Raw genomic sequence first — 67,050 nt, 5'->3', positions numbered from 1 at the left:
CGAGTCACGTGACCAAAGAAATTCTGGCTGACCTGAGACGGAGTAAAAACCAAAACTATGCAGTTCTTAGAAATGACTCGCTGTTCCAGTAAAAACTCCTGAGCTGAGGAACGGGTAAGAAGGTCAGCATTTATCGTGTGGAGCACAAACACATTAGTACAGCAAACAATGTGTGAGTCTGAGGAGTGTTAGAACTATTTCATGTGTGTGTGTGTGTGTGTGTGTGTGTGTGTGTGTGTGTGTGTGTGTGTGTGTGTTGATATCCAGCATTCCAAAGCAATATTTCATCCTATTTTGGTATACACACATGTTCATGCACATTCAGTATATTAACCACTGTTGTGCTTTATTGCTATATAAGGACCTCCTCTGGTGTTCCTAACACGTCATGAGAGTTTTGAGTTTTTCCTGTTCTCAGGTGCTGATTAACTTCAATATTATTAAAAAAGCCCAACATATAGTAGTTTGTGTAGAAATGATTTACTCAGGACTCAGCACACAGACTCACCTCCTTCATTTAACAGACAGATCTTTGGCCACACCTCCTAAAGTGGACAAATTCTGTGGCCACACCTCTTTCTGGGTTTCTGATTGGAAGGTCAGGTGTTCAAACCCAGATATCACCAAGCTGACACTCTTGGGCCCTTGAGCAAGGCCCTTAACCCTCTATGCTCCAGGGGGTGCTGTATCATTGCTGATTCTGCACTCTGACCCCAGTTTCCTAGCAACGCTGGGAAATGTGATGAAAGAATTTTACTGTGTTGTAATGTACACGGGACAAATAAATAGATTTTTTTATTCTTTCTTTCTTTCTTTCTTTCTTTCTTTCTTTCTTTCTTTCTTTCTTTCTTTCTTTTTTTCGACAGAGTAAGTAACCACCCCTTTTAATGGACAGACAGATGTTGTGGTCACACCTCCTTCAGAGACCCAGTCACAGTATAAATTCTTACTCGTAGGACCACAAGTTACTGATCCATCCCAGGTTATCATTAACCTTCTCTATAAACCATCTCAGGTGTGTGAACTCACCTAAGCATCACAGCAAGCAGGATTTCCTGGAAAGTGGAACAGTAACCTCAGGTTCCTTGTGGTTCACAAACCTGATATAGCGTATGTACACTGCAGCTCATCTCCCGCAGGATAATTGATGAGGCGATGAGACGTTTCGGCCCTCGAGCAAGTGCATCCTCGTGTTACTTCGCTCCGCGGTGTTTGTTCCTTGTCAGTGTCGCGTTACAAGTATGCAATGATCAGCGTTGTGGCGCGGTGCCTTCGGCTGTAAATAAATCAGCAGTCGCAAAAACACGTTTCCCAGAACTCACTAGGTGTCATCAGGTGTCCTGTAAGGATCCGCCACAGCTAATCTGAAGGGCTGTAGCTACTTTCATGGACTGAACAGTTGGGACAGTGTCTCTATTGCAGAAGATACATCAGTAAAGACTTTCTCCTCGTTGAATTATCGAGGAGGAACAAAACAACATGAGTCAAGCGAATTTAAAATAAATCAACAATCAGATGGTGTAAAGCAGCAATGGAAATTTACTTTTTAACTAATTCAAATGTCAGAGAATGTAAAAAAAACATCCATACACAGGGGTTCCCTCACCGGCCTCATTCATCCCAAAGGTGTTTAATAGGTTTGGAGCACTACAGCAGGAGATCTTCCACACACTTCTATCCCATGTAAAGCATGGGTCTCCAAGTTCAAGTGAAGGGTAAATTCCATGCCTTCTACTTTGTAGTAACAGTTTGTGGAAGAATCAAACATGGCTGAAAAAGTCTGGTGTCACAATACTTTTTCCCAGAAGACAGAACAGATGCTACAAAGCGCTGACACTGAAGACTCCATCTACGATATCAAATAGAAAAAAAAACTTCACCATATCAGGTGTCCATGTTCACTCTCTATCTGTTTACTACAACCCCCTTTATGGTACGTTGTGTTGATGTAATGAAATGTTAAAGCTTCCAAGTTTGATTGATGACCCGTATGAAGCAGCGTCCAGCTGAGATTCCAGAAGGATACGAGAAGACTGAACCCCAGGTTACCAGCCAGCGTGATTTACAACTGAGCTGTTGAGGGTTAAGAGCCTTGCTTAAGGGCCCAGCAGTGGCAGCTTGGTGGTGCTGGTATTTGAATTTGTGACCTTCTGATCCAGGGTCCAATGCAGCCTGATCTGTTCTTGCCCTACAATGAAACATGGTGGTGGGAGCATCGTGCTGCAGGGGTGGTTTTTTTACACTCCAATAGAAAAGCTCTTTGAGTTAAACATCAACCTGTACGTTTATGAGATGTTTGATATGTTTAATGTTTTTTTTCTACTCATGCCTGTAATGGTGTAGAGATAAAGAGCTCCACTGGGTATGTGGGTGTGTTCCTGAGTATGACACTCCCAGATAGGTGAGGTGAGCTGAATAACAGGCAGGAGAAAAAGGGAAGTTCTTGGGAAATATATCACACACACTCCCTGTATACACAGTAACCCACACTGACTAACACAACCGCACCTGCCGCTTCTCAGGAACTGCGAGTTCAGGAGTCCGGTCCGATCTGATAGCAACGGAAAAATAGTGAATAGGCGTAATTATATTCACACTGAACAATAACGCTGTGATTTATGTTTATTTACACTGAATCCATACACATTTCATTCAAATATTAAAAAGGTTCTATTAATAGATCCTCAATCAGGAAATCAAATCAAGAAAATGGATAGTACTGATTCATTTTGAGTTCGTTTGAGTTAATATTTGAAAATTCAGCGCATCGGAGCATCGGCATAAACGTTAACGTTGTGATGCATCGATTTCAAAAGTGTGTATCGGATCCAAGTTGGAATTTGTATCGTTTTAACATGTTTGTGTCTGTAAAAATGTATTTATATATAATTTATAGTAGATGTTCTATACTTTTAGAGCGCGTTCTCTTAGCACCGCTGCTGCTACTTAAATGTGACGCATCGCACCACTACGGAGAGGAGGCGTGTCCTGAGAGTCACATAGAATACAGATTTACATGGCAGAGGTAGAGCTGCAACTTCCTGCAGACACAACAGGAAAAGAACGTCTGAATTTAAATTTTAAAAATGTGCGATGTCTGATTGAGAGACAGTGTCAGTCTCAACTCTATGCCCATGTCCTCCTCCAGTCAACAAACAGTCTCCGTGAGGGTGAATCACCTCCAACAAACGTTAGACGTCTGATTCACTTGTAAACGTGCTGTGTCTCGTGACGGCGGCTAACAGACGCGCCGTAAATCCGAAGGGCCGGCTGCTGGGATTATATTTATCAGGGTAAATTTACATGACGAGCAGCCTGTGGAATACGCTGTGAGGGAATCCGGAGTAACAGCCAACCACATAAACCCCTCAACAGGTGTCAGGGTGGCATTAGTTTTTTTTTTAGGGGTGGGATTATATCATTTTTGGCCAAAAGTATTGGGACACATGATTTTTTTTTTTTTTTTAAAAAGCCATATGTGGTTCTTACTCAAACTTGTTGGTGTTTATTTTTTATGTTTTTGGATGTGCTAGCATGGAATTTTCCCTTCACTTGATCTACAATGATGGAACTGTAATTAATGGATGGGTTTGCTTTTGAGTCCGGTTTCTCTTGAGGTTTCTCATGCCTTCTCAGGAAGTTTTTCCTCACCACATTCGCCACTGGATCACTCATCAGGGATAATAATCCAGGAGACCCAAAAGCCCATGCTATTTATCACAAAGCCAGCACAATGAAGATCTGCTTTACATGAGTTGGAGTGAAAGATCTCCTGCTATAGAGCTCTGACCTTATTGAGCACCTTTTGGAATAAATGTGAACACTGGCTGCACCCCAGACCTCCTCAACTTACCTCCAGCAGTAAACCTTTTTGGCTGAGTTTCACACAAAATCTCCACAATATCTATTGAAACATTTTCCCAGAAGAAGTTATTGTAGCAGCAAGAAATCTTACACTGAACATGAAGCTGATGTTCAGGAAATAAATCTTGGTCCGGGTGCAGACCTGCAATAGCTAATGGGTAAACATGTAGCCATTGTAGTTAAAATATACACAGACACACGTGTCAAATCACGTTTCGGTGTCAAGCACAGCGTCAGCGGCACGTCTGGACAGGATTTGAAGACGCTCGATACTCGATGCCTCACGCTTGTACGGAAAACGAAAGTTCACGCAGGGATTTTCTCTGACAAGGCCACGGCATGAGAGAGGCACAAACATCCCAGGAACAGCTGCAGGTTTCATCAGTACTGCACAATAACAAAGAGAGAAGAGAAAAAAAACAACAAAAGACCGTGAGCATGTGTTCATGGAGAAACCACGAAATATAAAAAAAAACCACTTTTTTAAAAGACCATGACCGATGCTTGACCAAATAAAATGAAACACAGAATCCTGGGAACAGCGTGTGAGATAAGGCCGATTCTAAACGCCTCAAGGCGCAGATTAAATCCCACACAGTCGCTCGGATTCACGTTTCTGAGGACTTTATTTACTGAGGTAAGCATCCAGCAGATGTGGGAGTGGTGGCGATATCTGTAGCCTGAAGCTGCAAAATATGCAAGTCGACAAAGCTGACGTCAGATATTTAGCGCCTGCTGGGGCTTGTCTCATCACGACTTCAAAACTGATTCGAGCAGGCAGGATGGGGTTAGTTGTGTGGACGTCACAATGTGGGGTTTAAAAACCTGCCACGTGTGTATTTATATTTAGTGGTGAACCATCAGGGCCATCAAGATCTTCTCTGTTGACCTAAACTCTATCAGAACCACTTAGCTTTTAATATATTTTTGTCCATGAATATGTATTAAATTTTCCCCATAGTCTTTTATCTCATAGTGTTTCTCTCTGGTGCGCTGCTACATGGAGTGTCTGTTTATGTTGGACCAGATTTCAGCATATTGCTTAGAGATGCGCTTTAACCAATCAGATTTTGAGTTGATAGCACTGGGGCCCTCTAGCAGGCATCCAATAACCTCGGCATTAAGTATGAAAAATAAAAGTAATGATGTGTAATAACCACCTGGTGCGGCCAAACGTATTGGGACACCCACCATTTTCCAGCCAAACCTTCTTCTACTCCACTAGGTCAGAGGCACACCGTCGTACAGGATGAGTATTGGATGCTTTAGATGATGTAAATAAGTAAATAGGTCAAATCTCCTACATATACCGTCAACTGGTCTGGTGTTGACCTTTAACCCCCACTGCGGAGGCTTTCTATGAAGAGTTTCTGTGTTTATGACGGGTCAGAGGTCAGTGACTGGTGGACATGACTCTGAGTCTTTGTGCTTTAAATACTCCAGATGCAGTTTCCGTCAAATCACTCGGACATACACACGCGCACACACACACACACACACACACACACACACACACACACACACACACACACACTCACACAGGACTTTGTGAGGGTTAATTACACAGAATTACATTATACATGATCTGTCATACATCCATCCATCCATCCAGATAGAGAAAGAGAGAGAGAGAGAGAGAGAGAGAGAGAGAGAGAGAGAGAGAGAGAGAGAGAGAAAGAAAGAGAGATGGATATATATATTATTATCAGTCATCCTACACAGGGTCATGTGGAGTTTGGAACACAGGGAACTCTCTCTTTCTGTCTTTCTTTCTCTCTCTCTCTCTCTCTCTCTCTCTCTCTCTCTCTCTCTCTCTCTCCTCTCAAATTATCTCTTTGTATCTCTCTATTATTCTCTCTTGGTCATACTCTCTCTCAGTCTCTTTCTCACTTTCTTTCTTTCTTTTTATCTTCCTGTCTCTTTTTTTTCTCTTTCTCCTACTCTCTCTTTTTTATACACTTTCTCTCTCTCTCTCTCTATCACATGCTGATACGTGAATCACAATGGTTTTTTATTTCATTCTCTGCCGTTAAAGTGGTAAAGTTTGCCGTGATCATGTGACCCGGTCACGTGACGGTGTACAGTGAACAGTAGCTGCAGGATCTCACGTCTCAGCATTCTTTATGAATCCTGGATAAACACCAGTGCAGCTGGTCAATGATTGAGCACTGGCGACATCCACTCGCTTTTCACACGTTTACTTCAGAACAAAGCATCTGCATGATTTTCTGAGAGAAATCTGAGGTAAAAACGTACAAATGGATGTTTTTCTGTTTTTTTTACTTCATTTTTCTTTCATTTCTCAAAAGGCGAAATGTGAAAGTGTGAGATAAACTTCGCCGGCCTTATCTCCGGTCATGCTCCTGCAGAAAAGCACGTATACACACACACACACACACACACACACACACACACACACACACACACACACACACACACACATTTACATGAGTTAAATGCACATGGAGGCCCCAAGACTGGGCCTTTCTGATGTTTCCACACACACACAGTGACCATGTTCATCTCAGTCTTTCTGTACTTATTGCCTCTGTGTGTGTGTGTGTGTGTGTGTGTGTGTGTGTGTGTGTGTGTGTGTGTGTGTGTTTCAGGTACAGAACTTAATCAGGTCCTCTTTTTTTACGTAATAGAATAAATAATGCATCTCATTATAAAACAATGGAGGCTGAAACAGAGGAACGCTGATCCTTCACTCGTCATATCCAGCTCAGGTGAACACCTGAAGGTTCTCCAAACCCAGAACTGTAGTGTTCAGAGCAGCCATGACCTTCACACTGTATATAATATCATTACATGGAATTTCAGATGTTCCACCTATGAGATGGGAAGGAGTGCCAGGAATTTTCTGATATCTTCTTCAGCAAGACTGGGATGCTCTCTTTTCTCTCTCTCTCTCTCACACACACACACACACACACACACACACACACACACACCAATCAGAGATTTGAAGAAAAACCAAATTGAAGCTTCCCTCTAAAATCCTTCACTACTGAACCCGAGACAGTTTACACTATACACCCAAAAGTATTGGGACGCCCAACTGTTCCAGCCATATATGGTTCCTCTCCAAACTGTTCCCACAAAGCTGGAGGCACACAATTGTAACAGACGTCTTTGAGTGCAGTCGAATGAGATTTTTCCTTCACTTCAACCAGGAGACCCAAAACTGTTCCAGCATGACAATACCCCTGTGCACAAAGCCAGTTCCATGAAGATCTGCTTTGCATGGGTTGGAGTGGAAGATCTCCTGCTATAGAGCTCCAACCTATTAAAAACCTTTTGAATAAATGTGAACAATGACTGCATCCAAGACCTCCTCACCTTCTCACCTACATCACTACCTGACTTTACTATCAATCTTGTGGCTGAATGAGTTGCACACAATATCTAGTGGAACATCTCAGAAGAGTGGAGCTCATTAAAACAGCAAATAAGGACTCAATGTGGAATGGGATGTTCAAATAGAATCACAATCATATGCTCAGAGGATGTGCAGACCAGCAGGCATCTTCAACATCTGAGCAGTGCTGTTGTTCCACCACTAGGTTCTCCAGGAGGAGGACAACTTCACCTGGTCCCTCAAAACCAGCTCTATAACAATTAAAACCCACCAGCATTTCTATTTACTAAGAAAGTTAAGGAAAACCCAGGTCTCACCGCACATCCTCACAACGTTCTACAGAGGAACTGTCAAGAGCATGCTGAGCAGCTGCATCACCGTTGCAGTGTTACTGTGTCTCGTTATTCTTTTTGCTCTAAATGTTGCACACGTGCACCATGTACAGGATAATTTGTGTAGTTGTGTTGTTAATTTTTGTGATTTTATGTGGTCTTGTGTAACATCTTGGTCCTGTGGGAACGTTGTTTTGTTTCACCATGTGCTCTACTGTCTACAGTTCCAATCACAATAAAAGTAGACTTGAGTTGACTTTTTTTTTGAGTAAAATATCTATTTTTTCTTCTCTCTGTATCTGTTCAACTTGTGTGTCGTAGAATTTCTCTTTTTTCAATGTCAACAACAACAAAAACAATTGAGAAAAAGGTGTATAATTTTTAATCTTTTATTGAAAACTAACCCACAGGGTTTGAATACAAAACACAATTTATAATACAATTTTTTGTACAAAAAACAAAAACGTGCTCCACGTACAAATACAATCTGGTCACATTCTTTCTGAAAAGCGATCGCTGGGAATATAAAAGCGATTATGGATAGAAAGTTGGAGGATGCAGTCTTTTCCTGATCTGGCTAAAATCACAGAGAAGATCAGCACCCTGAAGTGTTTGGCGTGGTGTGGAGATGTCGCTAAGGAAAAGTCCAGGTCGGAGCGACGGGAAAGTGGAAGACGATCGTGACTGGATAGAGAAAAGTCTCTTCAGGCAGTCAGGAAGCACAACTGCATCCAAACCAAAGTGCATTATAACAAGAGAAACCGCTTCATCAGAACAAACTGATCAAATCGGTTCCTCGGATAAAGTCTCCTACACAGGGGATTTCTACACAAACCGCTCTGATTAGGCGAAGAACGAGAAGCTGGAAGTTTTGCGGCGTGCGTTTGTTTTTATTGCGTCTGAAAGGGAATGTCTCAGTAACTACACGCTGCAGTTCAGCAGGACACTCATCGAGCGAAAGACTTGTAACAGTGAAAACGACGCATGCCGTGTTCAGTCCCTGAACGTTCACAGAGAAAAAGGCATCGCTCAGGCGGTGTGACGCCCCGGACACGGGGGAAAACCCTGTTTGTCCGTCTCTGGTGTCCCTGAGAGGAAGCTTCACCGGTTCCCTGATGTTGTGACGGAAGACTGGATGGCTTTGGAAGTCGCTCAGCACACTGGAAGCATGCGGGCGTTGCCGTTGTACTCTTCCTCCACCTGGAAACGTGTGAAACACCAGTTAGAACCTACTTTGTTCACAGAAACCACATCAGCATCGTGAGCTAAAGTGAAACCTGCGGTTTGATATCGAGACCCACCTCGGAGTAGGGAGGAAGTGGAGGGAAGCTGAAGTGTGGGCTGTTCATGAAGATGGGACTGTCCCCACCGTCGTAGTCGTCCAGCAGGGGTGTGAGCGGCTGGTCCAGGCGGACGTCACGGGTCACGTCGCAGTAGCTGGGCGGACCTGTGGACGGTAGGCGCAGGGACACCCAGCTGGTCGAGGTTGTGCTTTCCTGACTGCTCATGCTGTTGGTGCGGCTGTTGAGGCCACTGTAGGGCACTGTTCCGATGACCAGGGGCAGCTCCAGGATCAGCTTCTCGCTGCCTGGGATGTGCATGTAGATCTGGAATCAAAACGATTCATTAGCATGCTTATAACTTTTGAAGGCCGAATTCTCACATTATTTGAAAGGCTATTAACACTCACCATGAGGGCGTACTCCACTCGGATGATCCCACAACCCAGGATGGATGGTTTGATCTTGGGAACGCGGATGGACTTCCCAAGCCAGGCGTCGCACATCCCCGAGATGATGTGATTCCCACGGACAGATGAAAGCTTCTGCCTGACCACTTTGGTGTGCCCGTTAACCTGGTACGTCTGCTTGGCCACAATGGCGGCTTTGGGAACCACGATGCGAGAGCAGGTGTTCTCGAACTTGGCGTCGATTAAGATTTCTTCACCTTCGCAGAAACCGCGTCTGTCGATCTTGGCGTTCAGGCACACTTGGCCGTCCGGAATGAACATACAGGTGACCTTTTTCTCCTTCATGCCGGCTGCTGGAGACTGAAAAACATCCATAAACGAGAGTTAGTTTACGAGATGTTCAAGTGTGTGAACTTAAAATATGATAAAGAAACAAGTTCACTCAAATTCACCCTCACCATTAAGTCCGGCGTGTTCACGTCCAGTGGCTCTTCCACCTCAAAGTTCTTCTTGCACTCGAGTGCGGGCTGAGACGCTCTCTCCATCAACGCCTTCACATAGTACTGCACGCTCCCGAACTTCCCATCGTATGAAGACACCAGCTGCCTGCAGACAGGAAAAACAGGATGTGAGCACATCGTGCTCTCCAAAGACCTCAGAACACACTTTCCAAACAACGTGCAAATGATGACGCTCACCCTTGCTGTGGAAGCTCGAAGCCAAACATGTATTCGTACTTGTTTCCAGGTCTGAGGATGACCGAGCCGTCAGTATCTGTAGGAAGATACACAAATCTTTCAATACACAAGACTTCTTTCTTTCTATATATATATATATATATATATATATATATATCACCCTGAATCAAATAATTACACCATTTTATGGAAACTGTCCTGTTTATCAACAATAATCACTTAAAGAGTGCTTTTGGAACTTTGAATACTAATTTTTGAGTACTAATTGAGCCTAAATTAGCGTATTAGTATGTATTATGTACATGGTATTGGTCTAATAGGTAAAATACGCTCTAATTAAGCATACTGTTTAGTGCGCTAGTACGCAAAACAATGTGACGCATGCGTACTACTTAGTACCCTCAGTGCGCGTTCTGGTATTAGTAGTCATGACGACATGCTGATGGACCGTACTATGTTGTAGTAGTATAAAAAAAAGCGCCGATGTCGTGTTTGGAGTAGAGATGCGATGTTGCTGATGATGTCAATCATCTTACCTGCAGGCTGGTCGTCCAGCAGAACCACTTCTTCATACTTCAGGTAGTCAATCTCCTGTCGACATCTCTGCTTCCCCTTGGAGTAATCCACTTTGGCGCAACCCACGCCGAGGACGCGCATCGCGGAGACGCGCGTAGCTTCATTCACCTCGACTACGATCTTCCCAGCGACTTTATCCCCACTGCAGTAGAAAGTCTTAGTCGGGTCGTTGAAGACGATCTGAAAGATCTTGACCCGTTTGGTCATGGCCACCATGTTGAAGTGATCTTTGTAAATGTGCAAAATCTAAAAACAAAACAAATCTCGCAAATGCACTATAATGTCAAGCAGTGACGAGCCAAACACTGTTCTGTCCTTATCTCGGGTCCTGAGCTACCTCGAGTACATGCTAAGTTCACCAGAGATTTGTGGAAAGCTATGCTGTACTCCCTTTTATATGGCTACAGCAGCTACTGGTGCACTCACACGCTCAGCTTGTTTACCACCGAGGCTTCCCACTTGTTCATGAACGAGCGCTGTGCTCCGCGTGTGCCGAGCACGTGCACACCTCTCTGATTGGTCGAGACGAGTTGTTTGCGTCGGCTCCAGCCAATCGGCGTGCAGCGGCGGCGCGTGAACACCTCGTGGACCAGGGCAGAGAAGCGAGTGTGCAGCAGCTGCCGGAAAGAAATAAGAAAGAGGAGGAGGAAGAAGAGGAAGAGGAGGAGGAGGAGACTAAGACAGAAAATATGTTCTGGACAAAAGGTGCTTTCCTGAAATGAGTCAAAACTTTATATATATATAGATGCACTAAAGAGAAAGAGAAAGCCCATTGTATGTGATTATGATTAAGATGGGGAAGCAAAAGTTTGTGCACCCCATAGACAGCCTATGTATAGACTTTAAATTGTTTTCATGTCCATGCTTCATCCAATCATTCCCCAATCATTCCCACTGTCATGTCCAATCAAGACTTAAATAAGTATATGATGACGTGTCCGATATTCAGACACATCAGACCCTTCGTTATGATAAAACGTGTGTTTGGGATTCAATTATTCACAACAGTCGCAATTTGGGATCAGGGTCCTTTTTTTATATTTATGCACCATTAAAGGGTTTAAAACGCTTTATTTTTCTCCCCGTCTATACCCAACAAATCCCAATCAGACTCTTTATACCTTCTACATGAACTAAAGCGCGAACACAACAATAATAACCAACGTGAGGACGTCTGTATCGCACGTCATTTCGCCAGTATTTCATTGCGATTTTTATCCAACGCAATTTTCCTGTTGAGCAGAAGATCAAGTAGATTCGACTGGACAACAGTTTAAAATCGTGTAGTATTTAAAGATTGGACTGTGCATTATAATATTTTTATACGAGTCAAATCTTATCCACTTTTGTGCGACCGGTGCTGTGGATTTGTTCGTATTGTCCTGTAGGACTGTAAAATAGGACTGATTAGGATCGATGTTTGGTATTATTGGGGTTATTGAAAGGAAAAAAGAGACTTTTATATTGAGTAACTCAGAGCCTTAATCATCGAGCTACCACGTCTACACATTATACCCCTTTATATGCCTCTAAAGGAGAAGTAGAGTCGACACACACACAACATGTTTACACCAGTAGACTCCTCTCGGCTCGGCGGTTATGACACATAGCTCAGGGTTATTGTTGAGAAATAAGTGGAGCTAGGCCTGTAAGGTATGTGGGCGAAGATTATTGTTAGGCTCAAAATTTGTCAACAAGTCCAGAATGAAGAAACCAGTCCAATCGTAACATCGTCACCTCTCAGGGTTCTGAGTGCACGGTTGATCCAGCTACTTTATCTCAGCTGAGATCATCTGCTTCATCAGGAGTCAAGAGTCACCGCTATAGATTTCTGAAACTCTCCAACCAGCCGTTCTGATATCACCAAACGTCCACGCCATGGCCACAGTCATGGAGATCTTCCCCTTTTGCTCATTCTGATGTTTGATGTGAAAATGATCTGAAGCTTTTTGATACCTGCATGAGTGTACAGGTGAACACCACAGTGTTCAGACACACTGCACAGGGGAAGTTCGCCCTCTGGTGGCTGAACAGATCAACACACATTATTAAGGGACAAGGAACATGGGAGAGAAATGAAAGAAAGAAGAGAAATGCCACCTGAAAGTAAATAAAATCAACAATTCCAACACGTGTATCTTACACAATGTTACATTTCGCGTTTTTAATTTGTTTACACGAAAATATTGAAGCCATTATTCATTTTTAGTGCACATGATAAACCAAATCATTAGGAACCTGACCTTATTCTTAAATAAACATAATTAACTAATTTTTTTAATCTGTAAATGGGTTCGGGCGATACACAAACAAATAATTAAAACAAGTATTTAAAATATAAAGAAAAATGCAAGGCGTAAAAAAAAGAAATCCAATGAGCCGTTAAAGCACTTCCGGGTGAAAGTTCACGAGTCATTCCAAAATGGCGGCTCCCATGGAGTTATACTGTTGGAAAGGCGATTATGGTTTACCATCGGTCGATGTGGATTGTTTAACAGTTCTGGTGAGATTCATGTGCACATTAAAACACACCATTTCCCCCGGATTGAGTGGCATTTCCGGTGTTTATAATAAATCATTTAAGGTGTGTTTCGGTTGTGAGCAAAAAGTGAGCTGAGAAAATGAGCAGAAAACCACTTATAATTATTATAATGTTAAAATCATTGCATAATTATTCATTACACAGATTAACTCAGATACAGCATACACGTGTCCTGTGTCTTTATACATTATTCTAATTCTTGATGAGGTTGGAGAAAATATGTGTAAAAAAAAATAATTCCTTCTAATTACTGCTGATTTGCTGACTTCATCAGAAATTATATTAATTTTATTTTATTTTATGTCTTTTACGTTTTATCTGAAACTTTTCATTTTTGTTTCATGTTGTCTTTGTTTTTTTCTTTATTACGTCTAAAGTATTTTTATTCCTTTATTGTTTTAAACACTGCTATTTTATCTTTATTTTTTCCTTCTGCGTTTTAAACACTGTTGTATTCCCTGTTTTCTCTTCATCTCCAGGCCTACGCCAAGTTTGCAGGTGCACCTCTCAAAGTTCACAAGATTTCTAACCCGTGGAGAAGCCCAACAGGTGCGTTACAGAGTTCCTGTTCAGATCCCTTTTCCCCAAGAACAGATTTCAAGTGACTTAAAAAAAATATTTTATTCACTTCCTCTATTAAGATTTCACTGTACACAACACCACTACACCATGACTACAGCATAACTACACCACGACTACAGCATAACTACACCACGACTGCACCGTAATCACACCACGACTACATCCATAATCACACCACGACTACAGCATAACTTCACCACGACTACACCGTAATCACACCACGACTACAGCATAATCACACCACGACTACACCGTAATTACATCACGACTACAGCATAACTTCACCACGACTACACCGTAATCACACCACAACTACAGCATAACTTCACCACGACTACAGCATAATCACACCACGACTGCACCATAATCACACCACGACTACAGCGTAACTTCACCTTGACTCCACCGTAATCACTCCACGACTACACCGTAATCACACCACGACTACAGCGTAATCACACCACGACTACAGCGTAACTTCACCTTGACTCCACCATAATCACTCCACGACTACACCATAATCACTCCACGACTGCACCGTAATCACAGCACCACTACACCGTAATCACAGCGACTACACCGTAATCACAGCACGACTACACCGTAATCACACCGACTACATCCATAATCACACCACGACTACACCGTAATCACACCATGACTACACCGTAATCACACCACGGCTGCACCGCACCTTCACCACGACTACACCGTAATCACACCACAACCACACCGTAACTTCACCATGACTACACCGTAATCGCACCACGACTGCACCGCAATCACACCACGACTACAGCATAACTTCACCACGACTACAGCGTAATCACACTACGACTACACCGTAATCACACCACGACTACAGCGTAATCACACCACGACTACAGCGTAACTTCACCTTGACTCCACCATAATCACTCCACGACTACACCATAATCACTCCACGACTGCACCGTAATCACAGCACGACTACACCGTAATCACAGCACGACTACACCGTAATCACAGCACGACTACACCGTAATCACACCATGACTACACCGTAATCACACCACGGCTGCACCGTACCTTCACCACGACTACACCGTAATCACACCACAACTACACCGTAACTTCACCATGACTACACCGTAATCGCACCACGACTGCACCGCAATCACACCACGACTACAGCATAACTTCACCACGACTACACCGTAATTTCACCACAACTACAGCATAACTTCACCATGACTACACCGTAATCACACCACGACTACAGCATAACTTCACTATGACTACACCATAATCACACCACGACTACAGCATAACTTTACCACGACTACACCGTAACACACCACGACTACAGCATTACTACACCACACCACGACTACACCGTAATCACGCGATAATTATAATACAATGACACCACCGCAATTTCACTATAACTACACTGTAACCACACCAGTGACTTCACCACGTCTACAGTATTTTACATATCAGCAATCATTCAGCCTCCTCATAGCATGCTAGTGTGTCTTCTTGCTAATAACCTGTAAGCTTAGCACCTCCTTTGCTAATTAACTAACAGGATAAACATATGAAGCTAATCTGCTCCTGTGTACAGTAACATCAAAGAAATCTAATGTTTTATAGTTTTTAGAGATTTGTAAGTATTTTTACAATTATTTTATATGAAGTTTGGATAAATAAAGAGAGAAAATTACTTCTTGAGGTAAATTGAGGGTTTTTTTTGACTTTGGGAGAAAAATCTGAGGTAAAAAGTTACCAAAAAGTCATTTCTTGAAGTAAAAATATATTTAATGATTAAAGTGCAGATTGTGTATGTGAATATATAAACATATATTATATTTATTACCATTTTCTACTCTCACTTTAAACACTATATGAGGTGTTTTTTTCTGTATTTTTATTCCCACCATGCTGATTGTTTTTGTTGCCTCCCCTCCCACCATTAATCCATCATCATTCACATAATGGAAGGGTCAGCGTGTCGGAGGTCAGGGGTCAGCTGACGGTATTTACTTGTTCACGTGTGAAGAATGCGGTAACGTCAGTGTAATATACGAGCCGTCCTGCATGCTCAATCGCTTGAGGGTCAGAGGTGAAAAGGTCAAGTGATTCCTGTTGCCGTGAACTCCTTCTCTTTTAGGCCGTGTATTTATCGGGTTAGAACATGCTCACGCTCAGCAGGATGTCTTCTTCCAAATCATCTCGAGGTGTGAAGCTTTAAAGCACTTCGAGATGTTTCTTGGTTTTTTTGCCAAGTGTGGATTTTTATCCGATGGTTAACGTCCAGCTAATATTATACACAAGGTTTATTCCATCCTGTTCCTACAGTACTTTAATTTATTCACATATTTATATGTTCAGGTATAAATACTAGATTCTGATTGGCTGGAAGCTCAGGTATAAATACTAGATTGTGATTGGCTGGAGGTTCAGGTATAAATACTAGATTCTGATTGGCTGGAGGTTCAGGTATAAATACTAGATTGTGATTGGCTGGAGGTTCAGGTATAAATACTAGATTGTGATTGGCTGAAGGTTCAGGTATAAATACTAGATTGTGATTGGCTGAAGGTTCAGGTATAAATACTAGATTGTGATTGGCTGAAGGTTCAGGTATAAATACTAGATTCTGATTGGCTGGAGGTTCAGGTATTAATACTAGATTGTGATTGGCTGGAGGTTCAGGTATAAATACTAGATTGTGATTGGCTGGAGGTTCAGGTCTGAATACTAGAATGTGATTGGCTGGAAGTTCAGGTCTGGATACTAGAATGTGATTGGCTGGAAGTTCAGGTCTGGATACTAGAATGTGATTGGCTGGAAGTTCAGGTATGAATACTAGAATGTGATTGGCTGGAGGTTCAGGTCTGAATACTAGAATGTGATTGGCTGGAAGTTCAGGTATGAATACTAGAATGTGATTGGCTGGAGGTTCAGGGATGAAAACTAATAAAGCATTATTTTGATCCATACAGACATTTTTGCAAACATCAATGACAGTTTGAACTCATTTGTCTGTAATATCTGTCTGTCTGTCTGTCTGTCTGTCTGTCTGTCTGTCTGTCTGTCTGTCCATCTTTCTATCAGGTTCATTACCTGCATTAAAGACCAGAGATGAAGGAAGTTTGTCACAGCCAAGTAAAATCATCATTCAGCTCAGGAAGCAGGTGAGTGACCTTTTACTGACCCCTGACCCCTGTCTCTGAATGGTTTAACAGCTTACACACACACACACACACACACACACACACACACACACACACAGTAGACCCTTCATAGCATGGGTCCAGGGTGGTAATAGGAAAGCGATGTGAGGAGGTTTTATGGGTTATCAGTGTTAACACTGTCGTCAGCTGCTCTGCTCTGATTACGTGTGATTTTCATGCTGTTAATCCGAGTTGTGGTTTGTGTTTCAGAAATATAACGCAGATTACGATCTTTCAGCCAAAGAGGGAGCAGATACACTCGCCTTCGTCTCCTTACTGGAGGAAAAACTGCTGCCTGCTCTGGTGAGGCCCAAGTATTATTATTATTATTATTATTATTAATAACGTTATTATTATTATTATTGTTGTTGTTGTTATTGTTGTTATCATTCACATTATTATTATTATTATTAATGTTATTATTAACATTAACATTTAAGCATGTTAATTGTTTAGAATTCTTTCTCTCTAACTTTTTCTCTCTCTCTCTCTCTCTCTCTCTCTCTCTCTCTCTCTCTCTCTCTCTCCTGTAGATTTACACTCAGTGGGTGGACAGTAAGAACTATGTGGAAGTGACCCGGCGCTGGTACGCTGAACACATGCCGTTTCCTCTGAACTTCCTGCTGCCCAACCGCATCCACTCCAGGCAGATGGAGAGACTAAGGCTGATCCGAGGAGACGCCGTGCTGGAGCTCGAGGAGCAGCTGGAGAAAGAGGTGAGAGGAGGAAGAAGATAATGATGATGAACCAAGCCACATTACTACACACTAAGTTTGCTCTGTGAGAATATATTTAGGATCTCGAATTTGACTGGTTTTGTGTGGAAAATGTTCTGAAAGCGAAATGTTTTTGTTCTGTTCACAAAAATATGGTCACAGCATCATCTCTTTTCTGCGGATTTGTTACCTGATCATTGCATGTTTTAGCTGATTGGTCGATTTCAGTACCATTCAGACGTTGTCCTCTGAAAGTAGGCGGGGCTTGTGTATTTATTAATTACAAAACGGTATGCCTTCACCACCATAACTTTATAACGTTCTAAAAGGTTTGAAATAGATTTGTTTTGGTCCTCAGCTTTACCAGGATGCGCTGGAGTGCATGACTCTCCTCCCAGAGACTCGGCTCTCACAAGTTCTTCTTCGGAGATTCGTGAGTGTGGCGTTGTTTGAAGCTGAAGTGTGTGTGATGTGTGTGTAATGTGTGATGATGAGTGAGCTGTTAATCTCCCTGCAGTCCCTCCTCACTAGATGCGTACGTGTTCGCTCACCTCGCTCCGCTGCTGAAGATTAAACTTCCCAACAGCAAACTGCAGCAGCACCTCAACTCTCTGGAGAACCTGCAGCTGTTCTGCACCAACATCCTGCTGCTGTACTTTCCCTCAGAAAACCCAGGTTCCTCCTCTTCTTCTTCTTCTTCTCCTTCTTCTTCTTATACACTGTGTTCCACAACACAACACACACCACATACCACACCACACAGCACCACACCACACACCACCACACACCACACCAAACAACACAACACCACACAAACCACACCACACCCGTTGATTTGATTCTGATGAACTTTTTGATGAACTTTTGGTCTTATACATGAAGCGTAGGTAAAGGAAATGCTGTGCTGAATAATCTATAAATCCCTCCTGGACATGTTGTTTTCTCCATCCAGAAGCTCAGAGCAGGAAAGCTCCGGTTCGCACCGACGGTGGCGGAGACTTCGATAACGAGCCTCACAAACGCCGTAACCAGATCCTGTCCGTTCTGTTCGCCGTGGCAGCCATGTTGGGTTACGCCGTCTTCAGCGGCATCGTCACCATCCAGAGCTCAGGAGGACAGCTGGAGCCTCTCCATGGCAACGAGGACGATGATGAAGAAGAAGAAGAAGAAGAGGAGTGATTATGGAGAGAATTAATGGAAATAAAAACTGTAGATCTGGAACACACATAAACACAGTACACACACACACACACACACACAATACACACCCACACACACACACCTTTGAGAATCATTATTAAAGTATTTATGGGTGGGTTTATGACAAAGAAATCCACTGTCCTGGGGCTCATATCACTTCTTTTTTTTTTTTTTTTTTTTTTTAAACCTTTATTCAGAATAATAAATATGAACATGAATATTTAATCATTATTTAAATTTTTGGGGGGTGGGGGGTATTTATTATTATTAATTATATATATATATATAATATTTTTAATAATTTAAAAAAATATCTCTATAGATAAATATAAAAAATATATATATTCTAACCATTTAAAAAAATACAACACTTTACAGCAAACACATGAGCAGCAAACCAACTCTGTGATTTCTTTATGAATTAATTTATTGTCTACCCAATTAGAAAATCATTGTACATTAATATTTATGCCATTTGGCAGATCTTTATCCAGTGTGTCTTACAAAGCGAACTGAAGTCTTCAAAACTTTCTAATTCTGTTTCACCAGGACACAGAGTAAGAAGAACATCTAACACTCAGCTAGCTAGCGTATTAACTAGCCTCCTGCATGCGATCTGGTTTCAACCCTTAGAAGGTAATAAAATGACGAGATGTCTGATGTCTGCTCGCTCTGTGCTGATTTTAAAACCTTGAGCTTCTGAGAAGGATTTACCGACTTCTGTAAAAGATTTTTATTATTTTTAGATACACTTTATGGACAGAAGGAAGCATCAGATTGTGTGGTTTTCAAAAATCCCATTCCCTATTTGCTGTTATAATAACCTCCACACTTCTGGGAAGATGTTCCACTAGATTTTGTGGAGATTCATTCAGCCATGATGGTGTTAGTAAAGTCAGGTACTGATGTAGGTGAGAAGGTGAGGTGGTCTGGGGTGCAGTGAGTGTTCACATTCATCCTAAGGGTGTTCAATAGGGTCAGAGCTCTATAGCAGGAGATCTTCATTAAGCTGGATTTGTGCACAGGATCAATGCCTGCTGGGTAAGTGATGTGGACTGCTCTTACTCCACTGACTCCCATTCATATTCATCATAGACGCTGGAGATCGGTGCTTTGGTGACCTGTGAGTTTGTATAATGACCAGTAGAAGAACGTCATAGCAGGGTTTGAGCTCCTCAAAAAAAATCTAAGATGGAAGAATCAGCGATTATAAGTTATGTATCTCAATGTCCTGTTTTACAAATGACATGTAATTGAGCTGCAATTAGGAACAGGTCGTACATTTTATCGGGTTGCCGCTGTATTCCGTATTCACATCTCCAAATAAACTCTCGTGTTAGTGGAATGTAGCAGCAGTTAAAACAGAACTGCGGATTCGTCTGGGTGAATGTGTCGGAGGGAAGAGGAAGTTACGGAGTCCGAAATGTTTTCTCACGCTTCCCACACACATTACCTCACCCACGAGATGAGAGTGGTCCATCTTGCGAGTGAGGTAGTGGTCCATGTTCAGAAAACTGTAGGTCTTGTTCCAAAACCCATCAAGTTGTCATGATACATCTGCTGAATACACGAGTAAATATTTAGTGCAAGTGAGAATGATGAAGACAATTTTGTGTAAAAACACAGATGTTCTTTTATAGATGAGCCAAACTCATCATACAGGCGTTTATACAATACAGGACTTATGCTACTGACAACAGCCCTGTGCACAAAACCAACCCCATGAAGATCTGCTTCTCTTTCTCTACTCATCCTGAGGCTGCACCAGCTCCAGTCACGTCCCACCTCATGAAGATTGTGGACCTTCAAAGAAGTAGATGCTGACCCTGCATACATCCCGAACCATCTAGAGACGTACCAGCACCATTTGGATCCCAGTTTTGACATCTTTGGGTATGGGTGTATTATCAGGGATAAATACACATCGCTCACCTTCACTCTTAAATTCTGTAAAGCTGCTTTAAGACAATGTCCATTGTGAAAAGCGCTATAGAAATTAACCTGGCTTGACTTTACATGGGTTGGAAGTGTGTGGAAGATCATCAAACCCCAATGAACACCTCTGGGATGAATGTTTCAAGCTAACTGCACCCCTGAATGAAATCTCACACAAAATCTAGTGGAGCATCTTCCCAGAGGAGTGGAGCTCATTATAACAGCAAATGAGGTGTGAATGTGGAATGGGATGTTCAGCCCATCCACAAAGTTTTTGGCAATACAAAAAAATGGTCCTCTCAAGGTTTTGACCTCATCATCTCTGGGAAGCTTGTCCTCACCACCGTCACCACTGGCTCACATTTTGAGGATAAACTTGCATGATGTTAATGTTTATATGAGCAACCTCTTTATTTCTGTGAAGCTGTCTTTTGTTAGAAGTGCTGAATTCAATAAAATTTCAACACTACACATCCACATCCCATCTTCAGGTCTTCTCCTGAGTGCTATAAAATCGTAACGTTAGCATTACCAATTTATTCAAGAAGTGGTGAACATAAATATTTATCCAATCCTAACAGTCTTACTGTACAGCGTTTATTCTCCAGTTCTTCCCATGACCTCATTCCAGGTTAACAGGTGGGAAACAGCTTAAAAAACCCCTCTGCTGTGCTTGACACGATGATGCACAGACTAAACATGTCACCACACACACAAATCGTATGAACTCATGATCTCAACAGAACATTCTACAAATCTTTTAGTCCAATTACGAATACAGCAAACAGCGTCCCAAACTATTATCTTTATAGTGGTCATGGTATAAAGCGAACAGTAGATGATATAAATAAGGAATAAGTCTCAGTGGGGCGTTATATAGGGAATGAATTTATGACTGGTTAGCGTGCTAACACTTGAAGCGATCGTACTACTCAGGGCATCATAACACACTCGGAGCAAAGCGGTATCTACCCTCTTCTGCATACATGAGCTCATAGATGCTGGTGATTGGCTGGTGATGTTCTAGCTGATTTGACTATTTTCCAATATACAAACATAAGCACATGCAATTTAATCAGTTCCTCATCAGACTCTCACTCTCTTTCTCCTCTCTAAAGACAAGAACGAAGCTCACGGTTTTACTGAGAAACCAGAAAGTTCAGGAGTTTCATCTCTGACTATTACAAAAGCGCTGACAATGGAAACTCCTTCCATTTTAAAACATTATTTCTCCCTGCTTGCTGAATATCCCTGGGATTGAAGCTCACAGATTCCTTGCAAGAGCATCAGGCCAAAGTTTTCTCACGTAAGTGGACCGTTGATGGAAATTAAATCGATTATATTAACAAAATAAGTGAGATAAGAAGTGTCAGTGAGTTTCTTAGTGATATATCTTTATTTTTTCAGATAATATATTGTTTATGTGGGTCAAACAGCCTGAAGGACTTCCACATCTTTCTCTTCAGTATGAAGGCCAATTATCATTCCATCTGGTCTAGACATTCCCGGTGTGTGTGAGATTTACAGGATGGTATCTCACACGTGGAGGCACAGCGGGTAGCGTGGTTTGATCCTGAGCTCGGGATATTATCTGCACAGCGTTTGTATCTATGCAGGTTTTTGTCCCTCTGTCCAACAGCCTGCTGGGAGGTGGAATTTGCTCCAGGTGTAAAAGTGTACATGTTGGTGTCCTGCACTGGACTGGATTCTCATGCAGTGTTGCTGGGATAAATTCCAGATCCACCACGACCCTGACAGGGATAAAATGCTTACTGAGAAAGCATGAATGTCTGGCATGCTCTGTTGGAGATCTTTATTAGCTGCTGCTCTGAATTAGTTTGCATGGCTTACTCTTGTACAATGTCCTCTAACCAGTGAAACATGTCTGGTCTGAGCAACACTTTCAAATTTACTCTATTAAACTACAGTCAAATATAAAACACAATCAAAATTTTAACAAAATCTGAATAATTATGGATTTTGTCACAGAAGAAAAACTGAATGCCCAAGTCTTCTTTCACTTCTACTAATAATAATCAAAGCCACAAGCAGTGATTTCGGGGGCCAAGCACCCAGACTCGGTGAGCGTCACAACAACCATTAGCTAATCAATCAGAGGAAAGCAGAGCCATAATTTTAGACTGGAATTCTGAAATTCTCTGACTAAAGGAGGTTTAGATGAATAAATGGGCATTAGGATGAATCTGGTGAAAATTGTAAAATGTAGCATTGGCATTTAAACACAGCATGTTATTGTAACCTTTGACCTGTAGATGGTGCTGTCACAGAATTTGTATCATACTGATCCAGAATATACCTACGAACGGCAAACGCCAAACTTGGTTTCGACTGGAAAAAATGCGTAGAAAAAATCCAATATTTGACTAAATCCAAGAGTGCGGGAAATCAAATTTGTTTTAATAAGTCCTGGTGTTGAATTAGACTTGACCTTGAAAGAATCCATTGCTGCTGCCTTTGAGATTTTTGTTCAAAAGTTATGGTCATAAATGTACTTCTAAATTAGGCCCATATTTGACATTAGCATTGGCATTGGAGCGTTGGCTGCACTTGACTTATATTTGGTCAGGATGTTGCCCAATCAGTGTCCCAAATTTTTATCAGGTGGTTCTATAGGCTGGCATAGAAACATGAAGACAAAGAAGAAGAAGAAGAAGAAGAAAAGGTAAAATAACGATGAGAAACACCATTGGTGCTTGGCCCCCTAACAATAATAATAATGCCTGATTTAAAAAATAAGATATTGTCACTTTCAACTGTTTTCCCATAAACTCCCATGAACTCATGCTATATGTCATGCAGGAAGTGTGTGTGTGTGTGTGTGTGTGTATGTGTTTGTGTTTGTGTGTGTGTCTACATCACTCAAGAGATTAGCCAAGAGGCCTGGCTTACAGAAAGATAAACAGTGTTTTAGTATCTTCCCCCATGTTTATTTATTGGAGACATTTTTCTTTCTTCTACTGAAACTTCAAACTATTAGCTAGTAGTTTTAGGGTTCGGTAAGAATTGGCTGAGAAGCAATTCGTTTGATTATATTTCAGCTTGTGATTATGATGATTTCCTGTCCAGTCTGATTATTACGCATAGAAATGAATCCATACGAAAAATAGGAAAAAAATGGTGTCTGCTTATGTATCTTTTTTCCAGACACTGATTCATGAAGCAAATAAAGATTAAATTATTAAATAATTTTTTGTATAACAGCATTAATGTGTTTTATTCCATTTACCCCACTGCAATTTGCTCTTTATATTACATTAGAGTTATTAAATACTTTCTTTTTCTCTCTTAAAATGAATTTCACCCGATCTGAAGTTACAGTTTCAGCTCTGTTTATGACCCAGCACAAACAATGAAGACTCACAGATTAAACACATTTAAGTCATACGTGCATCCACCTTACAAGTCCTGGTGGCTGAGCTGCTATAGGAATTAACGTATTACAGAAATTACACCAGACCTTCTGACCAATCAGAATTTAGAGCTGCTCTTTTATTAACGATTAATGTATTCATTTCATTTATATTCTGTCTGTGTATTTCTTTAAAATGTCTTCAGGACTATGCCCATTGTTAAAGTGCAGTACAGATCAAATCAAATTGAATTGTTTAAAATTGAGTTTTTATCAGATATTGACCACTAGAGTATTAGTAGTCGTCGTTTTTTTTTTTTTTGACCCAAATCTTAAAAACTCAGTTGAGAGCACACTGAGAGTAAAACCAGCGGTATCTGCTTAGACTTTGATTGACAGCATTTCTCAGTCGTCTCACCGTCTGGACACCATTAAACATCGCCTCAGGCTGCACTTCTGTTTTTCATTTAAAGGAGCAAAATGACCAGTTAAACCCAGAACAGCAAACACTGTCTTAATAGAGCCAATCTGCACATGTAGAGTCACTGACTTATACCATGTAGCAAACATTAGCTAATTTATCCGAAATATTTTGGGATAACATGTTAAATATTTACTGTAATATTTAGTCAATTTTGCACAAAACGTGTCATTTGCTGAAATAATAATGTTTTCTGTGAGAAATTGTTTATTTACTGTTTTTTTGTAAGGAGTCTCCAGTGTCAAAGTGTGCCATGTATATATATTTATATGCATTAATCTTGAAATGCATGCAATTTACATGCAACTAAGCATCAGTTATGTCATGAAAGTATTCGCAATCCAGACCTAAGGAATCATTAAGATGTTGATTCGTACAACAATGACTCTTAACCTAGTGACTCCTTCCCCTCCTTCATGTAACACAGGGTGTGATTGAGAGAGAGAGAGAGAGAGAGAGAGAGAGAGAGAGAGAGAGAGAGAGAGAGAGATCTCTCCCTCCCTCCCTCACCAGTGCATTTCTTCATTTCCCTGAAAAAGACTCGGAAATAAGCAGGCAGCCTGGATGTGGATGTGTGGGTTTTTGTGGCCCTGATGGCCTTCCACATTCCTTGCAGCTTCACAAAGCCCTGAAGTACTTCTACATTGATGCAACTCATTCTTTGGGTGGTTGTTCTGCAGGATGGAGGGAACACTTTTGCTTTCCAAAGTGCTGCTTTTTCTGCTCGTGGCTTTGTTTTTTTCTCAAACTAACTCATCCGAAATGAAAGGTAGGATCCTTTCCACTCTTCTGCATCTCCTGTTACAACATCTTCCACTTTCATACTCAGGCTTGCAGTCCCAGCTGGTACATGCAGTGATGAAGCAGTGATGAAGCATGTGGGGGCACAGGGTTCATAGCACTCAATTAACAGTGTGTAGAATATTGCATCTAATGAGCTTGTGCTTAATGAATGAAATGAATTTAATTCAGGATTATAATATATTAATCAGATTATAATACAATTTCAATGGTGTTTCAGTGATGCTTAAGCATTTCATACTGCTTTATTTTAGTGCATCATTTATTCGTTTTCACTCATTTCATTTCATTCATTTTTAATATTTGTACAAAAAGTACAAAAAGTGTGGGGGTTTCTTCTTCTTCTTCTTCTTCTTCTTCTTCTATTGTGGTGCTGGTGTGTTGATGGTGATTGTGTGTTGATGATGATGATGATTGTGTGTTAGATGGTGATGGTGATTGTGGTGTTGGTGTGTTGGTGTGTTGGATGATGATAGTGATTGTGGTGCTGGTGTGTTGGATGGTGATGGTGATTGTGGTGCTGGTGTATTGGATGGTGATGCTGGGGTGTTGGTTAGTGTTGGATGATGATGGTGATTGTGTGTTGGATGTGATGGTGATTGTGGTGCTGGTGTGTTGGATGGTGATTGTGTGTTGGATGATGATGATGATTGTGTGTTAGATGGTGATGGTGATTGTGGTGCTGGTGCTGGTGTGTTGGATGGTGATGGCGATGCTGGGGTGTTGGTTAGTGTTGGATGGTGATGGTGATTGTGGTGCTGGTGCTGGTTTGTTGGATGGTGATGGCGATGCTGGGGTGTTGGTTAGTGTTGGATGATGATGGTGATTGTGGTGCTGGTGCTGGTGTTGGATGGTGATAGCGATGCTGGGGTGTTGGTTAGTGTTGGATGATGATGGTGATTGTGTGTTGGGTGGTGATGGTAATTGTGGTGCTGGTGTGTTGGATGGTGATGGTGATGATGGGGTGTTAGTTAGTGTTGGATGGTGATGGTGATTGTGGTGCTGGTGTGTTGGATGGTGATGGTGATTGTGGTGCTGGTGCTGGTGTGTTGGATGGTGATGGCGATGCTTGGGTGTTGGATAGTGTTGTATATTTGGAGAGTTACAGTATAACTGCGACATGCACGGGTGTGTTACTGTATTGCTGTTGTTCAGTGATGGATGCCTTGGCGCTGAGTGGTGCTGCTCGGATGGAAATGGCGGTGAAGGATTTGGTGGGAGGTTTGGAGAAAATGCAGGACGTGTACGTGACCTCGACATTCCGTCTCCCTCCTAAACTGGGCGGAGTTCTGTTTGGGATCTACAGCAAAGATGACGGAAAAAAATACCTGGAGATCACCGTCATCGGCAAGATCACTAAAGGTACTGAGAGTCTCACTGAGAGTCTCTTTTCTTTATCCCTCTGCATGTCCCTCTGCCTGCATGTGTCTCTGTGTCCTTCTGTCTGTCTGTTTGTAATATCTGTCTGTCCCGCTCTGTCCCCCTGCAGTATTAGTAAGATATTTGCGCGCCGATGGGAAGCTCAACTCTGTGAATCTGCACAACCCCGCCCTCTCTGATGGGCGGAGCCAGTCACTTATCCTCAGAGTGGGCGGACTCAGACAGCGCCACATCAACTTTGAGCTCTACATTAACTGCCGCCTGATTGACTCCGCCCATGGGCTGCCCCCATTAGCCAAGCTGCCTTCGAGGGCGGAGTCTGTGGAGCTCCGTAATGGGGAAAGGAATTTCGCCAGGATGCAGGTGCGAGCATGAAAGCAGAAGCTGTTCTAATTGGTCATGTGACCTTTTGATCATGTGACATAGATCACATTGCTCGTCATAATGGTCCACATAAACCACTTTTAAACAGGTTGATATGGTGAAGTTTATTTTCTTAGTGATTATAGAAGGAGTCTCCAGTCTCCAGTTGTTTTTTTCCATATTTATTAAAAAAACAAAACAAAATAAAAAGCAGCTGGTGAATGGAAGAACATTTATAGCTGCTATAATGTTTGTGAGATCATGAAATTCAGGGAATAGTCTGTTTTTGTATGTTCCTCTAGATGAATGTAACTAAAATGGATAAAATATACCACGTCTTTGTTTAATAACTAATTATACTAATCATTTTAATGGGTGTGGAATATTAGGAATAAAGCAAATTCCAGTCCAACACACACACACACAGTTCATGAATCTTGAGGCAGATGTTTCGGAGAGTTCCTGAGAGCACCAAGAGCCATCAGTGCCGTGGAGACTGTGGGAATGTCCTTCTGGAGAAACAGACCACCGAGATAAGAAGTGAATGGACACAGTGTGAGCTTTGTTCTCTTATCTCATGTCGTTGTGTTTATCTTCCTCTCTGCTTTATATCCAGATCAGATCAGATAGCACTGACACACAACATCCTCATAACCTGTTTAGAGCATGTGAGAATCAGCTCAAGCACCACTGTGCTACTAAACCCGCCTTCCTGAATGTTAAATAAGGTGAAGACATCAGCAAATATGGAGGATGAGATGTTGGAGGAGAATTGGGTGATATCTGATCCTGTGATAGACCTGGATTTGAGAAAGAAACTTCCTGGGAAATGATTACAGATAAATACAATTCTTGACTGTTATGTCTTTTGGTAATTTTTTTAATATTCATAATTTCCCATTTTATATATATATATAAACCAGCTCAGTGACCATTTCTGGAACTGCTGCTCATCTATTCTGTTTGTTTGACCAATCCATTTTCCCTAAGCATTTTATATACAAATCATTAGAGCTGGAATTCTGCTGCTCTGAATCACACCCATAGATAAAGTAGTGCAGTATTGAAATCCCCGTATTGACCATAGAAGTTCCACCACATACTATAATCATAGGAAATGTCCACAATCGCTGTCTCACTCTGGACTGGAACTGGATGTTACTATGGATACAGGTGTTTACCAGCAGTCTGTGTGTTCAACACTTTGAAAAACACACCCCTGAAGATCCAGCCAATCACAATCCAGTATCGGCACAGGGTATGATATACTGTAACCTTGTGCAGTATCTGACACTGGAGACTCCTTCCATAATTCAGTATGAACTTCTCCTTACGGAAAACCTTTACACACTGTTTTTCTTTGTTGAATGACGATACATTTTTGTCCATTTTGTTCTGTTCATCCAATTTTGTCCATTTTTGTGCATGTTCTTGGAAATCCAGATTATTTATAGAAGGTTCATATCCACAAATCTAATTCATAATTGATTGTGTGAGAATGTGTTCTACTTTATTCAAGCTCTTTCACAATCACAATTCTGACCAATGCTTACTGTGTGTGTGTGTGTGTGTGTGTGTGTGTGTGTGTGTGTGTGTGTGTATGTGTGTAGGGTTCTATAGAGTCTCTAAAGCTGGCTCTTGGTGGTTCTCTTCCTAAAGCTGGGCTTCTCACTGACTGCTCACTGCAGGGAGACTCAACACTACACAATACAGGTAAACACACAAACAACACTGCACACACATATAACAAGATGTGTGTGTGTGTGTGTGTGTGTGTGTGTGTGTGTGTGTGTGTGTGTTTTGCACTGTGATTAAATTGCTAACATACATACAGTATATGATTGTACTTGGGTTCACAAAGTGTACTGGTTTGTTGAAGTGCTGCCCTCTTCTGGTCACTGCAGCAGCCGTGGATGTTTTTATCCACCCCGTGGATGTTTTATTACGACTGAGAGACGGAGACACTGAAATACTGCGACACTAAAAGACTGAAACACAGAGACTCTAAGAAACAGGGACATTGAGACAGTGTTAAAGTTGGGTGTGGTGTGTTATAACTGTGCAGTACAGTGATGTAGTGATGGTTGTGTGTTGCAGTGGGTGGTGATGTCAACGCTGTGCTAGGTGAGTGACAGCTTTATTACACATTATTACACAAGTATTAAACATTATTACACTGTTAATACACTTGTTCTAACACAATCACCACCCACACTGATTATTACACCTGTTATTTTTACACTTTATTACACCTGTTATTAATTCTCTCATTAACCTGTTATTACTTCTCTTATTACATATTTATTACACCTGTTAGTACATGTTTATTACACCTGTTATTGCATGTGAATTACACCTGTTATTACATATTTATTACACCTGTTATTATATATTAATATACCTATTATTACATGTTTATTACACCTGTTATTACATGTTTATTACACCTGTTATTACATGTTTATTACACCTGTTATTACATGTTTATTACACCTGTTATTACATGTTTATTACACCTGTTATTACATATTTATTACACCTGTTATTACATGTTTATTACACCTATTATTACATGTGTATTACACCTGTTATTATATATTAATTATACCTGATGTACACAGATCCTTCTGTTATTAATTGCTGGTTTCTTGGTGATTGGGATCCTGTCAGATATGAAAAGAGTTTCATCACTTGTATTTATTTCTTCATATTTCATCTTTTCTATTTTTTTTCCTATTTTTATATCTTCTTCCTTCACTTTCTCTTTTCAATCAGTTTTTTCTTCTTGTTTATTTTTATTTATGTATTAATTCCTTTTTCTCATCTTTTCTTTTCTTTTACTATTTTCCTCTCTTATTTTTTATTTTTCTTCTTTAATGTTCTTACTCATTTGTTTTCACATCTTCCTCAGTGTCATTCACTTTCACTATCTCATCTCGTCTCACCTCGTCTCACCTCGTCTCATCTGGTCTCATCTCTGTTGTTCCTCAGGTGATCACACTAAGGCTCTGATTGGTCAGCTGATCATCTTTAATCAGATCATGGGCAATGTGAGAGAGGACATCAGAGAGATGGTGAACTCAGAACACATAAACACACACACACACACACACACACACACACACACACACACACACACACACACACACACACACACATGCTGCATTGAAACAGTGAAATATTTGGATTTTATTTTTGTTTTAGACAAAGGAGATGTCTTTAATCAGGAACACCATCCTGGAGTGCCAAGTGTGTGGTGAGTGATGGAGAGTGTGTAGTGAGTGTGTGATGAGTAATAGAGTGTGTGATTGAGTCTCTCTCTCTCTCTCTCTCTCTCTCTCTCTCTCTCTCTCTCTCTCTCTTCTCTCTCTCTCTCTCTATCTTTCTCTCTCTCTCTCTCTCTCTCTCTCTCTCTCTCTCTCTCTCTCTCTCTCTCTCTCTCTCTCTCTCTCTCTCTCTTTTCTCAGGTTTCATGAGCCTCAGTCCCGTGTAAGTGGAACCCGTGTTATGACGGTGTTGCGTGTGTGGATGTGGTGGAGTTTCCGGGGTATCAGTGCGGCTCGTGTCCAGCAGGCACTACAGGCAACGGCACACACTGCCAAGACATCAACGAGGTACACACACACACACACACACACACACACACACACACACACACACACACACAAACACACTAATTAAATACACTGTACAGTTTGAAATCTTGATCTTTTACAGCATTATTGTGCATTTATCTCTCTCTCTCTCTCTCTCTCTCTCTCTCTCTCTCTCTCTCTCTCTCAGTGTGAAGCAGAGCCGTGTTTTTCTCCTCACATGTGTGTGAACAGTGTTAAGGGGTTCCAGTGTGAGCCGTGTCCTCCGGGGTTATCTGGGCCCGAGCTGAGCGGAGTCGGAATGGACTTTGCCCAGAACCATAGACAAGTCTGATCTCTCCTTCACTCTCTATCCATCACACCCTCTCTCTTTCACTGTCACTCTCTATCTATCTTTCTTTTTCTTTTTTTCTTGGTACTTCTCCCTTCAGGTCTCCTGTTCTCTCTACCATAATCTGTCTATCACTCCTTTCTTCGACTGTCTCTCTATCGTTCTCTGTGTGTGTGTGTGTGTGTGTGTGTGTGTGTGTGTGTGTGTGTGTGTGTATTTTGAGATTGGGAATAATAGGAAGAGCTGTTGTGTTTACTCTGATCATGTGTGTGTGTATTACAGGTGTGTGTGGACATAGACGAGTGTGCGTCTCCAAACGGCGCCTGCGTCCCAAACTCCGTCTGCATCAACACAGCGGTGAGTTTATGCTTCTATCAAACCAGGACCGATTGTCTTCATCTCCGAGACGACGTTTTGTCAGTTTTTTTAACATAACGTCTCTCTCAGGGGTCGTTCCAGTGCGGTCAGTGTAACGTGGGCTTCGTGGGGAATCAGACAGCGGGGTGTTTTCTCAGGCAGGCGTGTGCTCTGCTCGGCTACGACCCGTGTGACGTCAACGCTCACTGTGTGATGGAGCGCAGCAGTGACGTCTCCTGTGTGGTGAGAACCGAACCCCTACCTGAATATAAAACAATCCTGTGCTGCTTAAAATAGTTCTACTGTAGTATTGCTTGCCGTATTATCACTCAATGCTTCCTGGTGGTTCTCAAGCCTGAGGACGTGTGTGATACAGAGCCTGTGAAAGATGTGGAGTTGTTTATGTTTTTTTTTAAACACATTCATGTTCCTTCAGTTTCTAAGCAACAAACTTTGTAAAAGGCCAAAAACTTGAGTAAGATGAAGAACAGGAGAGAAGATGTGATCAGACTCCATCACCCTCACACTTACACATGGAGGTGGAAGTGAAAGTGATTCAACATGTCTCCCATTTCATACTTCACCTCCATGTAATTCCATCTGGACTGCGGCTCATTGGAAGCGACTTCACCGTACAATAAGACGATGAGCCGAAACAACGAATACTTTAATAGCGAATGAACACATTCTATTTCTTGCACTTTTTCAGTTAGATTTCTGTTGAATTATTTTCACTGTTTAAACAGATCCTTTTAAACTCATATCTTATACACAGCCTTTGTTTTGTTTCTCCTCCAGTGTAACGTGGGATTTGCGGGGAACGGGAATATTTGCGGCGTCGATTCTGACCTCGATGGCTATCCAGACGAAGCTCTTCCCTGCATCGATAACGATAAACACTGCCGAGCGGTTTGTCCTTCGTTCTTCATCTCCCTTCTTCAGATTTTCTTCCCTCTAGATCTATTTTTATGTTTTCTCTTTACAATGGACTTTTTCAGGATAACTGCATCTCCACGCCCAACTCTGGTCAGGAGGACACAGATGGTGATGGTGTAGGAGATCAGTGCGACGAGGATGCAGATGGAGATGGAATAAAGAACGTGGAGGTTGCTATACAGATGTTGAGAAATTAAGATTTTGCTAATACCTAGGAATAGAATTATTTAGATATGAAACTCACAAAGTTCGGATTGTATCTCTGCAGGATAATTGTCGTCTGGTGCCTAATAAGGACCAGCAGAACTCAGACCCAGACTCATATGGTGATGCGTGTGATAACTGCCCAAACGTCTCTAATGGAGATCAGCAGGACACGGATAGTAACGGTGTGGGAGACAGCTGTGACAGTGATATTGATGGAGATGGTACGCACCACACACCACCACAGTATGGAAAATGTCTGGGAATATCAGCACCATGCAAATGCCCAGCATTTATTCCTCAATTTATTTCGATCCTAAAATATGAATAAAAAAAACGTGTGGTTCATCTTTTAGAAACTTCTTTTGTCCTACTTGTGCAGGAATCCCCAACATGCTGGATAACTGCCCTAAAATCCCCAATGCCATGCAGACAGACCGAGATGATGACGGAGTCGGAGATGCATGTGACAGCTGTCCTGAGATCAACGACCCCACTCAGGTGTGTGTCTCCTTATACATCACTGATAATCCACCAGACAGCTTGGTGTGAGGTGTTACAAGATCTGGAGGTGAAGATCATCCTGAGGTTGCCATGAATTATCACCTTCTATAATGGTCCCTTCTGTCATTGACATCTTGAACTCCTCAAAGTTTGGAAGGGACCATTATGACATTAAAATATGTCATTCTGTATTCGTTCTCCTTCATCATGCTGTTCTCTGTTTGTAGTCGGACGTTGATAACGACTTGGTGGGAGACGTCTGTGACACCAACCAGGACACGTGAGTTTCCCGCAGTTTCAGTCTAGACAGTGTTTAGTATGAAAGCTATGTGGAATTAAATCCAGCAGTAGAAGTGTTTGTAATGTTGTGCTGAACGTGTGTGTAGAGACGGTGACGGTCTCCAGGACACGAGGGACAACTGTCCTGAAATCCCCAACAGCTCTCAGGTGGACTCGGACAACGACGGCGTGGGAGACGACTGTGACGATGACGACGACAACGACGGAGTTCCAGACGATACGTATCCTGGTCCTGATAACTGCAGACTCATCGCTAATCCTAACCAGAAAGACTCGGATGGTACACACACACACACACACACACACACACACACACACACACACACACACACACACACACACAAACACACACACACACACACACACACACACACACACATAAATACTATTTGTTTATGGTAAATCAAGCTGTATATTCCCTCATACTGCTCTTCTCCTTCTTTTTCCTCTCCCCTACTCTTCTCTTCTTCTCCTCTCCTTCTCTTCACTCCTTTCCTGCTCCTCCCATTATCTTCTCCCTCTTCTTCCCTCTGCTCCTATCTTCCCCTTCTCTCTCTTCTTTCTCTCCTTTTTAATGCTCCACTTCTCCTCAGCTGATGGAGTGGGAGACGTGTGTCAGAGCGACTTTGATAATGATAAAGTGAGTGATGCGATGGACGCCTGTCCCGAAAATGCTGACATCACCATGACGGACTTTCGAGCTTTTCAGACGGTCATCCTGGACCCTCACGGAGCTTCTCAGATCGATCCCAACTGGGTGGTTCTCAATCAGGTCAGCTTATGGATTTACTCAATTCATAGGCAGGAGGAGTTTTTACTTCCTGATTTAATGTCATGCATGTGTGTGTGTGTGTGTGTGTGTGTGTGTGTGTGTGTAACTGCAGGGGATGGAGATTATACAGACTATGAACAGTGACCCAGGTTTGGCTGTAGGTACGTCTCGTTTCTATTCTCCTAATTCCATTATTGTAGCTCAGCTCTTCAGATCGCTCCGATGTCTCCTCATGTTCCTCCAGGCTACACTGCGTTTAATGGCGTCGATTTTGAAGGCACGTTCCACGTGAACACGAAGACTGACAACGACTACGTGGGCTTCATTTTCGCCTACCAGGATTCGTCCAGCTTCTACGTTGTGATGTGGAAGCAGACGGAGCAGACGTACTGGCAGAATCTGCCCTTCACAGCTCTGGCTGAACCTGGGCTCCAGCTCAAGGTGAACAGTAACGATACAGCAACACACACACACACACACACACACACACACACACACACACACACACACACACACTGATATCTGATATCTCCTTCTCGGAATGAAACGTGTCGCTGTAACGTCTCTCCTCGCCTCTGTCTCTCAGGCAGTGAAGTCTCGCACTGGTCCCGGGGAGTTTCTGCGTAATGCCCTGTGGCACACCGGAGACACACACGGAGAAGTGACGCTGCTCTGGAAGGATCCGAGGGACGTTGGATGGAGAGATAAAACCTCATACCGCTGGAGCGTCAGCCATCGGCCGCAGGTCGGCTACATCAGGTCAGTCCAAGAGATACAGCGAATAATAAAATAAACACGTCTAAAAAACCAAAACAAATACATCTAATAAACAACAACTCGAATAGAGAAATCTAATAAACAAACAAACAAACAAAACAAATCAATAAACAAGTCCAGTAAACAAATGAAAAGTTCAACAAACTAAACCAATAAACAAAATCTATCAATAAAAAAATTAATAAACAAAACTAATCAATAAAAGCAACTGAGCAAAACAGAAAACCATTAAACAATTCCAATAAAGTTATTTAATCAATAAACAAAATTAATAAACAAAACCAGTAAACAAGTCCAATAAGTAAAAAAGTAAAAAATACACACACACACACACACACACACACACACACACACACACACACACACACACACACACACACACACACACACACATATAAATTCTAGCCTAATAGAGTGTGTGTGTGTGTGTGTGTGTGTGTGTATTCGGAGGCAGTGAGTCGGTATTTCGGTGTGAAGATCAGGTAGTGTTTTGTGGATTTAGTGTGTGTGTGTGTGTTTGTGTTTGTGTATGTGTGTGTGTGTGTGTGTGTGTGTGTTTTCAGAGTGCGTCTGTATGAAGGTACCTCTCTGGTTGCTGACTCCGGCGTGGTGATCGACACCTCGATGAAAGGAGGACGTCTGGGGGTCTTCTGCTTCTCCCAGGAGAACATCATCTGGTCTAATCTGGGTTATCGCTGCAACGGTGAGTGCTCCACACCCACAGCTTGTCATGTAGCCCCCATAAATACAGCAAATCAGTGTGTTCATGTGAGCTGGGGATCTACTGCAGGTAGCAAGAGGGGTTTTGAGCTCAAACATCTCACTCACCTCATCCACCTCTGTAGAGCTTCTGAAGAGCTTCTGTATGTTCAAAAGACTTTGCATTTAAATGCTGGGATGCTATTTAGTCAGTGTGTGTGTCTGTGTGTGTTTGTGTGTTTTCTCAACAGATACAATCCCAGACGATTTTAACCTCCACCACAAAAATATGAACCGCAGGACAGGAGTGTAGATGAGCATCCACAACTTTAATCACTGCACATCAAGCAAAATAAAGTTACCACAGTCTGCAGTGTGTGTGTGTGTGTGTGTGTGTGTGTGTGTGTGTGTGTGTGTGTGTGTGTGTGTGTGTGTGGACAAGCGTTTTTTTTCCAAAAAAAAGCTGGTCTACAGTACTGAAATATTCAGGGCGGAGAAACTCACGCTGAGGACAGACAGGAAGTTGAGGTTACACAATTCACATCAGGCAATAAAATCCTGCATTCAAAACATTGCACAAATACACAAAGTCACATTTTCACAGAGGGTAAAAACTCAGCAGTGGAAACTTGGTGGTGCTGGGATTTGAACTCACAAGTTTAAGGATAAGGATAAGTCCAATGTCTTGACCACTGACCTGCCAGTTCCCCAAACAGCTCAGACTTACACCAAATTACACATCAAATTACACAGTTACAACAAGTTACATAAAGTAACAGCAGGTTACACAGTTACGCTGAAGTTACACATAGTTACACATAGTTACACATAGTTACACTGAAGTTACACACAGTTACACATAGTTACACTGAAGTTACACAGTTACACTGAAGTTACAGAGTTACACAGAGTTACATAGTTACACATAGTTACACACAGTTACACTGAAGTTACAGAGTTACACAGTTACACAGTTACACAGTTACACAGTTACACATAGTTACACAGTTACACTGAAGTTACACACAGTTACACAGAGTTACACATAGTTACACTGAAGTTACACACAGTTACACAGAGTTACACTGAAGTTACTCACAGTTACACAGAGTTACACATAGTTACACAGAGTTACACATAGTTACACATAGTTACACACAGTTACACTGAAGTTACACACAGTTACACATAGTTACACACAGTTACACTGAAGTTACACACAGTTACACAGAGTTACACACTGTTACACTGAAGTTACACACAGTTACACAGAGTTACACATAGTTACACTGAAGTTACACAGAGTTACACACAGTTACATAGTTACACACAGTTACACAGAGTTACACATAGTTACACACAGTTACACAAAGTTACACAGAGGTACACCAAATGATACAGTTACACTGAGTTACACTGGAATTACACAAATTTACACTGAGTTACACAAAGTTATAGAGTTATAGAGTTATATCCAGTGAAAGAAGTTACACTGTTATAAAAAGTTACACCGAATTACACAGTGACATTGTACATTGCAAGTTACATTGCACCAAGTTACACAAAGTTACACTGAGCACTAGAAGTGTGAATCTCTTATTAACATCACACTTCTGTTAGATGTCAGAAAAAGCCTAATTTTAGATTAAATTAATCCAGATTTGGTAAATTTGCCCACAGTCCTCCCAGCCTCGTCCTCTTCCTCTGCCGAACCAATAAAACATCAGATTTGCCTGTAAAACATGTTATTTTTATGTGTGTATGTGTATATATACATACTTACAGTTTCGTTGGATTAATTAGAGATTTTCTATAATGGATTTTAAAATGTTTAATGGGGTGTAGGTGGAGCAGCAGTGATTTCACACTGCAGTGTTTATTATTATTATGGTGCTAAGTACACTTAATCCTCAGTGTGTGTGTGTGTGTGTTGTACGTGTCTGTACTGTATGTAACACAGAAACAAACTTGTGTCGTGAATTTGTTCAACTGTAACTAACTACATTGTTTATGAATAAAAAAATGTGAAATACTGTTAAATACTGTTATACCAGGAGACCAAATGTTTTATCCTAGTTTTTGCCTCTAGAGGGCGGCAGAGAGCCATCGGACGTGTTAGACGTGCATGTTTCTGCAATGTTTCTGACTTTTCTATCCAGCTTTTGAGCTCCTTATAGTTCTCAGCCTGTAGAGCAGGTATATACTGTGTGTGGTTATATCGCTAAATAATATATTTCTCTCTAGTTTCAGGCCACGATTTAAATAAACTTTGTGTTAATCCTTTTTATTATATTTATTCTTACTGTCTTAAATGATTGTATTATAAAAGCATGTTCAGGGTCTGATAGAGCTCTAAAGAAAGGATCCCCCAGAGAACCAGTTATACCAATCATCCCAAGCGTGTTATCCCAAAGAACGAACAATTATATTAGCCACTAGATGGCGACTGAGAACCAGAAAACGTGTTTTCCCAGTTTTAGCCACTAGAGGAGAGAGCGCCAGCAAATGCGTTATCCCATCTCCAGCCACTAGAGGGTGGAAGAGAGCAGGGTCCTAATTATCGTCATAACAGTCTTAAATATACAGTCAATCTGAGACTAGATGATGTAAGGAGAGCTTCTGGAGAGATTTCTGGCTTTTAAATCCATTTGTTAAGCCTCCTATAGATTCTTGTAACTTTCACTGTGTAGAGCAGGTACAGTGGTCTCTCGGAACTCGAAAATCTTTGGACACACCCCCTGCAGCCCCTATGGTACCTTAGTGAATTCATGTAGACATTATGTCACTTTAATAGAATAATATGTTTATAAATTGTAATGAAATTTGTTAGTGAAAACAGTTAAAAATGTTATTCCTAACGTTCCTGAACATTCTGTCCCTCGAATTTTAAGAAAATCCGCTACTTGCTGTTAGTTATGTTCCAAATGAGAACCCATGAAATTTCCGAGCATGCATGTGATTTGTGTTCAGGAATCTGTACTGCCTGGGAAAACATCAAAGAAAGGGTTCTTCAGTACATGAGCAGCTGAGGACTGTAGCTGGACAAGACAACACATGTGTCATCATGTGAAGCTTCAAGGACAAAAACCTGCTGCTTTTTAAATCCATTCAGACCTTCTGACTTTTTCTTAAATCCTCCTTTCTGCTTGTTTTTCCCCAACAGCTCTGACCAGAAGAGGCCTGGTCAGATCCCAATCTCTCCAAATTGGGTGCCATAAAATAAACCTTTCCACAGAGATGTTCTGTCTCAAAGCACACATTGACTAAATTAACTGTTTCTTTATTTCTGCACACATGTGTAAGTGCATCCTCTATAAACCCAGAAGTCCATGCATGCCTGAACATCACTCCCGTTTGTGGTTCTTTCTTCAACTGTTGTTCAACATTAGAAGCACACAGTTGTATCAAATGTCTTCTAAAACTAAGAGACCCAAACATTATTCCCTCTGAGCTCCATGGAGATGGCTGGAGTGGAAGAACTTCAGTCTTTACGCTAAGAGTGTGTACACCTCTACTAAAAACCTGTGGAATCAACTGGAACTGGAGACTCTTCCTAATCCTACGTCAATGTCTGATTTCACTCAGAATAGACACTAATCCCCAGAGACATGGACGAAAGTCTAGTGAAACAGCCATGAGGAACTTTTCATTAAGAGAACAGTCACGTGTCTGAATACTTTTTCATCACATTGTGTAAATCGGTTACTGAAAACACAGAAACACTGATTACAGTCAACAGTAAAGAACAGAACTAAGAATAGTTTTTAATATTGTAACTGAATGGCAGTTTTATTGTGTCAACCACTAGTTACTTATTTTAGTCTTCAGTCTGAGCTGCATGAACAGTCAGGCAGAAGAATTATATATAATATCATCCCTGATGTGTACAATTTTGTTCCTTACATTTTTGAGAAGCTTTAGGATAAATTGTACTGAGAGTGTATTGAGTATACTGAGAGTGTACTGAGAGTGTATTGAGAGTGTATCGAGTGTACTGAGAGTCAGAGGAGGGAAGTAACGGAGTACAAATACTTTGTTACTGTACTTAAGTAGATTTTTCTGGTATCAGTTTTTTACTCCACTATTTATTTTCAGACAACTTTTTACTTTTACTCATTACATTTTTACACAAATATCTGTACTTTCTACTTCTTACATTTTCAAAACCTGCTCGTTACTTTAGTTTTAATACATTGATTTGGTGAAATATTATTTTTTATTTTCACTGTGTGCCAATTTCAGCCGAACAACCGATTTCCTGTCATTGCCTGTTTTTTTCAATCCGCTGGTGTATAAAGTCCTGACTCTCACTCACCACAGATGTAGACTAGTTTATGGAGATAAGAATCAGCAGGCAGAAGGCAGTAAGAAGTTTGGGGTTAATGTGGATGATACAGAGGGAGTCAGTGAGTCAGTGATGAGAACATGACTGAGAACAGACACATTCATGATCATCATCATCTTTTCTCTGCTTGTGTATATATATATATATATATATATATATATATATATATATATATATATATATATATATATATATATATATATATATATATATATATATATATATATATATATATATATTTGTCTGTCAAAATTAAAATGATTGTAAACGGCACTAAATTTTATTAACGCTATTAATTCAGCGCATTTCTGTTTCACCATTTTTATAGAAAATGTAAATACATAAATAAATAACTAAATAAAAAAGAGGCGCAATTAAAACCTTCGGCAAAAAATTACGTTTATCCACGACATCCTTTCTTAGATATAAAATAAATAAATAAACTCCATATAAAAATATTTTAATCAGTAAACTTTTGTTTTATTTCTGCGCCAAGTCTCAAATCAAACACCAAAACCACCAAAACCAACCCTCTGGGTGGCGTTTTGTGGGTTTTTCCCTCATAATGGCGACACAAACTTAAATCAATTTTTATTGATCGTACAGATAAAAACAATACATCATTCAAATCTGTAAAATGTCTATAATTTTCTATATATAAAAGCTTCCTCACTTGACTTGAAGAGGTGCAGTTTCTCCGGTGTCACCTCATTAACTGTCCGTGTGGAAACATAGCAAAGGCTCTTATTGATGTCCACACGTCTCTGCACTGATATAGCCTTTATATTTAATCACTGTACATATGCTTACATACATATCACATGCTGTAAATATGATACATGTTTAACACCTCCAAGCTGCCAGTTTTGGGCACCTGAGCAAGCACTAAACTCACTACTGCTCATTTAGTAAATGAGATCATTAAGAGTCGCTCGGGAGAAACACTTCCAACAGGAAGTGGCTATATCTAGCTATCTTTGTCTCTTTATTTTCTCTATCCAATTGTCTCTGTGTCTCTTTTAGTAAATGTCTCTGTCTCACTGTATATGTCTCTTTCTTGCTGTCTCTCTATTTGTTTCTCACTCTTTCTAAAGCTGTGTCTGTGTCTCTTTGTCTTTGTCTCTGTCTTTCCTGCTTATTTACATGTCTAACAAAGTTTTGAGTTTTGAAGTAATGCCATTAGTGATCTATGATGAAAGACTTTCCTGGTTCGATTCTTACCTCTAGTTTCATATTGAACATTATAAGAAGTTTTTAAAAACAGAACAATAAAAGGTCATTAAAATTGGTTGCTGGTAAATCATGGTATATCAGTGGTGCAGGTGTTGGAGATGTGGTTCTTGTACCTGAGTCACTTCTCATAGACTTCGAGTAACTGAGAGAATGAACAGGAAGGAGAAGTTTTGACCCTCTACCATCATGATCTAAAAGAAAACAGTGGTCTCTTAACTATAGAAAAGCCAAGAGTCCAATAAGCAAAGCCTTGTTTGTCTCCCCTCTGGTAGTGTAGTGGTTAATAATGTGGCCTCTGCTATCTGACTCACCGGTTCAATTCCTACCCCTTAGCTATCCTTTAAATTGTTTAAAAAGTTTTATAAAAGAACCAAAAAAGGTCCCAAAAATCAAGTTCTTGCAGGAGATCCTGTGGCTCAATTGGAAGAGCTTTACCTCTGGGTTGAGAGGTTGCTGGTTCAAACCCCAGCCAGGATTCAAAGTTACAAGTGTGGAAGGTTCCGGTGACCATAGTGAGGAAGGTGTCAGAAATGGCTGCGTGGAAGGTTGGATGTGGATGGTTTCAGAGGGCGTATCCTGAACCAGGGGGGCAATATTCAGGCGTCTGCCCCCCTGGTGTCTGAGAAGCTGAAAACAGGGGGTTATGAAGCAAAAACATCCAAAAAAGTATCAACATAGGCTCCTGGCAAAAATTTATTGAATAACTTTTCTTTCCCCACCTAAATACAAAACTACCAACCTCACTTTTTCTGAAGCTGTAACCCAGCAGGTCTTCACAGCCTTTGTTCACAGTCACCCACTCCATTGGTCACCACACACTAATTTCCACACAACTTACCCAGTGTGGGGACAAGCCAGATTTGAACCAGCAACCTCTGAGCTCAGAGGCAAGACTTTTAACACAAAGCCATCAAGTCCCACAACTCACCTTCTTTTTTTGGGGGGTTTATCCTTTGTTTCATGCTTCAAAGCAAGAAATTCAGACCAGAAAGAAACACAGAAAGCAGGATTCAAACCCTGAACCCCACCAACAGCAAAATGCCAGTCTTAACCCACTGAACCATCAGGAAGGACAGGCTAGGTTAATTGTTAGAGCAGGTCTATCTTTTCTTTCAACCCATCAACACAAGATTATAATGCTAAAGACAGACTTAGGAAGCAAACCCATATCGTGACTAGCAGGGACAATGCAGGATTCAAACCCTGATTCACACCATTAGCAAGGCACCAGCATTAACCCACTGAACCATCAGGCAGGACAAGCTGGGAAGCTTGTTTAGAGCAGGTCTATCTTTCTTTTTAACCCATCAAAACAAGAATATGAAGATGCAGGAATCAGGAATTTAACCTACCTCATGACTAGCACACAGAAAGCCAGGTTTGAACCCTGACCACCAACATTAGCAAAGCTTTAACCCACTAAGCCATCAGGAAAAAACAGGACAGGAAGCTTGATTAGAGCAGGTCTATCATTCTTTTTAAACCATCAACACAAGAATTTACCGCTAAAGAAAGATGTAGGAAGCAAATACAGATGTAAGTAGCACAAGTTGAACCCAGATTGTAAAGAGCAGGATTCAAACCATGATCCCCACCACCAGCGAGACACCAACGTTAACCCATTGAACGATCTGCAAGGACAGGCTAGGACGCTTGTTTAGAGCAGGTCTATCTTTCTTCTTAACCCATTAAAAACAAAAATATATCGCTAAAGAAAGATGCAGGAAGTGAATCCTGATCGTGACTGGCAGGCAGAAAGCAGGATTTGAACCCTGAACCCCACCAAAAGCATGACACCTGATTTAACCCACTGAACCATCAGAGAAGACAGGCCCAGAAGTTTGTTTAGAGCAGGTCTATCTACCTTTAAACCATCAACACAAGACTATAAAGCTAAAGAAAGATTTAGGAAGCAGGAACATAACCGACATCGCAACTAGCAGGATTCAAACCCTGATCCTTACCATCAGTGAGGCACCAGCCTTAATCCGATGAACCATGGAAGAGATCAGACTGGGATGCATGTTTAGATGAGGCACAAGCCTTAAACCACTGAGCGACCACTGCTGAAAGGCATGTGTGCTTTTTGGAGGGTTCATACTTTGTTTCATGGCAGCGCAGTAAGAAAGAAGGCATGTAGGACTGGCTTTGAAACCTTATCACCAGCGTGGACTATATTAAGGCCCATGTTCAGGCACAAGCCTTAACCCACTGAGCTACCACAGAAGTCCTTTTTTTTATCTTTCATTAAGGACCAGGAAATCAAGAAATTAATCCAACACAGAATTGAAATGTTTTCAGAGTGGACAAGGTCCAGAAGTTTTATTTACCAACACAGCAACCACCAGCTCGAGCAGGAATCAAACTCTCAAACTCATCCTCGTGGGGACCCTGACATTAACCCACTAGGCTATCACATCCATCCATCTATCTATCTATCATCTATCTATCTATCATCTATCTATCTATCTATCTATCTATCTATCTATCTATCTATCTATCTATCTATCTATCTATCTATCTATCTATCTATCTATCTATCTATCTATCTATCTATCTATCTAATATGATGTGAGGTCCAGTTAACAGCTAAAACAGGTAGAAGTAATAACTACTTTTTACTTAAGTACATGTCAGAGTGTATTGAGAGTGTATTGAGAGTGTATTGAGAGTGTATTGAGTGTACTGATAGTGTATCGAGTGTACTGAGAGTGTATTGAGTGTATTGAGAGTGTATTGAGAGTGTACTGAGAGTGTACTGAGCGTGTATTGAGAGTGTACTAGAGTGTATTGAGAGTGTACTGAGAGTGTATTGAGTGTACTGAGAGTGTATTGAGTGTACTGAGAGTGTATTGAGTGTACTAAGAGTGTATTGAGAGTGTATTGAGAGTGTATTGAGAGTGTATTGAGAGTGTACTGAGAGTGTATTGAGTGTACTGAGAGTGTATCGAGTGTACTGAGAGTGTATTGAGTGTATTAACTATAAGACAAGTGACTCAGAGTGTAATGGGAGTGAATTGGACAAACAGATCAGATTTTGTTTTTCCTGCGGTGAAGGATTAATCCCTGTAATGTCACACTGCCATATTCACCATCATTCCGTACTGAATATTACACATTAACTGCCATCACACCACCTTTAGGAAATCCTACTTGTTCCACATGGTCTTGGGTGTGTGTGTGTGTGTGTGTGTGTGTGTGTGTGTGTGTGTGTGTGTCCTGATTTGCTATTATTACTATTCATCAACTAACCTTTCAGTGACACTGTTTCCAGCCATGTGATGTACCATGTTTTTGTGGTTTGAGCTGAAAAACATCTACATGCATGTATTTGTTACAGGTTGCTATGCAGTCTTGCATAAGTATTCACCCCTACATGAACCTGACCTGAGACCTGTACCTTAAACTGTACTGGGATTTTATATCATCATCTATACCAAATATTAATTACAATTTGTGCACCATTATGGAAATAAAATAAAAATTATATATAATATATTTTATATGATATATATTAATTTGTTAATGATATTTCATTGATTTATGAATCATTGAATAAACAGACCGGTTTCTGTAAGAAGCCAGCATCCTGAGCTATGGAAAACAAAACACAAAAATATAATTATTTAATGTAAATTATAACAGGTATAAAAAAAAAAAATCCCAACATGTGAACATTTTGCTGTGATATTAAGAAACTGATTTAATATGGGACAACTGTTGTTCTGCCTGAAGGAGGAAGTCCATCAAAATTCTCTGATCCCAGGTTTCATCCACAAATACAGGCTTAAGCTCTATGATGCAAAAGAAGAAGCCAAATGCGAACACAATCCCAAAATGCTTCTGTTTCCACTAGGTCAAAACTCATTCAAAATGGACTATGGCAAATTGGAAAACGATTCAAATCGAAATATGAAATTTATTTTAAAAACCATGGACATTGCGGCTTCTGGAATAAGGAGGAGAGGGATCATCTGGCTTGTTATCAGAGCTCAGTTTTAAAGCTTGCATCTCTAAACGTATGGTGAAATGGGCAGCTATAGATTTTTCAATTTTGCAAATTATTTCATTCCACTTTTATTTCAATTTTTGGAGTTGGGTGGATAAATTAGATAAAATATGTGCAGAGGTCATTGAGCAAATAAAAAGGAATATACAGTATACTTATGTACAAGGTTTAAAAGTGTACAATACATGAGATGTGTAATTTGTATGAACAACAGTACCCAGTGTACAGAGTACCTACATTAAATCTTTTTCCAAATCCTGCATGTGCATAATTTAATTCTAACACTTTATTATTATGGTTTATATAATATTATGTTATGTGTTTATAACCTTAACACCGATGAACACAAAAACATTAGGAGTCGCTCAGAGGTCTGATGCTTGTCCTTTTGGGTGTCATGGAAAAAAATCTCCACACCTGAAAGCGTATTAACGTATACCAATAAAATAACTATTCATCAAAAATAGAAATTCATAGAAATCCCGGCGTAGATGTTGTTGCAGGAGGGTGTGAGGTTTCTCATGTTGATGCATGAAACATCTTTAGTTCAGGTATAAAATAGGGGTGATCTCTGCACTGAGCCAAAGTCGTACCTCGAGATTTCAGCAGGATCTGAGAAAGTTTCTTCTGGGAAAAATGGCTAGAGGTAAGTAAAGCGTTGACCTGGTAAATCACTGGGCTGCGGTTATTACTGTATTTAAGGTAAAGATTTTTTTATTGTGGTATATAATCAACCTTTTTTCACTCTTTATGGAATATTTTATGGGTATTAAGTAGGTAATAATTCTATATTGTGCTTCATTGTTAAATCTTGATTTTCTCAGAGAAGTGTCCTCACAGTACAGTGTGTTTCCCTCTATTACAGTGTGGGTGCTGCTCTCCGTGGTGCTGGCGAGTTTGTTCTTTAGTCAGGGCGCGACATTCGAGAACCAGCGTCTCTTCAACAACGCAGTCATCCGTGTGCAACACCTTCATCAGCTGGCTGCCAAAATGATGGATGACTTTGTAAGCTTACTTCATAACTTCATAGTTTCCATTAAAGCTGATCGACAGCCAAAAATCTTTTTCATCCACGAACAATAATTTGTTTGTTGTTGTGTTCGCAAGGAGGAAGCTTTGCTACCTGAAGAACGCAAACAGCTGAGCAAGATCTTCCCATTGTCCTTCTGCAATTCAGACTCCATCGAAGCTCCATCAGGCAAAGACGAAACCCAGAAGAGTTCTGTGAGTCAAAAAGTTGATTTAGGAAACATTTGATAATATTTAACTGAAAGTGGAACATGGTGATTTATTCCTCAATCGCTGCTACACAAATTAATTAAAGGTGCGATATAAAATATGTAAAAGGTGCTTGAACCCCTTATCCAGCCTTAAAATCCTCTCCTTAATGCTCAACCAAAACCCAGTAAAGGTTCTTAGTTTTCTGAGAGTAGCCATGCATTCCAAGGTATCTTTGTTTAAAAAAAAAGTTTTTATATTTTTCTGGCCCAGAAACGAGCTCCGCCCTTCAAGCTTTTTCCATAAAAGAAAACTTAAAAACTACTAAACACTATTTTCTAGCAGAAAAGTTCTGGCCGATTTGGTGAGGATAAAACAAGGGGAAGGCATGTAATTGTTTCTTTTGTCTAAAAAAAATTCACAAACCGCCCCTTTAAGTTTAGTACGAGTATAATGAATATCACGCTGTGGCCATTTTTATAAGGACGTAATGTTTTCTTGTTTGCCCTGTGAATAAATACTGCTCCGGTCTCACACTAAGGATGGATTATAATGTACATATTTGTTTAAGGTGTTGAAGCTGCTGCACACCTCCTACCGTCTGATCGAGTCATGGGAGTTCCCCAGTAAGAACCTGGGCAACCCCAATCACATCTCAGAGAAGCTGGCTGACCTGAAAATGGGCATCGGTGTGCTTATCGAGGTGAGAACAAGACCGATTGATCTGCTGATTTGGTGCTAATAGAGAGTAATAGATTATAATGTTTCATAACGTTTACTAACACAGATTTATATTCTGTATTATTCCTTACTAAAATTATTCCAACATACACTATATCACCAAAAGTATTTAAGCACCTTACATTTTCAGCCATATGTGGTTCTTCAGCAAACCTTTTTCGCACAGTTGGAGACACAATTGCATCGGATGTCTTTGGATGTCATAGCATGAAATTTGTCCTTCACCTGAGCTAGAAGATGGCAATGCCCCTGTGCACAAAGCCGGCTCTATGAACATATGCTTTTTACTTCAAAGTAGTGTGGAATGGCATTGAGTTTCCTTCTCACGGTGGAGTAAAAAATTGACATGTCCACCAGTGCGTTGGTCACATATAAGCAGTTGGTCATGTGTAATATGTTAATGGTAGAGAATGTAGTGTGGTCTTGTGCAGTTCAGTAACATCTGCAAAGTTTGATTCCCACTGCATCTGTTCGCTCAACAGGGATGTCTGGATGGACAAACCAGCCTGGATGAGAACGACTCTCTGGCTCCACCCTTCGAGGATTTCTACCAGACCCTAACCGAGGGAAACCTGAGGAAGAGCTTCCGTCTGCTCTCCTGCTTCAAGAAGGACATGCACAAAGTGGAGACCTATCTGAGCGTGGCCAAGTGCAGGAGATCCCTGGATTCCAACTGCACCCTGTAGAGGGCATGATTTAGCCTCAGCCTGTGATTTGAATTGTTTTAATAGTCCAGGTGTAGCTAAATTATTAATCCTTTTCCCCTGGATTTCACTTCTAACTTTATGTATTTATTTTCTCCTCCTCCATTCTCATGTCTCGGCAACTTTAAGGTTGTAAAATGGGACTGGTTTCACAACGGTGCTATGCAAATCCAGATTTCTATCAAATAATGACCAGCATATGATAACCAGGATGGTGGAAGTATACGCTCCTGCCTTATGAATATATATTATATTTTTCATATTAGAGTCTATTCTATATACTTTTAAAGTACGAATAATAATTTGCTATTTAGCTTTGAATAATTCCTCTGTGTAAAAAAAATCTCTGTCTTTGTTTTTGTGGATTTCCAATAAACCTAATCTTCGCATTAAAATCAGATTTTTCTCCCTTTTTTACATTTTGCATATTTAAGTCTAGGAAGGACTTTTTTGATGAGAGCACAATAACCAAACCTGCAGTAAATTATTCCTAAATAACACTATATTCCTGATACTCAAAAATTCTGTGTAAGAAACCATTGATTGATTGATTATGCCAAATCCCCTTATAAGATGTGGACCAGGTTTTAAAAAGAGAAGGTCTTGTCTTTCCCACCTCAGTCCTCTGAGCTCAGAGATGTCAGAGCTTTATTACTGAGCCATAACAGTACAAAAAAAATATTTTATTAAAACGCCCCTAAAAATCGCAATCTCAAGGTTTGCAAGGTCCCCAGTTTAGCGTTCAAGCCTGGTTCTGGTGTTATATATTTATTTGTAATTTCTTGCACTCCTGGCACAAACATGTGAGGGTGGTGATGAAGAAGTGGCTCAGCACCACAAAGAAAAAGATTGAGGTGTGTAAAGTAAAGAAAAAAATGCAATGAAAGTGGTGCTTTAAATCTCAGAAAATGGAGACTCACCACTACACCAAAGTAAACTCATTTGGAATAGGACTAACACACACACACACACACACACACACACACACACACACACACACACACACACAATGTTTTGTGTTTAATAATTATGCGCAAACCAACATGGCATGGAATACTTTATTCTTTAATGCAGTAACCAGTTACGCATGTTTATATACAATAACTTTCGTACACAATAGTCACCTAAAAAAATGGGGGAAAAAAATAGCACAAGACAATGTCACATGCTTCTTAATTAACCACTACTGAAATTAAAACCATTAATAAATACACACACACACACAGAGTTTTCAGTACCAAAACATTAAAGCAGTAAAGAAACAATAAATACAACACAACATTGGTGGCTGTTATTGAACGTAACACCCTTAAAAATAGTCGCTTCTTTATTCACACTGCGTTATAAATAATCTGCAAAAATCATACTACGCTGTTTAATCTGGATTAAGAGCCCTGGCTGCTCACGTGTTACGCAACGTTTGGATCGTCAGACGGCCTTCCTGATGACATCGGATCGAGTCGAAACGTGTAAAGTCTCCCTCAGTACCAGTGTGAGGTTAAAACCCCTCTCCCATACAGAGCTTAGAAATCTGTTACGTTCTGAGTGTGTGTATCCCAAACCCTCCTACTGCGCAGGAAAAGGTCAAAAAGTAACCTTTTCTGGCAGATGCAAAGCGCCACACAGGTGAGGCGGAATTCCATTCACACTTACGGCTGAAGAGTTAATGGGTTAAAGGGCCCGGGCTTGGGGGCCTGACGCTGGCCCTCTGTCAGTCATGGTATGTGAAATAATCATCCAGTCGTTTTAACTGCCGGCGCAACAAACCTTTAAGCTAAACCAGAGACAGGAAACTGCAAAGTGAAGGGGAGACGGCATCACCAGAACTGCTCTGAAGCTCTTGGAAAGGTCACGGGCAGGTAAGGGCAGGTGTCCAAAAAAACATTCAGACTTCCCCTTGCTAGGGATAGCGAAGAAGCGAAGGCAGAGCGGGTGGAAACGAGAATTAACAAAGCAAAAGAGAATCGTCGTCGCTGGTTTCTGTTCTAGTCGTTGCCTCTAAGCATGCGTCGGGAATCTGAGCCGTGTGGACCATCCCGCAGTTCTCGCAGGGCCCGTCCCGAATCGCCGGCCTGCCACGGAGCGAGGGAGCGGTGGAAGGCGCGTCGGAGGTGTCGGTTAAAGGAACGAGGAGCTCGACGTCTTCATCGTCATCTTCTTCGCTCGCTGTTCCGTTCTGCATCTGCCTCAGCGGGCTTCGGTTCTGCTGTGCGAATCGAGATCCGAAGGACATCCGGACCCAGCGCAGCCCACGCGCCACTAACGAGCCCCGCCCGCTGGGAGGCGGAACCACTATGTCGTCGCTCTCGGGGACGGCGTGCGGGGCGGTGCTCGCGGAAACGGAAACAATGGTGGCGGCCGGAGGGGTTTTGTGAGGCAGAAGAGAAGCCGACGCGCCGCCCACCGCCCCCTGCTGCTCGCTTTCTGAATCGTCAGAATCCAGTCGCTCTGAAATGTGGGCGGAGCTTCCGACGCCGTGAACCCCGCTTCCCGAGTCCGACTCCACCCCTGCACCGGAGGACACCAGCGCTAATGAGGCGGAGTGGCGAGAACGCGTGAAATTGAAAAGCCGGCGCCAGACGTTTCCGTGGCGACCGGAGGAGGGGAGGCGGATGGAGGTGAAGCCGAGCTGAGAGCGAACAGCCAGCCGGAGATTCTCCAACACGGAAGCCTGAAAGAGATGGAAAATGTTTTTCAAGAAATTCAAAAATAAAAGTTTTGGGAAAAACTTTTAATCATTAGTTTTTTTTTCCTCAAAAGTGAAAACACATCTCACCTGGTTGCCAGAACAGACAGGAAAATCCTCCACAGGGGGGATTAATCCCTGAGCGATAAGCTGGCCATATGAGGGCGGAGCTTCTCTCCTCAGTAACTCCGCCTCCACTCTGGACAACTGGGTCTCAAACGACCTGAAACAAGACCAAAAAAAAATCAGATAATGTAAAATTTGCTAAAAGAACATCTATTTCTGTTTCTATGTTCGTTTTACTGACCTGCGCTCGAAGCTCCTGAGAGAGTAGAGTTTGCAGGTGCAGCCGAGCGCGATGACGAGCAGCAGGCCACACACCAGGCTCCCGATAACTGCGGCGGCGATGACCCGTGTTGGCACGGCGACAGGGCAGGCGTCCTCGTCGCTGGCGTCCCCGCAGTCGTCCTGCGCGTCACACACCCAGCTCTCGAACACGCAGCGGCCGTTCCTGCAGTGGAAGTTCCCCGGCTGGCAGAAAGCGCAGTTCTTCTCGTCGGAGCCGTTGGGGCAGCGGTTCTGATAGTTGCAGCGGTCGGATCGCGGGTAACACGCGCCATTTCTGGAACAGGGGAACTCGTCTTCACCGCATCCGCTGCAGTTCAGCTCGTCTCTGCCGTTAGCACAGTGCCAGTACCCGTCGCAGCGCTGCTGTTCGGTGTAACACCCCCAGTTTCCTCCGCACGGCATCTCCCAGGGCAAGCAAAACCCTTCGACCTGATAGGTAGCGTTGAATCCTCGCGCAGTGTTGATCTTATCTGCGTAAAAGTGCACACGCAGCTGCCCCGACGACGAAATGATCGTTATGACCGAAGTGCGCGAATCCAGGGTGGTCAGAACGCGGAGGAGGCGCCTAGGCTCCGCCTCCAAGCCGTCGTACACTTTTACAAAATCTCCATAGTAACCGGTTCCGTCTAATTTGAAATCCAGGAAGCGCAGGACGACTCTGCGGTGATCGCCGGTGTCGATCAGCCACGTGCAGTCGCTTCCGGGGGGGTAGAAATCCGGGTAATTTGGAGAGTTAAAAGTCCCGTAAAAGTTTTGAAGGCGGAGCTCTGAGCAGGCGGGAACGTCGCAGTCGATTTCGTCGCTCAGGTCCTGGCAATCGATGGCGCCGTCACAGCGGAGAGAAGACGGAAGGCAGGTGAGGACTCGGGTGTAGCGCGAGACGCATGGGAACTGATCGAACAAGCACGGCTGAAAGGAGAAGAAAGAAGAAGAAGAGGAAGAAGGAGGGTTGGGATGAACGCAGAGCTCCTCGTCGGAGTTGTCTCCGCACTCGTCCATCGTGTTGCACCTCCACGACTGGGGGATGCACTTCCCGTTCACGCAGTGGAACTGATCCGCCTCGCAGCTCGCCTCCTCCGACTTTCCTGAGTGGGTTAAAAATCACCAATTGTGCAATGGAGCAGCTTCACATGAAACACGCAAACGAGGACCAGTACAGAAGTTTATTATTCTAGAGATTCTTAATGATCACCAAACCAGGAAGCGTCATTAGTTACTGAGACCTAAAAAACTGACGCCTATAATACACTTATAATCATTTCATTTCCGGACTCGAATGTAAGATTCAGAAAAAGGAGAAAATGCGGCGTTTATCTCCTGCGGTACCTGTGATGTACGAGAGCTTGAAGCCCTTGCCGGTAAGCGTGTCGTCCGAGTGGAATTTGATCCACACGTGGTCCTGAGAGGAGATGTAGGGAGCCGGGATGGAAGAACCGCACGCTCGGTAACCATCCAGGTTCTTGTAGGTGCCGATGGAGATCCAGTCCATACCGCAGCGGTGCGAGCTCTGGATCTCAAAGTCCTGAAAACTGGACGAAATAAAAAACCAGTGTGACGAGTGGACGCTTCTGTTGTTTTGTTAAATAAACACATGCTCTTCATCCGTCTGACTCAATAAGCACCTCAGACTGGAGACTCCTTTCCTAGAAAAATGCTCATAAACATCTCCTGCCACATAAGCCCACGTGAATGAGCGGTTCCCATAGAAACGCTGATGTGTTCGATCCTGCGATTTTAATAGTTTTTACACTAATATGTGCTAAAAATGTCGTTCTGCTCAAAGTAGTTCAGAGTCTGTACACGTGGAATCACAGATCAAAAGAACAGTGTGTGTGTGTGTGGGTAGTTTTGCGCTGGTTACCATGGACACCAGGAGGAACATCACTAGTGCTGATGTGGACGGCCTCAAAACACCAGCACAAGGAGTAGCGGTGATATTAGAGAAAAGTGCTACTGATGAGATCATATTATAGAAAGTGACACGTGACGTGTAAAACCACGTTCCTGCTGCTATACTGTACTACAGAAGTCTGTGTGTGTGTGTGTGTGCCTCTGGATTACTACTTCTGTTTGTAACACTATGTCTGATAAGATGTGTGTGTATGTGTGTGTGTGTGTGTATGTCTGTTTGGGTGTGTTTCTACACAGGGCGAGGATTCTGTTGTGAAACTAAGTGGGTTGACGCCTTAAGAAAGACTTTAGGTTGTGTAGGATAAGTAGTGTGTTTGTGTGTGTGTGTGTGTGTGTGTGTGTGTGTGTGTGTGTGTGTGTGTGTGTGTGTGTGTCTCAGTACCTAATGGTAATTATTTCTCCAGGATTTGCTCGGATGTTCCAGCTGCAGTTGATGCGAGACGGATACTCAAAAGGCCATCCAGGACTGGTGATCACACCGCTGGAGGCCCTGATCTGCTCCACCACATCTCCACAGGCTTCACACACACACACACACACACACTTCACTTTCCAATCTATGTAAAAAATACCGCCTGTAGTTTTTTTTTTTGGTTACAGAACTCACCGTTGGAGATCCCGGACACGTAGACGTTATCACCGCGCTGTGAGGAGAACGCTTCGTCTGATACACACAACAACACAAGAACATTCTGAATCAGAGACAATTATTACATCATCATCATCATCATCAAAAAACCTTCTCCTACATCCTGCTTTATGAAGCTCATGAGCCTTAAACACTGCAGAAATGAAGCTCCGTGATTCTCCCAGGAATCACAACGATCTCCACAGGAGCCGTGACTCGAGTCGGCGCTGAACACCAACACCTGGATCCTAACGCTAAATCCATTTCTATTAATAACCTCGGGGGTATTAACACAAACCCTAACACACACACACACACACACACGGCCCACACACAGAGTGACTTGCTGTGGTTAACGGGTTTCTTCTATATAATTAATTTAAAAAATTTAATTAACGAATCGTTTCTTCTGGAAATAAACTAATGATGATTAAGTGTTCAAACTTCTGCTCGATGTGTAAATGTGCCCCAGTTATTTGGGTTTGTGGTTCTCTGGAACAACCTGGACATAAAAGATCTGTTTAACCACCAGTGCAGCTTCATCCAACCTTCTGGCTTCACTCCAAGATCTTTATATGGATCACGGTGTGCTTTTAGAAAGCAACAGGAAAGAGACACAAACTGTACATATACCTGTACTATTCACATGACAATGAAGATCTTCCCATCCATCCATCCATCCATCCATCCATCAAGTTTACATACAGATAAGTGTAAGTGTGTGTGTGTGTGTGTGTGTGTGTGTGTGTGTGAGAGAGAGAGAGAACAATGGAGGCCCTTTGTTCCAGGGACTCCAACGTCAATTCGTCCAGCTGTGTGTTCTCACTTTCTCACACACACACACACACACACACACACACACACACACACACATGAGACCATCTGTCTTAGAATAAAACACATAGAAATCTTCAGTACTCACTGAGGAAGACCATGCTGAGGATGAAAAGTGAATTAGTCCATAATGAGACCTTCTTCATGCCCCAAGCACAGGCCATAATAACCCCCTCACACACACACACACACACACACACACACACACACACACACACACACACACACACACACACACCCTCCCTACAGCTCTTGACTGTGCGTTTATACTTATTTATATCGTTTTCTGATCTGAGTGCAGGAGGTGAAGATCACAGATTAAATGGATCTGATGATAAATAAACCCTGCAGACTGTTTTACCTGCACTACACTAACACACCTGCACTACACTAACACACCTGCACTACACTAACACACCTGCACTACACTAACACACCTGCACTACACTAACACACCTGCACACATCTACAGCACACACACCAATTAATCAATTAATCTAATGATAAATAAACAAAAACAAACCACGGAATCTAAAGCACTAATCTTACTCCAGATTACCGAGCAATAAAATAGTGTTTAAATACTTCAGGTTATAAATAAATAAATAAATAAATGTTAAAAAACTGAAAGTTAATTTAGCTTATAAACGTTGAAGAAACTAAACAAAAAACCGGAAGTGAAAAAAACACAAAAAAAAACAAAGTGATTAGCGACAGCTAGTGTTTGCTAACATGAACCAGGTTCACTACTGAGCTACAAACAAAAACATTACATAAAAAACACTAAAAATCCTTTATAAAATACACAACACGATTAAATAAACGCTATTAGATTAAATGTGTATATAAATAAATATTCAGACGGAGTGTCTCTGACTAGCCGTTAACTAGCCGCTGCTTCTCTCTACTCTATAAGATTCCGCCGCTGGAGAAAAGAAAAGTGAGCCGTGAATAAGAATCTGTTTGTCCTCTAAAGCAGGACAATTAAATCCAATGGGTTTTACAAAAGAAAATAATAAGAAGAAATAAATAAACCGAGTCCGTTATCCGTGTTTCAGACCCAAACAAAGAGCCGGTGACATTGTCGCCTCCGCGGCCCACACTAACCCCGCCCCCTACCGGCCGTGCGCGTGTTATTACATCCGGGGACAACAGCGGGGGCGCGTCGCAATCCGATCAGCCCTACTCCTGTACGCCATCATTAAAAAAGATACACAAGAGAGAGAGAGAGAGAGAGAGAGAGAGAGAGAGAGAGAGAGACCCACACACACACTCACACACACACACACACACAGAAGAGAGAGAGAGAGAGAGAGAGAGAGAGAGAGAGAGAGAGAGACACACACACACACACACACACACACACACACACACACACAGAGACACACAGAGAGACACACACACACACACACACAGAGAAAGAGAGAGAGAGACACACACACACACACACACACAGAAAGAGAGAGAGAGACAGAGAGAGAGAGAGAGAGAGAGAGAGAGAGAGAGAGTGAGACACACACACAGACAGAGAGAGAGAGAGAGAGAGAGAGAGAGAGAGAGAAATGCACATTAATGCTCTAAAAGATAAATACAGTATATACAGTAGTGTGTGTGTGTGTGTGTGTGTGTGTGTGTGTGTGTGTGTGTGTGGGAGAAAGATCAACTTCTAACTGTATAAATAAATACATACAAAAATACAGACAGACAGAAAGTAAGAAAGAAAGAAAGAAAGAAAGAAAAGAAAGAAAACTTCAAAATATGTGAATAAATATATAAAAATGAAAAATAAAGGAAGAAATACAGAAATAAAATATAGAAAATGCATTAAGAAAGAAAAAAAAGAAAAAACGTATAAACGTGCAAATAAATACATAAGAGACGAAAGACAAAAAAAATCCCCAATGTAAACTTGTAGATAAATACATACAAAAGAGAAATTCAAAAACGAAACATAAAATCAAGCTTTAAAATGCATTTATTTATTTTTTCATTTGTCTATTCATTTATTCACTCACTCATTTTGGCATTTGTTTATTGTTTATTTATTTACTCTTGTTCTTTTTTCATCCTTCATTCTGTACATAGAAGATAAATGTCACATTGCTGCCAAAGCAGGTATTTCAAGGAAATAAAGAAATAGATTGTAATAGATTGTGTCTGTGTATTTATTAAACTAGAGAGGAAGAGAGAGAGAGAGAGAGAGAGAGAGAGAGATAGAGAGAGAGAGAGAAGAGAGAGAGAGAGAGAGAGAGAATCTGTAATAAATATGTAATAAAGGGCGACGTGAAAATGAGGTATTGTAGTTATATCTTCTATGTTGATATCAAATTCTCTTCATCTTTTGTTAATTGTAGAAATTAGAATTTTTTCCCTTTTTTTTTTTTGTCTTTTGTGTTTTTTTGCTGATGGAGTTAAAAGTGCAGGACATATATTGTAGTTTTTGCTCTGGCCTGATGGGGGTGCTAAAGAGACTAAAAATATTTGGTAAATATCAGGAATTCAGGTTGTAGATGAAACTCTGAGAACCTGAAACAAACCCACACAAACATCATTACACCATTTATTCAAACCATTTATTCAAGAACATACCAAATATTTAAAAAAGTAAAACATGTCGGGGCAAAAATAAATGTTTTGTAGGCATATGTGTTTATTCCCCAGTGTGTTTGTGACTTCTGGACACTGCAGGATTGAATCTTAAAAGAGACACAAGTGTGTATCAGATACATGCTCCACTACACTGGAGACAATCCATGCTATTATGTCGTATCTCCAATGATTCACCTTTGATATCTCATTTATCCAGCCATGATGTATTTGACAAAAGCTGTAAGAAAAAAGAAACAATAATCCTTCATATGATGCAGTTGTATTTTTGAAGGATATGATCCAGAATAAGGCTGAAGCAGAGATGTTACCTTCGTAGTTGATACAGCCGTTGGCATCCTCCTGTCCTGCCAACACTTGTTCAACTTCCTGTTCTGTCATTTTCTCTCCTACAGGAAATGGACTGAATTCACTACAACGCACATTTCACTACACCGACTACAACCTTTTTTTATAATGTTGCTGAAAGTGAAGCACGTACACTATATGGAAAAGACCATAAGATTGAGATAAGCTATTTTTTGAAAATCCCATTACACATTTAGTTCCCTTTTGCTCTTATAATAGCCTCCACTCTAATGGGAAGATGTTCCACTTGATTTTGTGTAGAAGGGTTTTAGTAAAGTCAGGTAGTGATGTAGGTGAAAAGGTAAGAAGATCTTCCACTCCAACCCATGTAAAGCAGATCTTCATGGAATTGGCTTTGTGCACAGGGGCATTGTCATGCTGGAACAGGTTTGGGTCTCCTAGTTCAAGTGAAGGAATGGTAGCACTGAATGAACCCTGAATGCATTGTAGATCTAAATGAACCCTGTAGAACCACTTATGTGGGGAAATCACTCATGTAGATATTTTACTTGTCAATCACATTTGATTATTGCATCATTTATTTCTGTAAAGCTGCACAGTGACCATCTCCATGCTTAAAAGCGCTCTACAAATTCAACTGAATTTATTTACCTAAAGTCTGTAGAACATGCCGAAGCTCTGCTCCCATTATGGTGCCATTTCCTTCTTTGTCAAAAACTCGCAAACCCTCCACAAAGTCCTCAAATGTTCCACGGTCCTTCGACTTGGACACATGCTGAAACATGGGCAGGAACGTCTCAAAGTCCATGAGCTTGGTGTTCAGTTCTGAAGATAAAGTTAGGAGACAATCAGATACACTGATCGCTTTTAATTCAGGACCTTGAATGATAATTAGATCATATCTAGATTTTAAAAAGTGACAATGTAAACCAAAAAGTGCAACTGCAGCAGTCTTGAACCTCTCACCTTCAGGTTTGGGTTTACCCAGCACCCTCATGACCTCAGCGTTGGTAGGGTTTTGGCCCAAAGCTCTCATCACATCTCCACACTGACCATAAGAAATCTTTATTTCTCCTTTGGGTGTTCGATCAAACAGCATGAAGGCCTCTTTAAACTCTGTCAGAAGAGAGAATAAACCCATAATAAAGTTATAACAGGTCCCCTAAATTGTCCTCAGTAAATGATACACTATATTGTTAAAAGCTTGTGGACACCTGAGCATAAGACACCAAATACTGTATAAGGTGCTTTTTAAACATCGCATTCCACTTTCAATAGGGTTGAGATCAGAGCTTTATAGAAGGATATTTTAATTCACAAATTATTGAGATAAAACAGTATAATACGTACATGAGTTTGGCAATAGGACCACAATTAAACAAGTATAATCTTACCTTCAATCTGATCTGCTGTGAACTCAATCTAAGAAGAAAGGAAACAGACAACATGTTGATCTTTTGGATTGGTCCATATTAGTTTTCCTTATCTGTTCTCATTTGGTCATCTGCACTATGTGGACAAAATATTGTTTAATAGTTATTCAGTTTATACCTTAGAGGACACCTTAAAGTTTTAATATAGGAAACAACACCAGAGTGTTTTGCTACCAGAGAACTCAAGAACAAGCAAACAATCATCCAAGACATTCGAAGAACTCTCAAGGAACCCTCAGTTTCTAGATGGAGTTTAAATTTTCATATTAGAGCTTTTTAGACCGAACGTGGGTTTCTAACAGGGTTGAGATTTTAACTAAATGTTGTGGCCACTTGTGCAATACTGTGAACAACTTCTGAGTTTCTGCGAGAGCCGCAGTGGAAGAACCACCCACACCAAGTCTCTACCAAATGTTACCCAACTGTCTGCCCTGCACTCATCAGTTCTACAGATGCTCACCATACCCTTGAGAAGAAGCAGCCTGTTCGAGATCATTCCCACATTTCCACCACCAATTACACAATCTAAGAATAACAGACAGCTGTTTTCAGAATTAGGGGAGTGACTGTGAAACTCCATCCTTCTGCTCCATCCCTAGAGAAAAGACTGGGTTAATCCTGGATCACAGGCTTGTTAGACTCCAACAAGAGAGCTCAACAGCAATTGTGTAGAAGGATGTAGAGGAACATGGAATGGAGAGACATGCAGACTGCAGTGGATATTCTGAATAAAATGCCAGTGGAGTTATTTGGATTTATTGGGATGGAATGTATCTCTCTGGAAAAGCAGATCTGTGGAAGCAGATGTCAAGATCTTGAATTTTCAGAGAGGAAAATGGGAAACCAATGACCTCTGGCCAACGCCATATCAGAAGATTCCACTCAGTGTTACACATTGTCTCTCGCAATCCAAACAGTAAATCATTATAATTTCCCCTAATAGTTATAGGAAAAAAAATTATGAAAGGGTGGTGTAATTGGTCCAAGTTTTTGTTATCAACATTATGCTGTACTCCTCTTATATGGAGATCCAGTTTTACCTCAGACTGTTGCAAAGCGCTAAAACTGGAGACTTCTCCCAAAAATGCTAAACAAAATATTACCAAGATTTGTACTTTGGTATATGAAGCATCCACCATGATAATGACAGCAAACAAGCTTTTAGTACAGCAATAATAATGGATAATTATTTTCTGACCAATCAGATGAAAGAATTTACTGTACGCCAGTGAAGATGAAGATTAAAACACAACCTTACAAATAAAAATAAATAAATACTGGAATCCATATAGTGGACTGGTACATTTAACAATGGTAGAAAAATATTATTTCTCTCCTGGTTGCATTTTTGAAACAAACTGAAAACGAATAGGAAGCGATAGAATAAAGCTCTATCTCTTCTTTAGAACTTTATTAATGATTTCTCTGATCCATCTATAATGACCTAGTTATTATCTGAATTACTCACTGCAATGTTCTTTGGGTCAAAGTCAGGCTCCTTTGGCTTCTCCGGTTCAGACGTTTTATTCATCTCCCTCTTTAGTTCTACTTTTTTTGGTGCCATGTTAAAAAGCAGCCGGATCAGATGGATGAGAAGGAAGATGTGAAATGAGGCAGAGGGAAATAATCTCCAGTTGGTTTTATATCCACATCCAGACCTCTCAGGCTAAAACTAGAGGGACAGACAGATCCATCTGACAATCTCATGGCCCATACAAGGTCTGGAGGCTGATGTACTGAGTGACGAGGCTGAGCTTTAATCGTTCTCGGAGGAGAGTATCAGCATGTCCACACATTGTTCTCACCATGAGGAGCATGGGTTAATGGCAGGGGTATTGAAGGCATTTTGTGGTGAGTTAGGAAGACTGGAATAGGCAGATAGTGGTCATGTTTGAAAACGGACAACCTTTGGAGTATATATGAAGAAATGAAAGTTGTCTAAATGTGCCTAAAAGCAGGAGCTGGTTTTAATGAAATGATATTATAGCGCTCCTGAACTCTCTGTTCGATTAATTTTCTACAACTGCAGTTCTGATTGTAACGCTGTTGTAAAGTAAAAACCCAGGTTTATATCTATGTGCTCGGTCCTAACACCGAGACTTGTGCAGAGGAAACTCCACATGAATGAGTTTGGAAAGCTTGGTTTTGTGTGAGGAGACATTTTTTTTAAACCTTCATGTCAAGTCAAGCCAAATTCAGTGACTTTTATTTTCATTTCAGCCAAAAAAGTACAGTACACAGTGACCCCAAAATACATTCCTCAAGGACCAAGGTACTACATACAACCACGTAACACAAAACAAACAAGAACAGACGCACATACAGTAAATTTGATGTTACATTTGCAAACAGTAAGTACAACAACACAACACAGAGTTCAGTCTGAGACAGTGCAAATGAATTCTCAATATAATAAATACTGTAGATGGAACGTTTGGTGATCATTCAGCACTGGGTATTTGTGCATAAATATTGCAGTGAAAGTGTGTATGTGAGTATTAGATTAGTCTCGTTGTACTGAGGAGTCTGATGGCTTGTGGGAAGAAACTGGCTGTGATGCTTTGAATGCTTTGGTAGCTTTTGAAGAGAGTCTGAATGTGATGAATGTGAATGTGATATGAAAAGTGCGATACACAAATGATTATTTAAATTGTAACTTTAGTCATCTTTTAACACTATAATTTTTTCAACATAATTTGAACACAATCTTATTTGGCTAATCTTCAAATTTCAGAAGTTTATATTTCTTCAACTGAAATTCTGAAAAGAATTTGTGCCACCGCGAATCCTTACTGTAGACCACTGGCATCATCCTTCTTTTTTAAGACCACGGTTTAGCTTGTTTCCACCGCTGAACTCTCTAACAAGCCTGAGGAGGAATGTGCTATGGGATCTGTTCTTATGGAAGGGAAGAGGATGGATGGACCACTGAGGAATTACACAGGATCTGTGCTGATCTTTCTCAGTATAGTATAGAAAGCAATGGTATTATATAGATAAGATTGTATGGAGTTTCAAGGTGACCTTTAAGCTTGTGATGCGGGTGATGCACAGCAGGAGTGGTCCAGTAAACAGGATTTGTCAAGTGTTTTTCATTTCAGTATCGAAAAAACATTCATTATGTAGATTTTGACTCTTGCATTGCAGACAGGGCGGTTAGACTGGAGCTCGACAATAAAGCCATTCATTTTATAAAAAGAGATTAGCTAAAGCTACCACACAGCTAGCTGCTGTGATATACAGATACTTGTTATAGTTCCACACGCAGCTAATAAGCTTTAATATCATATGCAGCAGTAAAAGAGCTTAGTGTGTTTATTGACATTTATTTTAAAAATATTGTTAGAATAAGAAATGTCATTGCGTGAGGCAGAAAAAAATTTGTTCATGCTTTTTTTCCCTCTCAGTTGAACTATTACACCTTACATCAAGTTCCAGAATGCAACTGTAAGAGTCCTTATGTTTATTAGTCAAAAAGATATGACCGCATCACCTCAGCTTGTCCACACTCATTGGCTATTTGATGTGTTTTATGATTTGTCTACTTCAAACAGGGAAGTGCAGGCTCTTTGTTAGTACCTACAATAAAAAAAGGCTACAGCAGGGGGCAGAGTTTTCTCATACAAAGTCCCACAGTTATGGAACTGTCCTCCAATTAGTGACTTAGATAAAGTCTCACTGTTCAAGTTTAGGTTGAAAGCTTGTTTGTTAAGTTAAGCCATTTGCAAACAGGTAAACTAGCAGATCTGGAGGGATCATGATTAGTGTTTTGGTGAACTGGTATGTTTCCATTATGCATTCACGCACTGCAGGTGGCTTGCATGCACAAGTAGTTGTTAAACATTGTCTTTAAAATGCAGTAGCATTGCAGTGTGATGCATTGACCAGCAGGTAGAGCTCTCATGACACACAAAGACTAACGCTCCCTAATGAAGAGGGATGGTGGAAGTGAAAGTTGTGGTGACAGGTGTGTTCAGAGCAGGTGGAATTGACAGAATATTTGTTGAACAGAGTAACATTTCACACTTGTAATACCACAAATACCGCTGACTAATATTCGGCGCCATGTCTATAAGTCAAGTGTGTGATGAATCTGACATGTAGACATGCACACTGCTGAACTGAAGGCTATAGATTTCAATACTTAGAAAGATTCGATTTGTTTTCTTGAATACCAGTCAAAGCAGAATTCAGACACCAAGCATGAATAATAAGTATTAATAAGTATATGTGTGTGTCAGGATGTGTGGTTATAGCAAAATAAACATTGTCATGTGGGTGTTAATTACTTTCTAAACGACAGCCTGTTCTGAACCTTTCAATTCCTCTTAAACCACAGGAATTATTTACTAGTTAAAAAACAGGATGTAATTTATGTAATATCCATTTATAGTTACATTTACATATTTAATATGATAAAATGTCAGTTTTGCATGATTTCCTGTTAAAGCAGCTGTAGTCAGTTGTTTTCTCACTAGAGTCTCCCCTTTTTCTCTCTCTTATATACAGGTCCCTGTGAATGAGCTATTACTAGAGAAATGATGATATATTAGCACATTACGAACATCTGAACATAATCCTGAGTTTTAGTGGTGCTCTATAGATACGGCTGTTGTTCTAGAAAATCAGTCAATATCAGGATTATCCCAATCAGCCACTTCACTCTCACATGACTTGGTCATATGTCACTAATCACTCACATCTTGTCACTTTAATTAGCCCTGTTTTGTAGCCTCACCCTTTACTCGTTATCAGGGTTTGTTTAGGTTCAGTGATTTGGTGTTTTATGTCTGAACGTTATGGAAAATGTACACTTTCTTTTGTAAAAACGTCCATTTGTGCTCCTTCTCTAAACTGTTATCACAAAGTTAAAGATGCACAATGGTGTCTTTTAAAGCATTCGGTTTTCCCTTTGCTTGAACTTGGAAACCCAAATCTGTTCCAGCACAATAGGGTTCTGACCTCAAACTCAAACACCTTTGAGAAGAATGTGAACTCTGACTGCACCTCAGGCCTCCTCACCTCACCTACATCAGTACCTGACCATAGAAAAAACCTTTGTGGTTGAATGAGCACATTTCAAAATCTAGTGGAACATCTTTCCTGAAGAGAGCAAGGTATTATAATAGCAAATGGGGACTCAATGTTCAAAAAAGAAAGACCCAAAATGTTCTACACTTGTGCAATCAGAACAATCAAACCAGAACCCAGAATGAAACGACACTTAGTACAGATGGGTCATGAATAAATCTTCATTTCAGTAGTGACATTTGACAAAGATCTCGAGATAAACTGTTCAGATTGGGTGGTCTGTTGGAATTCTGATTTTTTTTTTTGTAAATGTCTGAGAAATCTCATTGTGCATACATCGAGAACATGACCAGGCTGCTTGGAAGATGTCCACTTGAACAAGAAAGCACTCTATTCACAAAATATCCTTTTTTTCTCCTCAGATTGTCGAAAACAAAAGTTCTTGATCTGCTGATCTGTATGTAGACGACCTAAATAACCGTACACATATATCATATCCACCAATACGATCGTTTTGGATTTGTTTTAACAAGTAAAACAGATGGAAAAGGAGGAGCGAGGCTGATCTATTTTATTACTGCTATTACTCTGACCAGGGATCAGTTTTATTGTTTCTGCTTAGGTGGCTGTTATTAAGGTTCAGACAGATGAGACTGAATCCCAGATCAGTGCACATGGAAAATCTCACCTCAGAGTGATTTATTTATGAAGGTGCCACTGCATCCAAAGACTTTGTGGTAGCAGTGGAGAAGAGCCACATACAGGTGTCTCAATACTTTTGCCCATATAAATATGGTGTTTTTCTTGAATGAGTAAAACAGTTGAATTATTTGAAGCGTATATTTTGTCAACAGTGTGTATAAAAGTCCTGCACACAGACTGAACACATACAGCGTTCGCTCGATGCTCAGATGTCAGCTCCAACACTCCCATAAATTCACACACACTTTAACAGGCTGTGGTGTGCACTGATGATCCTGCAGTACAAGTCATAACTGGGCGCCATGTCTGTGAAGAAATCACCATACACAGGAAAGTGTGTGTGTGTGTGTGTGTGTGTGTGTGTGTGTGTGTGCACGTGTTGTCTAATGTCAGGCACTTCCATGTTTGGAAGGCGTAACATTTTCCCAGCATAAATCCTACACTGTCATTAAACATTAAAATATACACTTACATCTGATCACACGTACAAGACTTTTTATTAAACAAAAAGTCTGTAATTAAACAGTTTAAATCATGCTATTGTAAGAAAACTATCAACATCTGGAGTGGTGTGGTGACGTAATCTTATTGTTACCGTAGAAACGACGACTAGTGAATTAATTGAAAGAAAATCAATTAAACTTCTGACCAATCAGAATCGAGAATTCAACAGCAGAGACTGCAGCCGTCCTGCCGCGTGCCACAATGTGTGTGTGTGTGTGTGTGTCAGAATGAATCCACTCCTAGATAAAGTTTTCCCAACAGCAATCTTTCCCTAACAGCTAACTTTCCCATTACGCGCAGAGTGCCAGAGACTGGGGCGCGCGCGCGCATCTGTGTGTGTGTGTGTGTGTATGCGCGCGCGCTGGTAAGATGGTGATGGTACCTGAAGTAAACTCTCAGGTTTCGCGCGCATGTGTGTGTGTGTGTGTGTGTGTGTGTGTGTGTGTTGAGCAGCCGCGAGCGCGCGCGCGCACTCGATGTAGTTCAGCGCGAGTGTGTAGACGCGGAGAGTGAAGAAGCTCGTGCCCCAAACACAACGCAATCTTAAAGGAAACCACGGGGTTGAACCGACAAGGTAAAGAGTGTGTGCGGCGTTTCATTTATCTAAAGAGCGCACGCTGAGCTTCAGCATGGAGCTGCTGCTGTGTGTGTGTGTGTGTGTGTGTGTGTATGTATATGTGTGTGCGCAAGACACTATTATAACCATCTATTCCCCCTAAATCACCAAATTACACATTGCACCCTTTAGAGCAGAGGAACCTAAATGTTTTGGCACCGTTAACTCCCTAACCATTAATTACGCACTGGCAGTTGGGGGAAATATCATGAGGAGTGGCATGAGGACTGAATTAATATCCTACAGCTTTATTATCACACTCCCTGACCATACACTACTATATCCTACAACATTTATAGATTAAATTTTGTATACAATACTGGAAAGGTGCAGGGTTTTTACGATATTTAACTGTAAAAAAATGCCTTTAATTTGAGAGCAATCAGAAACTCCATAAACTCTTTCAGTGTGAGATTTAATACAATTTTTGCAAAAACTTACAGACACTTGTTGGAGGTTTTCCGTCATGTGCCTTTACAGTACTAAACTCCCCAGTACTGTATAAGGAGAGCTCTGAAACCTCCATTACTGCAAAATAGTCTTTAAAACCCTGAGTACTGTAAAATAAGACTTCTAAAACAGATAAATACTGTAAAATAAGACTTTTAACACAGATAAATACTGTAAAATAAGACTTCTAACACATAAATACTGTGAAATTGCACTCTAAAAGCTCATGTACTGTAAATAATACTCTAAAACCAATAGTATTGTAAAATAGTACTCTAAGACCCTTGGTAATGTATACTATTACACTAAAACCCAGAGGACACTTATAAAACACACAGTACTGTAAATTGTTACTCTAGGACCCCCAGGACTGTAAAATAACACTAATTAAAAAGACAATAATGTAAAATATAACTGTAAACCCTAAATACTGTAAAATAGCACTATAACACTATACTTACTTTCTTTTGGCTTCTCCCATTAGGGGGCGCCACAGCGGATCATCCGCATGTTTGATTTGACGCATGTTTTGTGGATGTGGATTCCCTTCCTAACGCAACCCTCCCCATTTATCCGGGCTAAGAGTGCACTGGCTTGTGCAACCCTAATGGCTGGGGTTGGTTCCCTGACTGGGGATCGAACCCGAGCCGCAGCGGTGAGAGAGTCGCATCCTAACCATTAGACCACCAGGGAACTTTAGCGCTATAACACCATAGTACTGTAAAAATACTGCCCTACAAATGACAGTATTCTAAAATATTCTCCAAAATAGTAAATAGTATATAGTACTCCAAAACAGTACAGATAGTACTCAGAAACCTTTATTACTTAACAATTAGTACTCTAAAACCCCCAGGTACTGTAAATAGTACTCCAAAATAGTACAGATAGTACATCCGAAACCGCTAGTACTGTACAAGTAGTACTTTAAAACCCACAGGTACTGTAAATAGTACTTCAAAATAGTACAGATAGTACTTCAGAAACCGCTAGTACTGTACAAGTAGTACGCCAAAACCCACAGGTACTGTACATACTACTCCAAAATAGTACAGATAGTACTTCAGAAACTTCTAGTACTGTACAATTGTGCACTAGACCCCCAGTACTGTAAAGTACTACTCTAAACCTGCTAGTACTGTAAAATAGTACTTTAGTT

At 41.1% G+C, this 67,050-nt stretch overlaps 6 protein-coding genes across 7 annotated transcripts; 3 read left to right on the top strand and 3 right to left on the bottom strand.

Moving 5' to 3' along the window:
* Nucleotides 1–7,932: 7,932 nt before the first annotated feature.
* On the bottom strand, nt 7,933–10,931 carry txnipa (thioredoxin interacting protein a). Its single transcript, XM_046844423.1, has 6 exons — nt 10,482–10,931; nt 9,946–10,021; nt 9,706–9,853; nt 9,248–9,607; nt 8,859–9,164; nt 7,933–8,757 (listed from the first exon to the last, which is right to left on the bottom strand). The coding sequence occupies exons 1-6, from the start codon at nt 10,735–10,737 to the stop codon at nt 8,710–8,712; spliced, it is 1,194 nt and encodes a 397-aa protein (XP_046700379.1). The 5' UTR covers nt 10,738–10,931; the 3' UTR covers nt 7,933–8,709.
* Nucleotides 10,932–12,930: 1,999 nt separating this feature from the next.
* LOC124381775 (metaxin-1-like) lies at nt 12,931–19,439 on the top strand. The gene is given in 9 exon segments (XM_046843637.1): nt 12,931–13,024; nt 13,543–13,612; nt 16,745–16,824; nt 17,074–17,166; nt 17,397–17,579; nt 17,938–17,969; nt 17,971–18,012; nt 18,097–18,254; nt 18,532–19,439. Coding segments are annotated over 9 exon segments (966 nt in total). The 5' UTR covers nt 12,931–12,943; the 3' UTR covers nt 18,759–19,439.
* A 5,672-nt stretch (nt 19,440–25,111) lies between these two features.
* On the top strand, nt 25,112–36,416 carry LOC124381780 (thrombospondin-3b-like). The gene is given in 24 exon segments (XM_046843642.1): nt 25,112–25,334; nt 26,522–26,728; nt 26,856–27,109; nt 28,720–28,822; nt 29,207–29,233; nt 30,101–30,183; nt 30,314–30,369; nt 30,577–30,602; nt 30,605–30,723; nt 30,893–31,030; nt 31,316–31,390; nt 31,481–31,633; nt 32,189–32,299; nt 32,389–32,496; nt 32,595–32,754; nt 32,913–33,031; nt 33,262–33,314; nt 33,421–33,614; nt 33,928–34,106; nt 34,219–34,267; nt 34,351–34,547; nt 34,693–34,865; nt 35,447–35,586; nt 35,834–36,416. Coding segments are annotated over 24 exon segments (2,874 nt in total). The 5' UTR covers nt 25,112–25,246; the 3' UTR covers nt 35,896–36,416.
* Nucleotides 36,417–45,687: 9,271 nt separating this feature from the next.
* gh1 (growth hormone 1) lies at nt 45,688–48,230 on the top strand. Its single transcript, XM_046844025.1, has 5 exons — nt 45,688–45,815; nt 46,035–46,174; nt 46,277–46,393; nt 46,959–47,090; nt 47,611–48,230. The coding sequence occupies exons 1-5, from the start codon at nt 45,806–45,808 to the stop codon at nt 47,812–47,814; spliced, it is 603 nt and encodes a 200-aa protein (XP_046699981.1). The 5' UTR covers nt 45,688–45,805; the 3' UTR covers nt 47,815–48,230.
* Nucleotides 48,231–48,876: 646 nt separating this feature from the next.
* Nucleotides 48,877–55,368, bottom strand: lrp12 (low density lipoprotein receptor-related protein 12). The gene is made up of 7 exons (XM_046844261.1): nt 54,328–55,368; nt 53,385–53,441; nt 53,160–53,295; nt 52,193–52,395; nt 50,826–51,951; nt 50,609–50,741; nt 48,877–50,503 (listed from the first exon to the last, which is right to left on the bottom strand). The coding sequence occupies exons 1-7, from the start codon at nt 54,401–54,403 to the stop codon at nt 49,778–49,780; spliced, it is 2,457 nt and encodes an 818-aa protein (XP_046700217.1). The 5' UTR covers nt 54,404–55,368; the 3' UTR covers nt 48,877–49,777.
* Nucleotides 55,369–56,860: 1,492 nt separating this feature from the next.
* Nucleotides 56,861–60,152, bottom strand: myl4 (myosin, light chain 4, alkali; atrial, embryonic). Of its 2 annotated transcripts, XM_046844091.1 has the most exons (7): nt 60,057–60,152; nt 58,550–58,577; nt 58,122–58,271; nt 57,807–57,980; nt 57,158–57,235; nt 57,024–57,066; nt 56,861–56,935 (listed from the first exon to the last, which is right to left on the bottom strand). In XM_046844091.1, exons 1-6 carry the CDS (start codon nt 60,150–60,152, stop codon nt 57,038–57,040), a joined length of 555 nt encoding a protein of 184 aa, XP_046700047.1. In that variant the 3' UTR covers nt 56,861–56,935; nt 57,024–57,037. The 2 variants fall into 2 exon arrangements, with proteins under 2 accessions (XP_046700047.1, XP_046700046.1); XM_046844090.1 differs by having other exon boundaries at nt 56,861–57,066.
* Between the last annotated feature and the right edge of the window lie 6,898 nt (nt 60,153–67,050).

The sequence above is a fragment of the Silurus meridionalis genome, chromosome 29 (genome assembly GCF_014805685.1).
Source record: "Silurus meridionalis isolate SWU-2019-XX chromosome 29, ASM1480568v1, whole genome shotgun sequence".
In the NCBI taxonomy this organism is placed as follows: domain Eukaryota; kingdom Metazoa; phylum Chordata; class Actinopteri; order Siluriformes; family Siluridae; genus Silurus; species Silurus meridionalis.
The sequence above is the reverse complement of the archived record's forward strand: the minus strand, read 5'-3'. Positions and strand labels throughout refer to the sequence as shown.

Excerpts from the sequence above, each read along its gene's own strand:
- txnipa (XM_046844423.1), bottom strand. The coding sequence starts at position 10,737 with ATGGTGGCCATGACCAAACGGGTCAAGATCTTTCAGATCGTCTTCAAC. Across the intron at positions 9,854-9,945 it reads TTCGAGCTTCCACAGCAAGG|GCAGCTGGTGTCTTCATACG; the intron begins GTGAGCGTCATC and ends TCCTGTCTGCAG. Across the intron at positions 8,758-8,858 it reads CACTTCCTCCCTACTCCGAG|GTGGAGGAAGAGTACAACGG; the intron begins GTGGGTCTCGAT and ends ACACGTTTCCAG.
- gh1 (XM_046844025.1), top strand. Across the intron at positions 46,175-46,276 it reads CCAAAATGATGGATGACTTT|GAGGAAGCTTTGCTACCTGA; the intron begins GTAAGCTTACTT and ends TGTGTTCGCAAG. Across the intron at positions 46,394-46,958 it reads ACGAAACCCAGAAGAGTTCT|GTGTTGAAGCTGCTGCACAC; the intron begins GTGAGTCAAAAA and ends TATTTGTTTAAG.
- lrp12 (XM_046844261.1), bottom strand. The coding sequence starts at position 54,403 with ATGGCCTGTGCTTGGGGCATGAAGAAGGTCTCATTATGGACTAATTCA. Across the intron at positions 53,442-54,327 it reads CCTCAGCATGGTCTTCCTCA|ACGAAGCGTTCTCCTCACAG; the intron begins GTGAGTACTGAA and ends TGTGTGTATCAG. Across the intron at positions 53,296-53,384 it reads CGTGTCCGGGATCTCCAACG|CCTGTGGAGATGTGGTGGAG; the intron begins GTGAGTTCTGTA and ends GTGTGTGTGAAG.
- myl4 (XM_046844090.1), bottom strand. The coding sequence starts at position 60,152 with ATGGCACCAAAAAAAGTAGAACTAAAGAGGGAGATGAATAAAACGTCT. Across the intron at positions 58,578-60,056 it reads TTGACCCAAAGAACATTGCA|ATTGAGTTCACAGCAGATCA; the intron begins GTGAGTAATTCA and ends CTTTCTTCTTAG. Across the intron at positions 57,236-57,806 it reads GCATGTTCTACAGACTTTAG|GAGAGAAAATGACAGAACAG; the intron begins GTAAATAAATTC and ends CATTTCCTGTAG.